The sequence below is a fragment of the Danio aesculapii genome, chromosome 3 (genome assembly GCF_903798145.1).
Source record: "Danio aesculapii chromosome 3, fDanAes4.1, whole genome shotgun sequence".
Classification (NCBI taxonomy): Eukaryota; Metazoa; Chordata; class Actinopteri; order Cypriniformes; family Danionidae; genus Danio; species Danio aesculapii.
In genome coordinates, this window is record NC_079437.1 from 5,644,045 (window position 1) to 5,716,133 (window position 72,089).

General features: G+C 40.4%; 3 protein-coding genes across 5 annotated transcripts; 1 reads left to right on the top strand and 2 right to left on the bottom strand.

Moving 5' to 3' along the window:
* Nucleotides 1-4,503: 4,503 nt before the first annotated feature.
* LOC130220743 (GTPase IMAP family member 7-like) lies at nucleotides 4,504-10,846 on the bottom strand. 2 transcript variants are annotated; one of them, XM_056452977.1, is made up of 4 exons: nucleotides 10,796-10,846; nucleotides 7,724-7,875; nucleotides 6,200-7,236; nucleotides 4,504-6,062 (listed from the first exon to the last, which is right to left on the bottom strand). In XM_056452977.1, the coding sequence occupies exons 2-4, from the start codon at nucleotides 7,734-7,736 to the stop codon at nucleotides 5,784-5,786; spliced, it is 1,329 nt and encodes a 442-aa protein (XP_056308952.1). In that variant the 5' UTR covers nucleotides 7,737-7,875; nucleotides 10,796-10,846; the 3' UTR covers nucleotides 4,504-5,783. The 2 variants fall into 2 exon arrangements, with proteins under 2 accessions (XP_056308952.1, XP_056308951.1); XM_056452976.1 differs by having other exon boundaries at nucleotides 7,724-7,878.
* Nucleotides 10,847-13,296: 2,450 nt separating this feature from the next.
* On the top strand, nucleotides 13,297-40,672 carry LOC130220742 (reticulocyte-binding protein homolog 2a-like). Of its 2 annotated transcripts, XM_056452974.1 has the most exons (5): nucleotides 13,297-13,341; nucleotides 28,382-28,539; nucleotides 28,906-28,965; nucleotides 29,484-30,104; nucleotides 36,523-40,672. In XM_056452974.1, the coding sequence occupies exons 2-5, from the start codon at nucleotides 28,518-28,520 to the stop codon at nucleotides 38,547-38,549; spliced, it is 2,730 nt and encodes a 909-aa protein (XP_056308949.1). In that variant the 5' UTR covers nucleotides 13,297-13,341; nucleotides 28,382-28,517; the 3' UTR covers nucleotides 38,550-40,672. The 2 variants fall into 2 exon arrangements, with proteins under 2 accessions (XP_056308949.1, XP_056308950.1); XM_056452975.1 differs by lacking the exon at nucleotides 28,906-28,965.
* Nucleotides 40,673-49,273: 8,601 nt separating this feature from the next.
* Nucleotides 49,274-55,504, bottom strand: LOC130220746 (GTPase IMAP family member 4-like). The gene is made up of 3 exons (XM_056452978.1): nucleotides 55,427-55,504; nucleotides 53,580-53,674; nucleotides 49,274-52,968 (listed from the first exon to the last, which is right to left on the bottom strand). Exons 2-3 carry the CDS (start codon nucleotides 53,599-53,601, stop codon nucleotides 52,112-52,114), a joined length of 879 nt encoding a protein of 292 aa, XP_056308953.1. The 5' UTR covers nucleotides 53,602-53,674; nucleotides 55,427-55,504; the 3' UTR covers nucleotides 49,274-52,111.
* Nucleotides 55,505-72,089: the final 16,585 nt, after the last annotated feature.

The window sequence follows — 72,089 nt, forward strand, 5'->3', positions numbered from 1 at the left end:
CCCTGCGGCAACCTACCACCGGACTTACGCCATTCCAGTGCATTCTGGGCTTCCAACCTCCACTCTTTCCCTGGGATGGCAAACCTTCTGATGTCTCTGCAGTGGATTACTGGTTCCGGGAGAGCGAGAGGGTCTGGGACGATGCTCATCACCATCTCCAGAGGGCAGTTCGCCGAGCCAAGGAGGTGTCCGACAAGAGGAGGATTCCTGGTCCTATCTATGCTCCGGGGCAGAAAGTTTGGCTCTCCACCAGAGACATCCGCTTGCGACTGCCCTCCCGAAAACTTAGTCCCAGATTTGTTGGTCCCTTCACCATCCTGGAACAGGTCAACCCAGTCACTTATAAGTTACAGTTACCACCACAATACAGAATCCACCCCACATTCCACGTGTCACTTCTCAAACCATTTCACGACCCTCTGATTCCCTCCACAGAGCCTGGCCATGAAGAGGAACCTCCTCCCCCACTGATGTCAGAAGAAGGGTCCATCTATAAGGTCAAGGACATTCTACGTTCCCGTCGTCGTGGTGGTCATCTGGAATATCTTGTCGACTGGGAGGGATATGGTCCTGAGGAGAGATCTTGGGTCCCCAGATCAGATATATTAGATCCCGCACTTATGGAGGAGTTCCACTCCAATCACCCCGAGTTCCCAGCACCTCGTGGATGTGGTAGACCACCACGGCGTCGGAGGTTTAGGCCCTCAGGAGCGGGCCCTGGAGAGGGGGGTAATGTCACGCGTTGGCCAGGCTCTTCCACCAGCATCACGCAGCGAGCACCTTCACCTGAGTATTAACCACGCACAGCTGCACCCAATCACTCAGACTCACTATATAAGCACACACCTCACTTCACTCATTGTCCGGTCTCGTTCCTACGAAGCGGACTCTGAGTGAACACCTCCTGGTAATCACTAGTCTTCGATCTCAGCAAATTGTACTTACCTAATCTCTGTGTCTTCCAGTCTGTCCAGTGTTCCCGGTATCCTGTCAGCTTTGTGTGTATCGTCAGTCTGTCTTCCCCGCAAGCCCTCTGGTGTGTGCATTCGGTCTCCCCCAGTGTCTGTCATCCAACCTGCCACAAAGGATCATCAGATCAACCCAACTCCATTCACTTCTCCTCAGTTCTCCTTGTGTGCTCCACTGTTGGCAATAAACATCGTTAACAACTTACTCACCTTGTTTGTCCGTCTGCTTCCCTAACATATATATATATATATATATATATATATATATATATATATATATATATATATATATATATGTGTGTATGTGTGTATATATATATACATATATATATATACATATATATGATTAATTAGTTAATTGACAGCATTAATATATATATATATATATATATGTGTGTGTGTGTGTGTGTGTGTGTGTGTGTGTCTTTGTTAGAAAAGGTAGTTATTAGAAACTTTATTAACAGGCGCCCTGTTTACTGACACATTGTCTTGTTAAATCAACTAATCTACTTAATCTGTAATTTATATTTAATTTACACAAAGCAAATTAAAATTTTTATTATGCTTACTTTGTAGTCAAAGTATCAATACTTCATCAATATATGCAATTGCACCATTGAAGGTAGTAAAACTACATTATTCACAAACTAGTGTATACTTTATATTTGGTATTCTGCTCAAATAAAGTATATAGCATTGCACACTGTATTTTTTCTTTCACATTTAAGTTTTCATTATATAAATTGTTTAGAGGGAGCACTGCAAAAAATGCTTTTCTTGTTTAGATTTTGTCTTGTTTCTAGTATAAATATCTGACGTGCCCCCAAAAAAGAGATTTAAAATAAACAAAACAATATGATGTCTTTTGACTGCATTCTTTAATAACTACATTACACAATACTTGTACTTTTACTTTCAGTACTTGAGTAGTAAATTTTGAAATAAACTACTTGCAATACTTAAGAACAAAAATTGTTGAATACTTTAGTACTTCCACTTAAGTATGGTGCTTAAAGAGCACTTTTACTTCTACTCAAGTCACTTTTTGATAGAGAACTTGTACTTTTACTTAAGTCTGGGTCTCTAGTACTTTATACATCTCTGTATATGTGTATATATATATATATATATATATATATATATATATATATATATATATATATATATATATATATATATGTGTGTGTGTGTGTGTGTGTATATATATATATATATATATATATATATATATATATATATATATATGTATATATATATATATATATATATATATATATATATATATATATATGTATATATATATATATATATATATATATATATATATATATATATATATATATATATATATATATATATATATGTGTGTGTGTGTATATGTATGTATATATATATATATATATATATATATATATATATATATATATATATATATATTAATGCTGTCAATTAACTAATTAATCACTTTTTTTGCGATTAATCACATTTAAAAAAACTGAAACTTAGTTTTTTGTCTTGCGTTTACATTAATTTTACATTTGAATAGCCAAAATTATATTTAAATTCAAAATATAATTGTTTATAAGAATTTTTGTTTAACTTATAACAGATTTCTTCATATAAACAACACACCCACAATAAACCATCCAGATCCTGGCTTGACAGCCATATTTATTACAGAATATAAAATACAGGCATGTAATGCCACTAAAGAAAAAAATGTTTCCATGTTGGATTCTAAGTGGACTACAAAAAAAATCCAAAGTACAGGCACTGTTGCCACTGGTGTTGCGATTAAGACGTAAGACGCATCAAGAGGTACATCATAAGCACCCAGAGGTATGCGTTGTGTCACACCAAAGACTAATTCTTACAGGGACTTTGGTCCAACCATCTCTAAACATTTAAACAACTTTAAGGGATACAGATGGCAAAATCGGTAATGTTTAGGCATTTGTTCTTGCTGCAAGGAAACGCGCACACACAAACGACAGCACAGCCAGGGCACTTCCTTCAGATTCAACACTCATGATCGCGTTCATCAAATTTGCTTAAACTAAGCGTTCTTAAGTATGGCTATATTTCACAAGAATTCTGACAGAACAACGTGAAGCAGATGCTTTACAAAAGTTGTGTTTAAGGGGGAAACATGAAAGAATGCGCTGTCTTTGACAGCTTGCGACATCATCTGAGTTTCATCATCTGAGTATATTTACATGGACACCAATACTCCGATTATAATATGATTAAGATAATACTCTTATTAAGAGTCTACTATGTAAACAGCGATTTTTGATTACCTTAAAGGACCACCGAGTCATGAAATGCAGAAGTTTTTTTTCCGTTCGGCATGTGGTATCAAATTCCATTAAAACAAAAGTCGAAAGATTAAAAATTAAACATACAAAATTAGATTAAACTCTGGAGGAAACGCTGGATAGCCTGGTAATGCGACATTAATTGTTTTTTTACTGAAACTTTCCTTCTAAAAGTGCTACCTTGGTCTTATCCATATTTCTTTGCACGTTGTGTATATATATATATTTATTTATATTTGACATCTCCAATTGCCTTCGAATAGGACTTAAGAATGGAAAGACTAGAAAACAGCACCGAGTGTTTAGACCGGTTTTGTATTTGTGAAGAACCACCAATCACAACCTCCAGCCCATCATCCACAGAAAACACCTACCTGGACACACACAAATACATACATACACAAAATAATATACACAACTGGAAAACAAATAATAAATGACTCCGTCATAATGATAAACTTGTTTGATTGGTCATCAAACATCTAGTTATACCAATTAGTCATTTATTCTGAAATATGTGGTTTGGTAGATTTCTTTTATAAAGAATTGAATATTGTCTTTAGAGTTCAGTATATTTGATACAACCCATCTGAGCTGTAGATGAATTCAGACTCTCATTGATGAATGTATACAATAACTGATTGTTCTAAAGAGATTCGGTTGATCACTCTTCATTTTCTCCATTAGATGTATTACTGCAAACTCTCAATAGCGTCTTGTTTTGTGTAGTTTCTCCATTCAGCTGGTATATTACCGTTCTTCTCAAATGTTTTACTGTAGTATTTTTCCAGATCTTTCTGGAATCTACAGACAAACCACTTCCAGTAGAGCAGTTCAGAGAGATCAGGAGTGATGCTCCAGTCTACATAAACTCCTCCTGCTTTTCTGTATTCTCTCCAAGGGATTGATTTAGTTGAAGCAGTGAGATTAAAAGATTGATCACTGGCTACTGCTGATGTGCAGATGTTTATAGACAAGTTTTTTGTTCTTGCATAAAACTGTCCATTTAGTCCAATTACACGGTGGAAAGGAGCACTGTGATCTCCATCATGGTCCTCTATGGTGTTTGTGCAGGTGACTCCACAGAACGGACACTGAACCCAACAGCACTGACAGAAGTGGTCAATCAGAAGCTCATCTGGTCTGAACTTATGGTCCAGCTTTACTGGAAATGTGTCTGTGTTGAATCTCCAGCTGATGTCTGACATTACAGCAGTAAGCTCTTGTCTGATCACATCTTCTAGGAGTCTGAAATCATCAACATCATCATGTTTGACTCCACTGAGGTCTTTTTCAGAGAAGATCAGCTGATCTGAGAGCTGCTGTGTGAAACTCTTCAACCACAAACCAACATCTCCACTGTTGACTTGAACATGTTCAGTAGATTGATGTGCTGCGTTCATGATCTTCTGCAGCAGGAGTTTAATGTTCTCCTCCGTCTCGGGTAAAACACTGCTGCTGAACTTATCTCTGATGTAGCGACTGACTTCATCTCTGATGAAACTCTTGAAGTGATCTTTGGGATTATGAATGTAGTTCATGTATTTGTCAAAGTCCTCCTCTTCTGCCAGAGTCTTCAGGATGTGTTTCTCCAGATTTGATCTGTTTCCATTCAGTGATTCACAGTCTGATCTTATTTTATCTGCTAAATCTCTGGCAGTTTTCTTGACGCTCTGCTCAATGGGCTCCTTCAGTTTCTGAGAGATGATCTCAGCAAAAATGGCAGCTGATTTTGCTCCATGGCAGTACTTCTGGAAAATACTATAGTACTCTTCTCTCTTCTTCTTTAAGTATATTTCAGGATCGTTGGCTTCTCTAAAGAGTCTGTGTTGGTCAGTGATCGTCTTGTTTGCTTTTTTACAGATGGAGTAAACCAAACCAATAAAGATTTTATTACTGTATTTAACTGGTCCTTCCTGGAATTCTTTAAATCTTGCCCTTAGGTGATCTTTGATTCTTTGGATGAGGCTGATGTTGTAGCCCATTTTTTCAATGTTAAATGACTGAATTATTCTGTTTGTCTGCTCAACAACATCTGAGATTAAAGATCTAATCTGGATGATTGTGTCATCATTAGACTGAATGTAACAATAAAACGTCTCTATAGCAGACATGTAAGCTTTTGGTAAACCTGTAAATCCGATTGATTTATTTGACTTTACATTATCTGAATTACTCTGCACAGTGATATTATTGCTGTTCTCTGTCCAGTCATCTACAGAAACACTGTCATATACATAATCAAGGATCTCTCTCACATCTTTCATTATGTCCATGTCATTGATTAGAGGAGTGTCTGTGATGGTCTTCTTTATACTTTTCTCCCAAAACAAATTAAACTCTTCTTTTGTTGCTTTTTCATAGTTTTCTTTGACTTTTAGGGCAAGTTCTTTGCTCTTTTCATATAGAGTAAGTTCATGTTGTGTCCTTCCAGAATCAATCATTTTCTTCAGTTCTCGCTGCTGAAGAATCACACTTAATTTCTTCTTTGTTTCTCTCACAAGGTTTTCCTGAAGCTCCTTGATTTGGTTTCAAATGATGTTTTCCACTGAATCAGTATATATTTATCTGTGTCTTTCTCAAAGAACTCTGACATGGATTTTTCCACTTCTTCACTGGTCGTCTTCAGTTCAGTTTGAAGGTCAGTTTCCTCAACCTCATGAATTGCTTCATTTTCTATTTGATTGTGTAATTTGTTCTCAATTTCCAGCATGGCACTGCTGAGACTCCAGGACCACTTGCTGTATTCGGTCTCCAGTTTCCTGTAGGCTTCGACCTTTTGGGATTCAACACAAATACACCAGTAAAAATATGGACAAAGCTTTGATCTTTATTATTTGTTTGAGAACTGTTTTATTGCAAATAGCAGAAGTTCTAACAGAAACAAAGATGAAAGCTGACAGTAACACTCACCTTTAGTGAATTATCAGTGTCAGAGTGAATTTTCCTCATTATCTTCTCTTTCTCTCTTTCATATTTCTCTTTCCACTCCATACCTCTCTTCACTTCTTCTTTATACTTTTCTTTAATGAGTCTCAGTTTCTCATCAAAAGTCTTTAGTTGATCTTTTCTCAGGTTTCTTTCTTCTATCAGTCTCTTCTCTAAATCCTCTAGGTGATCTCTCATCATCTTGTCTTGTGTCTCTCTCTGATGTTTCTCTTCTCGTATTTCTCTGTTCCATATTCCTGGTTTTGGTTTTTTTCTCTTTCTCCCTTTCTCCTGCTTCTGTTTTTCTTCCTCCATCATCTTCATTCTGTCTTCTTCTAGTCTCTTGATCTCTTCTTCTGTTTCTCTGACTCTGTCCATCTTCATCTGCTGTTCTTGTTTTTCTTTCTCCTCTCTGAACATCTTTAATGAGTAGAAACTTCCTCCGTTTGCCTTTACCATGTTGTCTATCTTCTTCAGTAGATCAGACACTTGTGTTCGGTCTTCAGGTTTATTATTGTTGAACACATGGTATCTGTTTTTACAAGTTTTAATCAGTTTTCTGACCACAGATCCAGGTTTTCCCAAACACTCATCGATGGTTTCATGCATCAGATTATCTCCTCTGGTAAAGAGCACTATAATGAACATTAGAAAGTTTTGACCAAACGTCTTCTGGATGATCTTCACTGATCTTTCACTCTCCTCAGTGAACCTCTGTCCTATACTGAGCACAATGATGAACACATGTGGTCCAGGCAGAATCATGGAGATGCAGTTGCTGATTTCTCTCTGGATCTCCTCATTAGTGAGTTCAGTATCAAACAGTCCTGGAGTGTCGACCACAGTGATGCGTCTGTCATTGATTTCAGATGTTGCTCTCTGACACTTTTCAGTAACAGATTCTGAAGATGTTCCTGCTTTAAATGCATCTCGTCCTAAGATGGTGTTTCCTGTTGAACTTTTACCAACTCCAGTTTTTCCCAGAAGAACAATCCTGAGTTCATCTTCACTCTCTGCTGAATCTATAAATGAGAATCTACATCAGTCCTAAAAGATAAAAGAAAGTTTCTACAATTTTTCTTTACTAATGTGTACTTTACAGGCTAATCTCTCCACATATACATCTGAAATCTGAAACCTCCAACCGTTAACTGCCATAGTGTTTTTCCTACTATAGATGTCAGTGGATACAGCTTTCTAACATTTCATAAAATATCTACTTTTGTGTTAAAAATGAATTGGTATTCAGATGACACTAAATGGAACATTCTAATTCAGAGAACATTCTATCTACCACTACCATCTACCCATCCTCACATTCAAATACAAAAGCCCAAAAGATAACCCCAAGTACAATGTGTCCAAGGCTGCTTCTGATGTTAGAATAAAATATCTACTTTTGTGTTAAAAATGGTTTGGAACCAGTCAAGGGTGAGTAAATGATGGCAGGATTATCACTATACTTTTTATAGAGAGATTTAATGATTCACTAATCTGTGAGTAATTCACCTCTGTCAGACATGTTGATATTGTGTTTTCTCCTTCATCTCTTTGTCTTCAGCGGATCATCTTTTCTGTCTGTTCATCGTCCTGTAAAAGATTCATCTGTCCTGACACTGTTCATTTCTGCAGACTGCTGGATGTCATGTGGAGCTGCACACCTGCTGTGAGTCAATGAACAAACACACTGATTCAGCTTCACTGAGTCAATAAATAAACACACTGATTCAGCTTCACTGAGCCAATCAAGTAACACACTGATTCAGCTTCAATGAGTCAATGAACCAACACACTGATTCAGCTTCAATGAGTCAATAAACAAACACACTGATTCAGCTTCAATGAGTCAGTGAACAAACACACTGATTCAGCTTCAATGAACCAACACACTGATTCAGCTTCAATGAGTCAATGATCAAATACACTGATTCAGCTTCATTGAGTCAATGAACAAACACGCTGATTCAGCTTCAATGAGTCAATGAACAAACACTGATTCAGCTTCAATGAGTCAATAAAACAAACACTGATTCAACTTCACTGAGTCATTGAACAAACACTGATTCAGATTCAACAAAGACACTGGCTGTTTCTCAATATGCGTTCTTCATTTGTTCTCGTGTAACATCATCATCAGCTGCCAAAGTTCAGTTCCAATACTCAAGACCGCAAGAACAGAGGACGCGTGAAACTTCCCAGATGTGTTCTTGATATGCAGACTTGAGCACCAAACTCGCTCAAAATCCCAAACATCATTGCGACTGGAGGAGAGAAGTGCAGCATTTCATACAGATTTATTATTAAAGGGCACCTATGGTGAAAATTCTACTTTTCAAGCAGTTTGGACAGACATATGTGCATGTATGGTGTATAGACCGTCATATTGGGGTGATATAAACACACCCAGTCCTTTTTTTTCAATTTAGCAACATAAAAACGGTGGACCAATTGGAGCGAGTTTCAGATCGACCGCAACTTTACGTAGGAGAGCGGTCCCCCCGCCCATCGAATTGATTGACAGCTGCGCGCATTAACATGTCCGGTAGTCATGTGCATAATCATATCAACAAGAGAGGACGAGTGCAAAGCAACCGGGAATAAAAGGTGTGTTCAGTTCGCTATGATCATCAATCATCATCAAACGTGATCAAGAGTGAGTTTCACATGTTTAAAATGTTTTAAAACAGAGCATGTGTGTAATGAATTACAGCGATTTAGCTTAGCTTTACTTCATCAGCACAGCCGCGTGTCAGAACAATTATAAAAGAAGATGCTTCAATCCTGGTTTGTGGACGTTAATTCAGGTTTATTTTGTACATTTTAATATAACAGATATCCATACAGCAGTGGAGATTAACCTGTATCCTGTCACATTTGCAGGCAAAAAGAGTGCAAAGCTAAACGCGCGCTCTGTCTGTCTGTGTGTGTGTGTGCGTGTCTGCCTGCTGCGGTGTGTGTGCGTGCGTGCGTGCGTGCGTGCGTGCGTGCGTGTGCGAACTTTGTGTGACTCATCGATGCAACTGCACAATAAATACTCATTGGTAAAGTTCTTACTGTAGTATTTCTCACAAACCCTACGTGAGATCTGCTTCCTTTAAGTCTGTCTGTTGTCTGACGCTGCCGAGGGAGGAGATTAAGGCACGCAGAAAGGCACGTAGAAACGGTGGGCGGGGAGGACTAGCCTTAAAGAAGCAGTACACCAAAACCGCCACCCAGTGAAAAAATGTATAAATAGGAATTTAATAAAAGGTATAATAAAAAAATCTGATGGGTGTTTTGAGATGAAACTTTACACACACTTTCTGGAGACACAAAAGACTTATATCATATCTGAAAAAAGGGCTAACCTAGGTGCCCTTTAAAGTTCAGAGATATAGCTTATTTATCTCAGGAGTTTCCCTAAATGAAACAGTGAAAGTAAACATTACCATTCATTCATTTTCTTTTCGGCTTAGTACCTTTATTAATCTGGGGTCACCACAGCGGAATGAACCGCCAATTTATCCAGCGCGTTTTTATGCAGCGGATGCTCTTCCAGCCAACACTGGGAAACATTCATTTACACATATACATACACTACGGACAATTTAGCCTACCCAATTCACCTGTACCACATATCTTTGGAGTTGTGGGAGAACCCGAGCACCTGGAGGAACCCGTGTGAACGCAGGGAGAACATGCAAACTCCACACAGAAATACCAACTGACCCAGCTGAGGCTCGAACCAGCAAACCTCTTGCTGTGAGGCAACAACAATACCTACTGCGCCACTGCGTCGCCAGACATTACCATGAAAAACTTAATAAAGAAATGAATCCATTAAGGGTGTTTATTTGCTGAAATTCATATTAAAATCATATTGATTTATTTTGTGCCAAGTATATTTGTACAGTCTTTATGCAGAGTATATATTGTGAAAAGGGGAGAAACAATAAATCGTTGTTTGAATGCTTTAATGTTTAATTAATTTACCATTAAAACAGGTGAAGGTCACGTGACCATCAGGAACATCTGTGGTGACCTGGCAAGACCGATCTCCACAAGAACGCAAGTCTTTTCTCTGCGTTCTTGGTATTGAGAAACAGTCACTGATTCAGATTCACTGTGACTCAATGAACACACACACACTGTTTCAGCTTCACTTCAATGTGTTGCAAAAGCTGCTGGACCTGAAACATTTAAAGTTTAGTTCTACTGGATTCAACTGTGCATTTGGATATTAATATATTTACATTTATTTACTTTCTCACACACTTCTGATGACAAGCTCTGCTGAATGACACAAAACCACATGACTAAGATCTGCTTTATCAGACAGAAAAGAACACATTAAGAATTAAAGTTTAGGAAATCTGTGCTGAACAACAAGAGCTTTGACTTTCATCTGTACATGAGGAATTTAGAAAATCTCTCAGATCAAATGTAGATTGTTTTTGATGTGATTTTAACCAGAATTAAAGTAAATATCACAGACGCTGCCACCGTTCACAGTTAATCACATTTATTATTAAGTGTTCATTTGTCATGTCTATTTAATTTAATACACAGAGAGAGTATTTGTAAGATAATGTGACACTGTACCTGTGTGTCGCAGTTTCTCCGTGTTCAGAGGTTTGTGTTTGTCAGTGTGAGATCAGGAAGAGGTTTACAGGTGGAGTCTTTCACATAAAACTGTAAAAACCTGTTTCTGTGTTTCTGGTCTGACAACATTCACTACAGCGACAAGTTTAAGCAACACTTTCTGGGGGGAAAAAACAAGACAATTTAATGCAACTGCAATAAAACAGCTGCTCATTATAAAGATATTCAACAGCAGAGACAGATGGAGTGAAATCTGTCTGTTCATTTCTATCAGTGAACATATTCTGTGTGCTAATAACTCTGTAGTATGTGTTATGTTTGTTGTCTATTTGACAGGTGTTTTCTCAACAGAATAATCATCATCTTGTGGTCACCTTTATCAGTTCACCTGAAGTGTAGACTGAGTGCAAAAAAAGAGGAAGCCAAAAACCATACAAGAAAACATGAAAGGCTGTAATGGTCTCTGTTGAAGTTCAGTTTAATTAAAATATGATTGACTATGTTTACATGGACATCAGTAATCTAATTATTTGCCTCAAACTGGGTAAGACAATATTATTATTAAGGTGTGTACATTAGTTGCTTTTTGAATGTTTCTATCATTATCCTTTTTCACATGTTATAGTAGATGGTTTGTTTAACTTAACTGAGTCAGCATTCAACATTAGTTTCTTCTGGTATTTCACGCAACAGCAGTTGGTGTTCGTCATGGCACCATATGTGATTTTAAGCGTTTCGATTTTTAGTTTTGTGTTAAGTTTAACTGCAGTTAATTTCTCACACTCTGCGTGAAAACAGACGACAGCAGATACAGATTCTCAAGCAACCCCTGTCATTTCTTTCAATAACTTTTCATTCATGCCCCCAGTCACAGATATGCTGTCACCGTTTGAGGTCTGCCTCGCCTTGACTGCAATGTAGACAAGAGCAGGCAGCTCTCTTTATTGCGGATGAATGACCTCATGAAAAAAATACTATGGTAATTTATAGTAAATAATATAGTGTTTCTGAACATTGTTTTCAGTATTTTGTTATGGTTACTGTAGTTGTGATACCTTAGCAATTATTTTAAATAGACTATTTTTTATAAAATGGTTTAAAAACACTATAGTATTGCTATAATTTACTATAGTATTTTTAATGTGGGAGTGAGGCGACGCAATGGCGCAGTAGGTAGTGCTGTCGCCTCACAGAAAGAAGGTCACTGGTTCGAGCCTCGGCCGGGTCAGTTGGCGTTTCTGTGTGCAGTTTGCATGTTCTCCCCGCATTCGCGTGGGTTTCCTCCGGGTGCTCTGGTTTCCCCCACAAGTCCAAACACATGCGGTACAGGTGAATTGGGTAAGCTAAAATTGTCCGTAGTGAATGAGTGTGTATGAATGCATGACGCGCTGCAAGCTACTAGCCCGACAGTAGAAACGCGACATGATTTTGGCCTCACTGCTCAACCTCCCAGGCGATTGGCCCATCCCGATAAAAGCCCTGGCTCGCACTGGCCCAACAGTGGAAATACGGCTATTGACTCTAAATCTTGTATATAATTTTTGTAGAAAAAAAGAAGTTTTGTTTCTGCTGGGGATCCACAATTTTTCATTTTTTGCTTTGCACTTAAATAAACACCTTGGACTGAACTTATCCCTTATTTCTAGTTTTATACAAATGCACCCCGGCACATCCTAACACCCCATGACAAAGTCAAGGCACTTCATATTGTCTATTTCTTCCACAATTCTCAGCATAGTCATTGTTTTCCGCTTACACTAAAAATGTGCTCTCTTGCTTGAAGCCATTCTCATTTGTTTGTCATCAAATGCCTGATAACTGCCATGTGTGCTTCCTGACGCTGAATGTAGTGAAATTTGTCTTTACTGCATTTCAATAATGTGACTAAAATGGAAATACTGTCTTCATTTGATTTCTGTTTAGTTCAGTGATGACTGTAATGGGATTAAGGTCATCAAAAATCTCTGTTTACATGGTCGACTCTTAATCAGAGTATTGTCTTAATCGTATTACAATCAGAGTATCGGTGTCCATGTGACATACTCAATGTTAAATGACCATCCACCAAAGAGCAGCTCCACCATTTACAGACACTAAATGATATTAAAGACACAATTCAGCAATACTGTAACTCAGCATTTCTTTATATAAAAGTGCATTCAGTCTACACTTCAGGTGACCTGATAAAGGTGACCTCAAGATAATGATTATTCTGGTGAGAAAACACCTGTCAAATGCACAGCAAGCATAATACATACTAGCACACAGAATATGTACAGAGAATATGTTCACTGAAAGAAATGAATAGACAGATTTCTGAAGATCTTTTCTAGTAAGCAGCTGTTTTAATGCCATCGAATCAAATTATGTGTTGTTTTCCCCCCAGAAAGTGTTGCTTAAACTTGTCGCTGTAGTGAATGTTGTCAGACCAGAAACACAGAAACAGGTTTTTACAGTTTTATGTGAAAGACTCCACCTGTAAACCTCTTCCTGATCTCACACTGACAAACACAAACCTCTGAACACGGAGAAACTGCGACACACAGGTACAGTGTCACATTATCTTACAAATACTCTCTCTGTGTATTAAATTAAATAGACATGACAAATGAACACTTAGTAATAAATGTGATTAACTGTGAACGGTGGCAGCGTCTGTGAGTTTCACTTTAATTCTGGTTAAAATCACATCAAAAACAATCTACATTTGATCTGAGAGATTTTCTAAATTCTTCATGGACAGATGAAAGTCAAAGCTCGTGTTGTTCAGCACAGATTTACTAAACTTTAATTCTTAATGTGTTTTTTGCTGACAAAGCAGATCTTAGTCATGTGGTTTTGTGTGTTTGTTCATCGACTCACATTTATCAAATTAACATACAAAGTGGGCATACGGTCTCACATCTGGTCTCAGCTTGTGTACACAAGTTTTTTAGTTCACATGAAGGTCTGCTTTACCTGTTTGGATGTCTAAAAGAGAATAATTAAGATGACTTGAGTTTTTATTTTTGGTTTATAGTTTAACAAGAGAAAACTGAGATTTAATGTCATTTTCATTACAATAATATTATATTAAGCTGCATCTTTTCTATTATGAATTTAATCATTTTAAACAAGGTTAACCATTGTTTTGGTGTAAGATCATTTTCCTTAACATTAAATAAACATTGACAAAAAACAAACCTTAAAAAGGGCCTAATAAAAAATTGACTGAGGTGTGTCATACAGTGCGCATTAGTGTTACTTATGTAAGGCTTTCTGCTATCAAGATGAAGCGCTGTTTAGCAACATGTAAAAAACTGCAATTTTTAAACATTTGGTAGAATAGCTCAGATAAGAACAATTACAAGTCAGTCTCAAGTCTAAAGAACTACAGTCACCAGAGGAACCGTACCTCCGCAGTCAGCTGAGCTGCTTTAAAAACTACCTGAGACATACCAGCAGACTCAGAACTTGTTCATACGCTTCTGGTGAGTTGCGCTTAAAGAATTGCCTATGAAGAAATAGTTTTATAGTTGTGTGGCTCTTTATCTACTGTTAAAAAAGAAGCTGTTTTGAAGATATTTTGAAGATTGAATGACACTTGATGGTAAAAAAAAAAAAATGTATAAAAAATGACAAAAAAATATATAATTTAAACACTTTTTTCTTGTTTTCTGCAATGTGCATTCAGAAATTGCATTACTTTGTTAGTGTCTTATTTGGTCACAAGGTGTCTGAGTTTGTTGCCAGAACAAGCTAAAGCTTATGCGTTCATTATATTCAGTTTCACACTAGTACTCCTATCTCTGTCTTGGTCAGAGAAGTTTATCTTTTTGACTGGGTTATGTTCATCCGTGTCTTATTACACGGCTGTCTGAAATACTCATTTCTAATTGGTCAGTCACAACATTCCAAGGTATGTTATCCCAAGTTGACAACCAATAAATAACACAGGCACATCTGGGAGCTTTGTATTGCCGTGAGCAGCAGTGAAAACGTTCGACTGTTATGTCCCAGAACGCTATGGTTACTAAAGTAACCCTTCGTTCCCCGAGGGGGGGAACGGAAATGCTATGTGGAAACTTCCACTATGGGGATTTCGTCAGAAACCAATCATCTGAAAGAGTATAAAAACGGGCCAATGAAATGCCAATGAGTTGGCAGCGTCAATGACAATCAGTCATGCTATAAAGACACAGCCAGTGCCATGCTCGACATCCTTTTCTAGCTGAAGAGACTTTCACGCTCAACAGCTAAGGGACAATCGTTGTGGCGAAGGAACATAGCATTTCCGTTCCCCCCCTCGGGGAAGGAAGGGTTACTTTAGTAACCGTAGCGTTCCCCTTCGGATGGGCAACTCCAATGCTATGTGGAAACTTCCACTATGGGGAAATCTATGGAAAACGCCACAACGAAAGAACCTTACTGCGTCCCTGGCGAAGGGTGTGCCACTCAGTAGAGCGAGCGCACCTACAGATGTTACTACTTCAATGTGTTCCTTGTGGCGCCATTCATACCGCGGCGACAGCGGTACTTGGTGCGCCAGCAGCTTTTGACCGCTGGGTGGCAGTTTAACCACAGATATTCAGCTTTGCCTTTCCACAACACTAAACAGACTTTTCTGTGCGTACCTTATGTGATCAGATGTGTTCAATTAAAATATAATTTTGATTTAGTTTTCTTAGTAATAAACATGATCTTACCAGGGCTTAAAGTATTCCTGCACCATGCCGGATCTCCGGCGTGCGGCCGTGAGAGAAAAAAAAATAGAGCTTGCACATGCGGTTTAGTTGGGGATGCTCAAAATAACCGATTAAACAATAACCGAAAGGGCACGTTTGTAACCGATGAATGGTATCAGTTAAACGATTAAAATATGCTTTATACATTTTTAAAGTTTGGCTGCAGACGGGGCATCTGTTAAATGGTTTACTGACTGCAGCCAGTGTTTTACGCTCTGCTTATGCTCGCTCAGCGCCAATCTGGAAACATTTTGGATTCGTGGCGAACGAGAAAGGCGAATCAATAATTAGGATGAAGCTATTTGTTGGGCTTGCTTAGAAAAATAAGTGTTAAATGGACAAACACGTCGAACCTCCAGAGCTGCGGTCATGTCACCCAGCCCATGAAATGCGGAGCCAGCTCCGGTGTCATCTACTGAACGCAAATGCCCAGCTAGTCCAGCCAGGTATGGCAGAGAGGCCTTTTCAAAAATGGCCAAATACAAAAGAGAAACTGATAAATAGTAGACGTTGATGAGAAATGGAGCAGCATATTTGGTAGTTGAGAACGCGCCGCTCCGCGATGTAGAGCTGGTTTCCGAGAAATGCAGGCGGCGGAGCAAGATACCCTCTTTGCCACAGTATCTGCATGCGCTACAGGAACACGTCTCAGTGCTGCTGGAAACATTGTAATCTCAAATAAGTCTCCGTTTAAACCGAACAAAGTCAACATGTTAGTTTTTCTGGCAAAGAATTTAAAATATGAATAGAAAACAAAAGGCGGAGAGACGCAGTTTTTTTTAACATCTGACTTATGTTGTTACAAGCCTAGGCTAATATTTTTGTTCTTCGTTACTATTTATATTATTATTGATTAGTATTTGTGAAGTTTCTAAAATGTAACGTTTACGGTTTCAAGCAGTTAAAGTTATTTCTATTTAACTAGCCTACATTATTATAGGCTGTATTGTGTTGTTCTATCAACGAAAGTTAAACAACAAACATGTTCGTTTGTACGGTTATTTAGCATAATACTTTGGTCTTTTTTGATTTCTTATTTTTTACATGAAATGTAAATTAACTTAGGTAGGCTACTTGGGTACAGGGGCGTAATTTGTTGGTAGTATACCGAGGAATGCTTAGATAGTGAATATTGTCATCATTATTTAAAAAAATTATAAATAAATAAATAAAACACCTTACGGAAAGGATGAAATAAAGGAAAAGCATGCTCTTAATCATTCTTCATAATCTGATTCGTAGCTATACATGCAATAAACTTATATTGCGCCGACAAGAACAAGCTCTAAAAGGTAAAGTCTAAAGCGAGAGGAGTTATTGATATTAATGTTAGTTGTTAATATGATCGTAAACACTGCGTTGTATAATTAACGCCGTCATTGTGTCGTGTCTGCGATTTTTTTTTTTCTCGTTGAAGAACAGAAAATTCATGTTATTGCCGTCTTCCCAGCCAGGTTTTCATGCACAGTTTCCGTTTTTGTTTCTTCTCAAACAATAAAGTTTCGCTATAGCAGGCCCGGCGGCAGGATATCATAAATGAGGGCGCAAGGGCGATATTTTTATATGACGTGCTAAAATTGAAAAATGAAATTTACATGAAGAGCTTTATTAGTGAAAAGCTGCCGAGCGCAACGAAATGGGCTATAAGCTATATTTGCTCTTATGTGCTGAAATACTTAACACTTTTCTTAAGACCACAGAATAATATGCAACAAATAAATGTCATATAGCCTATAAGGAAAAATTAACATGTTTCAGGTCTCTCCAGTGCATTTGGACTGAATATTTGACTGTGTCTTACTGGATGTCTCCAGTAACTCTATAAACATAGAGGCACAAGCAGACTGTAGAATTCATTCATTAATTCTTTCTTTTATTTATTTATTGTCAACCAAATATATATATAAATTAATATGTGTGTGTGTGTGTGTGTGTGTGTGTGTGTGTGTGTGTGTGTGCGTGTGTGTGTGTGTGTGTGTGTGTGTGTGTGTGATTGCAGCAGACTGAAGAAGTTGTGCATTGGGTGGGTGGCATCTGCTGTTATGCAGAGGGCTCTACGGGTAAGACGTGTGCTGTAAATGTCCTGAAGGGAGGGGAGAGAGACACCAACGATCTTCTCAGCTGTTCTCACTATGCATTGAAGTGTTTTCCTGCAGAAAATCCAAGGTTCCATACCACACAGTGATGCAGCTGGTCAGGATGCTCTCAATAGTGCCTCTGTAGAAGGTGTACATGATTGGGGCTGGTGCTCTTGCTCTTTTGAGTGGCCGCCTGTTTGAACATATCCCAGTCTGTGGTATTGAAGCAGTCTTGTAAAGCCTCTGAAGAACCTTCTGGCCACACTTGTATCTCCTTGCAAACCGGTTTGGTGACTTTAACTATCGGTCTGTAAGCAGGCATTAGCATGACAGTTAAGTGGTCCACCAAGGTGGGGGAGGGGGAAGGCTTTGTAAGCTCCTCTCTGTGTGGTGTAAACACAAAAGCGCAACAGTCCTTTACAGTCCTATGTGATGAACGAAGTAGACGGATGTAGTCCAGTTTGTTGTCTAGCGAGCGTACGTTCGCTAGAATGATGGAGGGGATTGCGGGTTTGTGGGGGTTAGCCGCTAGCCTTGTTCGGATACCCCCGCGCTTACCCCTCTTCTGCTTCCTCTCGCGCCGCTTGAAGCGCCTCCATTGTGGGCGGGGTGGTGAGGTGGGGGTCGGAGGATGGGTACGCATCCGGAGCAAGCCGAAATCTTGCAGCTCATCAGTGTCCGCGGAGTTTAACTTGTGAAGTTTGTTTCTACCGATGTCGAGCAGAAATGTTCGACTATATGCGCGCTTAAGGACAGATAAACGTGACGTTGACGCACAATAACACGGCGACGTACAAGACGAGGAACACAAAAACACATTAATAACATATTAATAAATAATACCAAGTTTTAACACATCTGCTACATTCCAGTGGAGCCTCCGTTGCGCTCTACCACAGCTGGCAAAACTTTCTGAAGGTGGTTTAAGCACCAAATAAGTGTTTTAAATTATGTTAGTCTCCTTATTTCTTTCCGTTTTATTTTAAATATTATAAATGTTTAAAGTTTTAGGTAAAGACGTCAAAATATGCCCACACATGCAAGCTAAACTAGATCATATCTGAGTCATCATGCTTTATTACCCAAACCAAAATGTTAGTTGTTAATATGATCGTAAACACTGCGTTGTATAATTAACGCCGTCATTGTGTCGTGTCTGCGATTTTATTTTCTCGTTGAAGAACAGAAAATTCATTTTATCGCCGTCTTCCCAGCCAGGTTTTTCAACATCTGACTTATGTTGTTACAAGCCTAGGCTAATATTTTTGTTCTACGTTACTATTTATATTATTATTGATTAGTATTTGTGAAGTTTCTAAAATGTAACGTTTACGGTTTCAAGCAGTTAAAGTTATTTCTATTTAACTAGCCTTCATTATTTTTAAGTGTCCTAACTTGACTGCTGCTGTAGTATGGGATGTTTTTTTACATAACTTTAAACGTGTGCTTTAGCTATGTCAAAATGAAAGCAAATTTTTTAAGGGCTCTGCGTTTTGTCAATTGTATAGCTTTAATAATAATAATAATAATGGATATAACAAATTATAATATTATAGTATAGACATTTTTACTAGGCTACTTTAATATTAATCCCTAACTGAAAAACGAATGTGAAAATGACTGGCAGCTGTGCTAAAATTAATATAATGGCAAATTTCTTCTGCGTTTTTTCCCTTTATAGCTCAATAGTTTTATTCAAAGAATATAGTTCTCTCTTCAACTTTCAGGTTTGAGGTGGGGGAAGAAATGGCAGAGGCAATTCAAATGTACCATCTCTAAATTAAAAAAGGCCACTTACGCGGCATCTGTGTGTAAAGATTATTACCTTATTTTTATTTTATTATTATTATTTATTTATTCATTCATTCATTCGTCATTCATTTTCTTTTTGGCTTAGTCCCTTTATTAGTCTGTAATTGCCACAGCGGAATGAACCGTCAACTTATCCAGCATATGTTTTACGCAGAGGATGCCAGGAGGGCCAGCTGGGGCTTCGGGACGGAGTGAAAGGAGAGGCAGGACTTTGCCCCGAGTCTGGGAAAGATGGCTTGCCGTCATTACACTAGTTTTCCGATGGCACACGAGTTACATGCGCCAAACACATGAACAAATAAATTAATAAATAAGGGAAAGAAAACATCTAGCCTTACAGGCTGAGTTCTTTTTGATTATAATCGCCGTTAAGTTTCCATTTTAAATGTAAGGCTGTTGCAAAAAATAATAAAATTGCTTAAAATAATACAATTTTAATTTATAAGTGACTTTGCTGCGTCCCCCTTGATGTTTCAATAACGCATAATAATCTATACACCATATTAAAGACACTTAAATAGACATGATTTCGGCCTCACTGATGCCCATTAACTCCTGACAGACAAGCTTTTGGTTATGAGAAGGGGGAAGGGGTCTCCACTATTAAGTGTTTTTCACAAACATGAATACACAAAATCCAAAACTCCTATAGGACGGATGGCGTAACAAAACCTATGCGTTTAAAAACGAAACCGCATTAAATATGGGGCCTTATGAAAATGAATGTTTCTATCTTTTGAACGGAGACGGCATAATATCATGGAATTACTTTCAATAGCAAAATAAAAAACATCTCAAGGAAGAACGGACAAAAGAAAGTTTCACTTCTATCACTCTTTAAAAGTTTTGGTTTGGTTCATTGTAAATGCTCAGTCTCGTTATGAGCTGATCTTCATTTCTCTGTGTTGGTGGAATAAAGCAGGCGAGTCAGCCGCACCAATTTATGAGCAGACAGAGCAGGATTCTCATGATGACCACCGGCGCAATTCCGCTCTTTGTTATGAGCCGTAGTTTCAGTGTAAACTTAGTAAAGGTGAGTTTCTTTGGCGATGATGTGTACAGTGTTAGATTTTATATTTAGCGGACATTTGCGCTGAACACGCGGTGAATGCAACGCATCGAGATTCAGGCACCTTCTCCGAAAACACTCGATTGATCTCAGCTGGCGGATCAACATTTACCTCATGTTATGATCGCTGTCATCTGCGCCATTATTATTATTATAACTTTAGGGGAGGTTTGCAAACCTGTGCACTTTTCACTCTTCAGTCGTTTGTATTTCCTGCAGTAACAAAAGCTCCCTGTTCATTATATTCAGACACACAAATGCTCCCAAATATATTATAAGGGGGCATAGATTAAATTTCGGGCGCTCATGCGACCAAAATGGTTGCAATTTCGAGCCCTGTAGTATAAGGACATGTATTCAGACCACAACTGAACGTTTGAAGAAAATTGAATGCCTTATTATTTAGAATTAGCTATTATTGATGTAAATGCAGCTGTTCAAGGCGCATAATTGATTTATTACGGTACTGACAGTATTAGAAAATCCATGTCGTGGCGCAATGTCACACCGGTGATGACTATGACACCGGTGTACCGCCCACCCCTACTACCTGTTATTTAAAATATCTATATTACGCTCCAAGCATTCGCCAAAAAGAAAATATTTCTAAGTAAAAACACAGAACATAGCTGAATAGAGTGTTGCCTGCTTTAAACGATGGGTTAGTAATTATATTATAACTGGTTATGTTCAGGTCAATGAAATAATACCTTTAATAAATAAAATATGTTCGTAAGAACGTGGTGGGCCAGTGATTCCGTCGCTGTCATCAGTGGTTTAATGAGCTCAGGAGAATTCTGCTTTGCATTTTTCTATGCATTATTAACATCACTAAACCAGACATTTGTTTTATAAGTTAACCAAATATTCGCAGAGATTCAGCAGTTTTTTTTTCTGACGCGTTTGCCAGTCATGCCAGTCAGTGAAAAAAAAGTAACCGTGGCCCTGTTTGCAGGTATTAATATTCGTTTTTTCGTCAATCTGATGCAATTTTTATTATTTATACAGGACGTTAAAATGCAATTAAAAGTTTCAAATCAATTAAACTCAATTTATAAAAAGGCTAGCCTATTTTATGCATTAAATATAACTAATTTCCTTTATTTCTGACTAGACCATGCATTTTAGACTATTTTACAATTGTAATATGTGCATATGCTTTTTTTTAAATAACATTCGTTTAACAAATATTTTAGCACATCGAAAGTAATTAAGTGACCTGTTTTTTTTAAAACCTTTATGCAAAAGGATCAGAGGATAAATTATCGTAGGATAAACGTATCTTATGGAAAAACACCAATTGACGGGCTCTGCTTTCGGTTTTAAAAGAATCAAGCAGCTTTAAAAAATATAATTTGCTGAAGAGAAATGACAGGAAAAAAAGAAAGAAAAAGATTAAATATATAGGGACTGTTAAAAGAACATTTCTCTTTAATATATTCTTTCGACTCCGAAACATCAGCTAAGAAAGATTATGATGAATGACGGAGTTTCTCTATTGCCTGCTTCAGCAGTTGTCCCGGTCCCGCTGGTTATGAACGAGGAGGCGGAGAGAATGCGCTGTTTAGTTTCGGCTTGATATATTTAAATAAAAACTAACACCGAACTGCTTTTAACGCTCAAAAAGTTAAACTAAAATGCACAACTCTTGTTGGTTGCACCCGCGGGATGCACAATGAACCAAACGCGGCATTATTTTAATTCTATATTCGTGAAGAATGAGCCATGAGATTGAGATTTTTGAAGGTGCTCTTTAGCGGCGAAGTTCCTGGCAGAGTAGCGAGTGAAAAAATGTGCATAAAGAAATTGGACAAGAGGAATAACATTTTAAATTATATAACAATCATCGTATTCTTTCTAATCCTCGCCCAGTTTTAATACAAGTTGTGTTTTTTTAATATTTGTGGCTGGGAAGTTTATTAAGAATATATTTATAATTATATATAATTAAATAAATACATAATTTTATATATATATATATATATATATATATATATATATATATATATATATATATATATATAGAGAGAGAGAGAGAGAGAGAGAGAGAGAGAGAGCTGCTGTAAAGGCTATTTCTTTCCGTTCGCATCCCGTCCCTTTGCGCCCCCTGGCGGCTTTTTCACAAACTGCGGTCTTACACTAAAAACAGAGCAGCATTTATTTCAAACGGCGGCGGTATAAGCCACGGCGGTAATAGCCACTTTGAACTCTCACCTACTGTACAACGCCCCGAGACACAGTCTTCCATCGTGTCCCCTGGCCCTCACTTACCTGTTCAGAAACAGTTATATTTTTCGGGGGGTCGCAATAACCCAGTAAAATAGGTTTTGATACGACAGTACGTTGGGAAAGCATTCAGTCCCGATAGGGAGGACGCTGCGGAGCTCACCTGTTACCCAGAGGGGAGACCTGGTGACAACCTATGGACTAGCCCAGAGATGGGGAGTCCTTGCATAAGGATGGTTAGCGGGGAGGGAAGACACGAGCCTGCCCTAGAAGGGGGGACTATACCGTGGCTGAGTTAAACGTATGGGATCGCCAGCGGGGATCACGCATAACAGGCACCTATACCCAGAACGCGGGCTGACCAGCGGGCATGCCGACAACGTAAGGGGCCAACACCTGACTCCTCCGCTGAGTCAGGTGCTGGGGGCCTCTGAGGAACTCTGCAGGATTCGCCAAAGAAATGGGGAACTAAATTGACAAAGCTGAAAAAGCGCACGTATCTCCGGGTTAGGGAGAGTGGCGCAGCAAGCGTGTTTCGACACCTCAACCGAATCGTTTCCTCAATCACCAAGGGTTACCTAATACCCTTGAGGAAACCGGCTCCACTCGCAGATTGTAACCTTGCAAATGTAGCTCTACAAATGTCTGTCAGAGAGGCGCCGCGTGCTAATGCCCAGGAGGATGCTATGCTCCGTAGTGGAGTGCGCTCTCACCCCCGGGGGACACGGCTCACCCTGGCCCAAAAGCGAGGGAGATGGCATCCACTATCCAGTGGGCCAACCTCTGTTTAGATACGGCACTTCCCATCTGCCGACCACTGTAATGGACAAAGAGCTGGTCAGAGGATCTAAGGCTCTGAGTGTGGTCCACATATATTCGCAAAGCGCGAACAGGACACAATGAAAGGGTTGGGTCTGCCACGGGCAGCGCTTGCAGGCTCACTACCTGATCCTTAAACGGCGTGGTAGGAACCTTGGGCACATAGCCGCGCTGGGTCTCAGGACAACGTGAGAGTAGGCCGGCCCGAATTCTAGGCACGAGTCACTGACCGAAAATGCCTCCAGGTACCTAACCCTCTTAACCGATGCCAACGCGACCAGCAGAGCTGTCTTCAAGGACAGAAATCTCAAGGATACTGAGTCGAGTGGTTCGAAGGGATCCCCACGTAGGCTCGTAGCACTACCGCGAGATCTCAAGAGGGTATGAGAGGGGGGCGGAGTGGAAACATCCGCCTCGCACCTCTGAGGAACTGGATGATGAGGTTATGCCTCCCCACGGTGTCGCCATCCACGCATCATGATGAGTGGAGATGGTGGCCATGTAAACCCTCAGTGTGGAGCGCGACAGCCTTCGCTTCACCTGTCCTGAAGGAAAGAAAGCACAACACTGATCTGGCAAGATCGGGGGTCTTCTCGGCGAGAAGCGCACCACTCAGTGAATAGACTCCACTCCAGGGCGTAGGCATGCCTCGTAGAGGGTGCACTAGCCTGAGTGATGGTATTAACCACCGCCAACGGTAGGTTACCTTAGTCTTCCTCGTCGCGTCTTATGGACCCCACGTGGAGGTTCCACAGAACTAAGCGAGGGTGCCAGATGGTGCCCTGTCCCTGAGAGAGTAGGTCCTCTCTCAAAGGGACTCGCCAGGGGGGGGCGTCGCGAGGAGGGAGAGTTCTGATATCCAGGTCCGGTTGGGCCAGGTGCGCAACTAGCAAGACCTGCCCCCTGTCCTCCCTGACCTTGCACAGAAACTGCGCGAGTAGGCTCACTGGGGGGAGTGCATACTTACGCATGACTCGGGGTGGAGTTGCCATTCTCCCGGGGAAGGAGCTGCCGTGAGAGCCCGTTGGCTGCACGGTTGAGCCCATCCGGGGTGTGAATAGCAAGCAGCGACTTCAGCCGCGTATGACTCCAGAGGAGCAGACGGCGAGCGAGCTGAGACATGCAGCGGGAGCGTATACCCCCCATCCGGATGGAATACGCTACCGCGGCCGTGCTGTCCGTTCTGACCAGCACGTGTTGCCCCCTCAGCACCAGTAAAAAGCGGCGCAGAGCGAAAAACACTGCCAACAGCTCTAGGCAGTTGATATGCCAATGCAGCTGGGTTCCCCTCCACAGGTCCGCAGCAGCATGCCCGCTACACACGGCCCCCCCACCCCATACTGGAGGCATCTGCCGAAACGACAGCCTGCCTGGACGCCTGACCTAGGGGCACACTGGCCTGTAGGAAGGAGGGGTCCTTTCTAGGGGGTGAGGGTGCGGTGACACAGCGCAGTGACAGTCACTCGGTGTGTGCCCGCGTGCCATGCGAGTCTGGGGACCCGATCGTGAAGCCAATGCTGTAGTGGTCTCATATGGAGCAATCCGAGCGGCGTGGCCGCGGCTGCGGATGCTATATGCCCCAGGAGCCTCTGACATAATTTCAGGGGGACCACTTTTTTTCCTGTCGAACTCTCTCAGACAGTTCAGCATTACCTCGGCGCGCTCTCGTGAGAGGCGCGCCTCCATAGTGATCAAGTCCAGCTCCAACCCGAGAAAGGAGATGCTCTGCACGGGGGTAAGCTTGCTCTTTTCTCGTTTGACCTGAAACCCCAACGGGCGGAGGTGCCGGAGTACCTTGTCTCTGTGCATAATCAATTGCTCCCGAGAGTGGGCTAAAAATCAGCCAGTCATCGAAATAATTGAGCGTGCGGATGCCAGCGAGCCGAAGGGGTGCGAGGGCACCCTCCGCGAGCTTGGTAAAAACTCGCAGAGACAGAGAGAGCCCGAAGGGGAGGACCTTGTATTGCCACGCTCGACCTTCAAACAAAAACCGCAGAAACTGAAACTTTTACCGAACTTAGCGGCGCCCTGGGCGGGGGACGCTGGTTGCCTGCGCAATGATCTGCGCAGCCGCGTGGCCGGAGGCGCAGGCGGGGGCGGTGAAGCAAAGCTGCAGGCGGGCGTCCTCGGCGAAAAAGCAGTGAATGTGGATGGCTCGGCTGGGGGAGCGGTCATACAATCCCGCCGATAGAGACCTCGCCCATCGCCTCCGACTGCTCTATCACCGGCGTGAATTCCTGGGCGAATTCACCGCCAGTGTTGCCGAACAGGCCAGCCTGGGATATGGGTGAGTTAAGAAAGCGAACTTTGTCAACGTCACGCACATCACCAGGTTTAGCCTGAGGTGGCATTCCTGGATCACGGATGTGATCATCGTCCTTCCCAGGGCACACACAGCCGACTTTTTTTTTTGTTTTTTTGTAAGAGCATAGTCGGTTGCGGTGCGGAGCACATGCTCAGTCCTGGGTCAGAACCATCCTCGTGCAGCCGGGCCAGCGTCTGCGCTTGGTAGCGCTGGTAGGTGGCCATAGCGTGCACGGTGAGGGGGAAGGCGCACGCAGCACACTGCGTGAGCCTACTGTGCCCATCCAGGAAGAAGGGGATGGGGAGGCTTAGAAGGTCTCGCCTTCATCCTCCACATCACACCCCTCTAATCGGTCAGGCCGCGGGGCTGGGGGATAAACCATCTCCAGAGCCACGGCCGAAGCAGCCTGGGGAAGCACAGCCGCAAAGTCTGCTTCTGGATTCGACGCCGCACTCAACTGGGGACAACTGGGGTGGGTGGCTCTTTTGCAAGAGCGAGCCGCGATCTTAACTGCACAACAGACATGACATCAGTGATGGCATGCACTGCCCACGAGCATCGCATTAACATGCTGGACCCCCAGACATGAAATGCTGTGCTCGTGCCCATACTCCGGGGATAGGAAACCACCGCATCCAGAAATGCACGGTTGGAGTGACATCTTGAAAAAGACGCGCTGCACGACCGTGTTGCTCTTTTAGGAAAGCTTTTTTCCTATATACAAACCGCTCTTGGAGGACCGGACCCAAAGGACGCCAGGCAAGGGAGAAATACCCAGCTCGACCATCTGCCACTGCGTATACGCGCTCTGGACCGGGAGAAGCTGCTTCTCGATCTCTCTCTGTAGACACAGGTGGAGATACCCTCAAAGACTCTCTCAGAAGCTTCGTGAAAGGCTCTGAAAGCGAAAGGATGTCGAGCATGGCACTGGCTGCGTCTTTATAGCATGACTGATTGTCATTGACGCCAGCTGTGCACGCTGACGCTGCCAACTCATTAGCATTTCATTGGCCCGTTTTTATACTCTTTCAGATGATTGGATTCTGACGAAATCCCCATAGTGGAAGTTTCCACATAGCATTGGAGTTCCCCATCCGAAGGGGAACAATGTTTTGTGTCAAATCTTTATGTTTTGTTGAAAAAGCTTTGTAACAAGCAGGATCATTTCCAGGACAGTTGTTTTCACCAAATAAAGCCCTTCAGTTTTATAGACCATTGGACTAGCGTCTTCCGGTAGGGTGCTCAGAACTTTCGTTAAGAATTCTCATCAGCCAGAGCAGCGTTTCTCAACTGGGTGCCGGAACAGTTTTCAGTGGCTTACAAAGTGTTTTTGCGATGCAAAACTTCAATTTTGAAAGAAAGACGTGTGTTAAAGTTGTTACACTTCTGTTAGATGCGGTTTTAGCGCGAGAGAAAACGCTCTCTAATTTAGTGTCTGATGCTGAAATACAGCATCCGTGTTTCCGACCTGTCAGCTGTTATAGTGTACTCCGCGGCTCTTCGATGCAAACACACACACACACACACACAATACTTCACTGCATTATTGTATCTAAGCCCTGCAATTTCCAAAAATGACCAATAAAGGTCTGTTACTGATACTCTGCTGGCTGATTTGCATGTTGATTTTAATCGGGAGCAGTTATGTTTCATTTAGCTAGTTTGTGTGTAGTATTTACCACGGTTTGTGCTTTTCTCTCATTTCAAAATGCCATTTTATTTTCACTTTGACACTTATTAAATCAGTGTGTCAGTGGGACAGTACAGTAGGCTACGTATGTGTGTGTCAAACATTTTGGTGAACTACATTTGTCTGGGCTGGTTATATATTTGAAAGAAAGAAAAAATGTTGACTTTAGCGATGACGAGGCTTCATTTAAACAGCAGAAGATGCCGTCTGACAACAAGGGGAACATGCTTCACAGCAGTTGTTTTCCATCCCATTAGATCACATTTTTTAAATAATCAGTCCAGGAGGTGGCCCTGATCGACAGCAGTCTTAGTTCAAAGACGTTAAAAGCAGGTAAAATAGATTAAAACTATCCTTTCAAAGCTGTCCTAATGTGACTGTTTATACGCATCAAGCTGCCGACTGGAAGTTCTTAGCATTCTCCTTGTGTGTACACGCAAAGCATAATGGGTAATTTTGCGTTCTAAGAAAAAGCTCTATACAAAAGTCCAGCTGTGAAGTTAAATTGAGTGTTTGTTTATTGACTCTGTGAAGTGAATTTGAATCAGTGTTTGTTTATTGACTCTGTGAAGTGAATCTGAATCAGTGTGTTTGTTTATTGCCTCACAGTGAAGCTGAATCAGTGTGTTTGTTTATTGACTCGGTGAAGCTGAATCAGTGTGTTTGTTCATTGACTCGGTGAAGCTGAATCAGTGTGTTTGTTTATTGACTCGGTGAAGCTGAATCAGTGTGTTTGTTTATTGACTCACAGTGAATCTGAATCAGTGTGTTTGTTTATTGACTTGGTGAAGCTGAATCAGTGTGTTTGTTTATTGACTCACAGTGAATCTGAATCAGTGTCTTTGTTCATTGACTCACAACAGGTGTGCAGCTCCACTTGACAGCAGTCTGGAGAAATGAAGTCTAAGGACTGATGAATCTTTTACAGGATGATGAAAAGACAGGAAAGATGATCCACTGAACACTGAAGAAAGACGAAATAGAAAACACAATATCAACATGTCCGGGAGAGAAGGCAGAGGTGAATCACACATAGATTAGATAAATGATTTATTAAATCACTCTGAAAGCTTTTTCATTCTGGTTATCCTGCAAGGGAAGTGTCTCTCTCATCACAATGTGGTTATACTACCATACTTTATCATTTATGCTTGATTTAATACCCAAGGACTGTCTGATCACATTAATTACAAGTTATATTTTAAAAACATTTTGAAAGGGATCATCTCCACAAGTCAGAAACCTGACAAACACCGATCCTTTAATATGCTCAGCTTCTCACACTAATGCTTTAACTGTAATTGCTGATTACTTCCTTGTGGAATAGCACAGCTATTCATTTTGCTTTTGTGAATTAATTATAATATAAGGCTTCTGTTTCATACAGTGTCTGACAGAAGCAGTACTGCTCACACGAGAACACACAGCAGGGAAAAACCTCCTTCACGTAAGTCTTTACATGTCAGTACACAAAAGCCTCCAAAATCAAAGTAAATAAGTCTGTCAAAACTCAGTTACATCTCCTACTAGACATGCTTTAATTTGATGTTTATCTGTGATGTTAAACTTTCCCTTAGCTTAATCAATAGACTACAGCATTAGCAACAATTACAAGGTCATGATTTGATTCTCAGATGAGTCTGTGTATGAAGAGTACAAAAGACACTAAAGGGATTTGATCAAATCGTGTTTTCACTCCCTAACTAAAAGTAAACAAAAGACAAATAATTTTAATCCCCCTTGCATACGTTTCAAGAGACAGTAAACATTTATAAAAAAAAAGTTTTTATTAGTCATTTATATGCTAATCAGTTCTGTATGACTGCAGTGGATAAAGGTTTTCCAGATTTGCTTCTATATAAGACACACAATGTTTCTCAGTGGAGAAACGGGACACACAGACACATGAATGTGACCATACCTGATGTTTCTAGAGATATATGAATGGTTTTTAATCTTCTACAGTTTCAGACTGTGAGAGGCTGAATGTGTTGGTGTGTGGGAGCGACGGTTCACTGAAATCCTCCATCTCAGAGGTGATCCTGCAACACACACACAGAAGATCAGAGAGTGTGAGGACAGATGTGGATCTTCATGCTAGACTGATCAATGTGCTGGAGCTCCCAGCTCTGTTCAACACTGGGTTCTCACAGGAGGAAGTGATGCGTCAGACTCTCCGCTGTGTGTCTCACTGTCATCCTGGAGTTCATGCTTTCCTCCTCATTATTCCTTATGCTCCACTCAATAATGAAGACAGAGCAGAAATGGAGGAGATCCAGAAGATCTTCAGCTCCAGAATCAACAAACACATCATGATCCTCATCATGCAGAATTCAGAGCATCAGACAGCAGAACTCAATGTAGAAACACAGGTTGTCATTCAGAGTTTTGGAGGAAGACATCATTACTTTAATCCTAAAACACAAGTGTCCACATTGATGGAGAACATTGAGAAGATGCTGGAAGAAAACAGAGGAGGCTTTTACTCCACAGAGACATTTCTGGAGGCGCAGATGAAAAAAAATATGGAATATGAGGAGATGAAGAAGAAACTTCATTCACTGGAGACACACTTTCTCTCACAAGGTACTGAGTTGAAAATTGATTTGGGTTTTAAAATATGGGGCATTAATTATATTAAGTGGCCTTAACTAATATGTACTTGCACTGAAATGAATAATTTTTTACATTGTACTTATTTTGTAAATACATGTTTTTACATTATACTTGTGCTTGATTAAATACATGCATGTAATTTTATCTCTAATTAATTTCTGTTATTATATTTGTAATTACACTGTTGATAATCCCTTACACCATAACCCACACTTAAACCTACCCATACCACCAAATCTGTCCCGAACCCCACCCGTATCCCACCTCAAGAGTACCAGAAGTCTTCTGAAATATATTATGAACACGTTAAGTAAATTGTAATCATATTTGATGCAAGTACATAGTTAAGGCCACTTAAAAAGTGGGACCCTTTTGTAATGTATCATACATTTGTATTTTCAAACTGGAACTGCAATTTTCAAAAACTTCAATAGTCTGATTGTACAAAAACTAGATACAGTCAAGCTTAACTTTTCACAATATATATATAAGCAAGTCATAGAACTACTACTAATTCTCAGAATATTTCTCTGCATAAAAATAAAATCAATTATATATATATATATATATATATATATATTAGGGGTTGCACCGACTGGTTGACTTCACTGCCCTGCCGTGATGCTTTTTGATTGACTTCAATTAGTCGCGACCTAGACTACATGGCAGCTTTTCACACTAACGTGGTTCACTGAATGTAACTGCCCCCTGATGATTTAAAGTAATTTCTAAATATTATTTTTCTAATGTCAGCATCAAAGGTTCATGCAAACTGTAAAGTAAACTTTAAATCGTCAAACATATGCTAGTTAGGTCATGCCATCCAAATACCCTCGAGCAGATGCTAGCCCATCATGTTTATGCAACCCTGGAAAAGTCATGTGATTGGCTGTGATTGTCCTCTGCGAAGCGTAGAATGACATATTTTGTGAATGAACCATGAAGCGCGCAGAAACCGTGAAGTGCGCAGCCGGTGGAGGTGACAAACTTCATAGCATGTATAAATATCATTTGAACACAATAAAGATGTGCAGAGAGGAGATGTCTGATAACCTAGATGAACTAGTAACTGTAAAAAAAGCCTGACTTCAGCAGGGTTTTGAGCAGCTTTCTAGTGTGCACTTTCCTAGCGGTAAAATATACATTTAAGCAAATCTCTGACAGCGTAATGAGGCTTAACATTATAGCCATTGTCTTTTGTGTGTTATGTTGTTATGAAATAACTTCACATGAATCAGTGTGCAGACAACATATGCATTACTTCTGCACTAAAATATCTGTTATTGTTACATTCTCATTACAATCTGCAGTGATCAGTGTGTTGACTGCATTTATTTAGGAGTAAAATTAGCCCATGCTAGTGCTGCATTAACAAAATTAAAGTGCACTAAAATTAGTCATTGGTAATGTTGCATTGTTTTTGCAACATGTCGAGCTGTCAAACAGCATGTGTGTTTCCTGCAATAAATTGCAAACTGCAAAAAATTGCAAAATTTGGCATGTTGCAAAACATCTTGTGTTTTATTGATGACGTCACCAGCGACTAGTCGACGTCTTCTCAACTTTAATATCATTGTTATCATTTGATTGTATACACAGCTCAAAATACAGAAATTACTTCACAAAGGCATTGTTGAAAATCAGAACAGTTGCAATGAAGTACATTACAATGAAGAAGAAAATAATCACACTTTGAACAGTATATTTAAGTTAGACTAACACAAACAACGGGCCTCTATAGATGTACTGTATATGTGACATAGTGTAGTTAGAAATGGACAGTGCATGCCATCACTGCGGGTAGCAGGTCTGTTGCGCAGTATAGATCGTGGCTCACTCTTGCAAAAGAGCCACCCACCTCAGTTGTCCCCCGCACCACGACTGGGCACTCGGGCAGATCTGAGGGTTACAGTGGAAGTAAATCTGCCGCCCTCGGGCTTGCGGACCTCTCGCTCCCCCAAGCGCTCCATCCAAGCTTCGAGTGAAAATCCAATCGCTCCATCCTCGGATGGCTCCGCCTTCTCATTTGATGACACAGAGGCTCAGATGTCCACTGCTGCATCGAAGGCGGGCTGTCATTGGCTGATGAAGGATTTCCTCCCTCCGCTCCCTCCCCTCGGGAGTGAGCGCGGCAGCGATCTAGAAATGGACATGATAACCGTGCTTTCCCGGGCTGCTTCTGCCGCGGGCCTGGAGATGGTTTATCCCCCAGCCCCACAGCCGGACCAATTAGATGGGTGTATGTGGAAGATTAAAAGGCAAGACCTTCTAGTCTCCCATACCTTTCTTCCCGGAAGAGCACAGTGCGCTCATGCAGTCTTGGAGGGCACCTTTCTCTGCCCGATCTGCGTGGACCTCCGCCTCACCACCCTTGATGGTGGAACAGCCAGGGTGTACGAGTCGATTCCCCAGATTGAAAGTGCCACTGCGGGCCCGCGTGGTGCCTCTTTCTGCTGGAGTCAGCCTCATCTCCCATCCAAATGTGTGTTGGTTTTCTGCCTCCGGGAGCCAGAGCCCACACATCCGCGGGCCAGGCTGCTTCCATACTGCACGCTAGGGTCCATGCGCGCGCGCTGGCCCAGCTGCATGAGGGTGGTTCCGACCCAGGCTTGTTACAAGCCCCGCACCACACCCGACTGAGCTCCACGGACATCAAGTCCGCTGCGTGTGCCCTGGGAAGGACGATGGCCACATTAGTGGTCCAGGAGCGCCACCTCAGACTAACCTGGCAAAAGATATGCGCGGAGTCGACAAAGTTCGCTTTCTTGACTCCCCCATATCTCAGGCTGGCCTGTTCGGCAACACCCTTAGTGCATTCACCCAGGAATTCACAGTGGTGCAGTTGGATACGATAGATTGAGTCATCTATCAGCGGGGATGTAAGACCGCTCGCCCCCCCCCGCCGAACCATCCACATCCGCTGCTTGTCAAAGAGGGCGCCCGTCTACGAGAGCTGCCCCGCCTCCTGCGCCTCCAGCCAAGCAGCAGGGTCGAGCACTTCGCAGGCAACCAGCGCTCCCCGCCCCAGGGTGCCGCTTAGTCCAGTAAAATGAACTGCAAAGCGCTCCTGAGACAGGCCATCTGGAGAAGAGGGAACTTGCTCTCTCCCCGGGGCCGGACTCTTCATCCAACGGCACATAAAAACATAAAAACACCACCAAACCTCAGAGAGAGAGCACTTTTCCACTTCCCTGGATGAGACAGCCCGAACTCTGCCAGTCTGGAATGCTATGCCTTCCGGCTCGCAGGTTCCATGCATTTCACCAGTGGCTCACAGGCACTGGGAGGACAGTCTCCTTTCTCCCACTCCTCGAGCCCCCCCTCCGGAGCTTGGGTGCGAGGTGAGAGTGAATCTCTTGCCTCCAGCTCTTCCGCGGGACCCCAGTGCTTCCCGGATCAGCACACCCACTCCACGCTGCCCCACTGCTCGTATGTCAGCAACTGTAGCAATGAGTCCATTAGCGAGAGCTCTGCCAGCCTGGTTAGTGCGGGCCAGCCCTTCGCGGTAGCTCATACGCACTCGTGAAATGGCCCCCCAAGTTCACGGGTGTGTATTTCACCAGGGTCAGCCCCCTGTCCGCCCCTGTCTTGCGAGAGGAGATTGCTGTCATCCTGGCGAAGGATGCAATCGAGCCGGTCTCTCTAGCCGAGATGGAGTTTTACACCCCATACTTCATCGTGCACAAAAAAAGCGGTGGGTCACGGCCAATCCTAGATCTGGACCTGGATGTCAGAACTCTCCCTCCTCGCGACGGCCCTCCTCTGGCGGTTCCCTTTGGAAGAGGACCTACTCTCTCAGGGACAGGGCACCATCTAGCACCCTCACCCGGCTCTTTGGAACCTCCACGTGTGGTCCTTAGGCGCAAGGAAGACTTGGGTAACTTACCGACTGCTGTGGTTAATACCATCACTCAGGCTAGAGCCCTCTCGACAAGGGGCACATACGCCCTGAAATGGAGTCTATTTACTGAATGGTGCGTCTCTCGCAGAGAAAACCCCTGAACTTGCCAGATCAGCGTTGTGCTTTATTTCCTCCAAGAGAAGTTGGAGAGAAAGCTGTCGCCCTCCACACTGAAGGGGGAAGGCCTAACCTCATCATCTGGTTCCTCAGAGGTGCTAGACGAATTAATCCACCCCACCGCCCTCTCCTGCCCTCTTGGGAGCTCGCCTTCTTTCTCACGAGCCTGCGAACAGATCCCTTCAAACCACTCGATTCAGTATCTTTAAGATTTCTGTCCCTGAAGACAGCTCTGCTGGTGTCTTTGGCATTGATTAAGAGGGTCGGGACCTGGAGGCATTTTTGGTCAGTGACTCTTGCCTGGAATTTGGGCCGGCTTACTCTCACATTGTCCTGTGCCGTATCTAAACAGAGGTTGACCCACTGGATAGTGGATGCCATCTCCCTCGCTTACCAGAGCCAGGGTGAGCCATGTCTCCCAGAAGTTTGTGCGCACTCCACTCGAAGCATCGCATCCTCTTGGGCGCGTGCACGAGGCACCTCTCTAACAGACATCTGTAGAGCTGCGGGCTGGGCGACACCTTCACTTGCTGGCCCGTTACTCTTTCAGATGATTGACTTTCTGAACGAAATTCCCATTGGTGGATTCTCCACCATAGCATTCCCCCCCCCCCACCCCCCCTCGGGGAATGAGGGTTACTTTAGTAACCAGAGCGTTACCTTGTAAGCAGGGTTTAATTTGTGCCGGATCCGGCACCTCTGAAATCAGGTCCGCCACCTCATTATACCAATCCCCCTCCTCACACGCACCCCGACCCGCAACTCTCAACACTTTTTTCCGCGACTCCCTAACCCTCTTAACTTTAGTCTGCGACACCTCCCCCCACATCATGCGCAACAACTACTTCCACAAGCACCCCCACCCACCGTCAGAGAGGGGAAAGTCATGGGTAAAGTGACCAGTGGTGGAGCTCATTGGCACTCCACTGATGATTGTGACAGTTTTATTCAGTTTGTCTCTATTAAGTGTTACTGAATCATTCCACCAATTCATCACTCACTAAGTGCAGGGGGAAACACAGTAAAATGCTGGAGATTTGGGTTTTTACACACAAAGAGGCAATTTGTGTGTCACGTGTAAATAAAAGTACAGAGAAGGATCCAATATGCAAGTGAAATTTTAATTAACACTGTCAGAATGAGCCAACAGGGCTACAAATGGAGGGTGAGGACACTGGGATACTGGGGCAGGAACAGAAGGGCGAAACGAGGTCCAGCAGTCACTCCTCTAGTCCTGAGCACAATACAGATTCACATAAGCAAACACAACGAACTGACAAAGAGACATAGAAACGTAGCCCAGATATAGGCTCAATAATGAACCTCAGCTGGTGATCAAATCAAACAGCTGAGTGCCGTCATAACACGTGACCAAACAAATACACGTGGAAAAACAAACAACACAAACCCATGTGACAAAACAGATACTCCGGAAAGCGCACAAACCTGCAACCGTGACATTGTGTAGCTTGTTTTGTTCTTGTTTTGTGTTGCCTGAATTGTTGCTTGATGCTGCTTGTTTTGAGGCGAAAGGTGAATGATGAAGCTAAAAAAATAATAATCATTCAAACCACTCTCCATGAGTGTGAAAGCACTCTCAGAGTATACGGAAAGCAGAATACAATTGCAGTGTCAGATTTGGGAGAGGCTAAGGGTACATGTCCAACAAATAAACATGCCAAGATCTGAGCACTTTAGAGCATTTCAACAGAACTGCATTAACTAAGAGTTGAACATTATTCAACTGTCAGCACATAAAAAAAACACCAAACTCAAAAAGATTTGCATGAAATAGATGCTCAGGCACACTACTGGCATTCTAAAAAATGCAGCACTGCCAGTGAAAACAAGTGAAAAATGTGTTTGCCTTGGGGAAAAACACTTTAGTGTATACACCCTATTAGACGAGGACTTAAAATGCAGACAAAAAATTAGATTTTATCAATAGTAATAATAAACTAAAATAATACATGAGAGAGGATGGACAATGAAAGCACTAGCCACAGCATACTGACAAACAGACAAAAGTGAAGGAACTCTGACATGTAGATAGACCTAAATGAATTGATCTGTAATAAAAAAAATTCAATGACTAAAGTGCTTACCTGAAAACACAGGGGGTGCAAAGAACAACACTGAACAGTTCCACACATAACATGTGTAAAATAGACAATACCTGAAAATAAACACATCACCAAGACTTGCCTATAAAAAGGACAAATAAGACTAACTAGAACACACATAGAAACAATCAGACTAATCAACAAAAGTCTATACCAAAGTACAAACTAAAAAAACAAATCATAAAGAAAGAGGCCTTTTTTAATAATCATGTTCAAAAGACTGACTAATGTTGATTCCTTTTCACAGGATCAGCTGAGAGTGAAGATGAACTGAGGATTGTTCTTCTGGGAAAAACTGGAGTTGGTAAAAGTTCAACAGGAAACACCATCTTAGGAAGAGATGTATTTAAAGCAGGTGCATCCCAGGAATCTGTTACTAAAGAGACTCAGAGAGCAACATCTGAAATCAGTGGCAGACACATCACTGTGATCGACACTCCAGGACTGTTTGATACTGAACTCAATAATGAGGAGATCCAGAGAGAAATCAGACGCTGCATCTCCATGATTCTGCCAGGACCACATGTGTACATCATTGTGCTCAGTATAGGACAAAGATTCACTGAAGAAGAGGCAAAATCTGTGAACTTTATTAAGGAGACGTTTGGTCAAAACTCTCTAACGTTTACTATGGTGCTCTTTACAAGAGGAGATGAGCTGAAGAATCAATCCATTGAAGTGTTTCTGGGTAAACCTAAATCTGTGGTTAGAAAACTGATTGAAACTTGTGGAAACAGATACCATGTGTTCAACAATAATCAGCCTGAAGACCGAACACAAGTGTCTGGTCTACTGGAGAAGATAGACAACATGGTGAAGGCAAACGGAGGAAGTTTCTACTCATGTAAGATGTTCAGAGAGATTGAGAGAGAAAAACAAGAACAGCAGATGAAGATCCTGATGGACAGAGTCAGAGAAACAGAAGAAAAGATGAAGAAACTAGAAGAAAAGAAAGACAAAATGGAGATGGTGACGGTGGAAGGACAGAAGGACAGACGAGAAGAAGAATTGAAGAGACTAAAAAAAGAAAAGCAGATTTCAGATGAACATATTCAGAGACTCAAAAGTAAACTCTATGAAACAGAAGAAAATATCAAAAAGAAAGAAAGAGAGAGACAAGAACAAATAGATGATTTAGAGAAGAGACTGAAAGAAGAAAGAAACATGAGAGAAGATTTACAACTGAAATTCCTTCAACAACAGCATGAAGCTGAACTGAAGAGACGACGAGTAAAATCAGCGGCTATTTTTGCTGAGATCATCTGTCAGAAACTGAAGGAACCCATAGAGCAGAGTGTCTATGAGAAAACTGCCAGAGATTTAGCAGATGAAATGAAAACAAACTGTGAATCACTGAATGGAAACAGATCAAATCTGGAGAAACACATCCTGAAGACACTGGCAGAAGAGGAGGACTTTGACAAATACATGAACTACATTCATTATCCCAGAGGTCACTACAAGAGTTTCATCAGAGATGAAGTGAGTCGCTACATCAGAGATAAGTTCAGCATCAGTGTTTTACCCAAGATGAAGGAGAACATTAAACTCCTGCAGCAGAAGATCATGAACGCAGCACATCAATCTACTGAACATGTTCAAGTTAACAGTGGAGATGTTGGTTTGTGGTTGAAGAGTTTCACACAGCAGCTCTCAGATCAGCTGATCTTCTCTGAAACAGACCTCAGTGGAGTCAAACATGATGATGTTGATGATTTCAGACTCCTAGAAGATGTGATCAGACAAGAGCTTCCTGCTGTAATGTCAGACATCAGCTGGAGATTCAACACAGACACATTTCCAGTAAAGCTGGACTATAAGTTCAGGCCAGATGAGCTTCTGATTGATCACTTCTGTCAGTGCTGTTGGGTTCAGTGTCCGTTCTGTGGAGTCACCTGCACAAACAGCATAGAGGACCATCCGGGAGATCACAGTGTTCCTTTCCACAGAGTGAGAGGAATTAATGGAAGAAGTTACTCTCCAAATCTCTGTGCTGATATTTGTACAGATTTAGTGGCAAGTAATCAGGAGTTTAACACACCAGATGGAAGCTTCCCCTGGAGAGATTACAGAAGAGCAGGAGGCGTTTATGCAGACTGGAGCATCACTCCTGATCTCTCTGATGTGCCCTACTGGAAGTGGTTTGTCTGTAGATTCCAGAAAGATCTGGAAAAAGAGTACAATAAAACATTTGCAGGAAAGATTAAGATCCCAGATGAGTGGAGAAAATACTCAAAACAAGATGCTATTGAGAGTTTGGACAAATACATGTAATAGAGAAGATCAAGAATCAGACTTGAACTTGAATTGACACTTCTGTTTCTCCTCAGATCAGTCAAAAGTGAGTTTCTATCAGTGAGAGTCCAAACTCAACATCTCAGAGGAGTAGAGGAGCTCTGTCCAAGTCTTAATTTCTTCTTTAATCTGAGCTATTTTACATCTTAATTCAAATAATAATGGCATATGAGATCAAGAAGACAAGTGTTGGCACACAAATGAATATGAAATCACACACTATCAGACTAAAGACCAAACAAACCAGCTTTCACACTCACTATCAGATGTACTAACATAAACATAAACACATGGGAGAATGTGTGTTACTCCACGCCATCTTCATAACTGCTGTAAGCACATTTCCTGTGTCTTTGTCCATTGGTGAATCTTAGAGGCAATGAAGTGAAGATACAAAGAACTTGATCTCATTGGATTTATGAATCTTATTCTAGTAAACATATGTGCATGTCATTATTTTACTTATTGAGTTACAAGGATTGAGTGAGAATTCTTCAAGAAGCCAAGGCTCTTAAATCTCCACATCCCAGACCAAATTGAATCTGTTCTCTTTCACAGATTACAGTCCCAAGACAACTTCTCGCACTGTAAACTTTACATCATGTGGTCTGACACTGAAATCTATACTTTAAAAACTAACTTCTTTCTCTTAATATAAGCAGTTTTGTGTAATTTAGGGATTTGAGAAGGCTGTGTCCCTGTCAAGAAGCTCCACATAGAGCTTGCATCTGTGTGAGTTTAGTTTAAACAAAGACTGAAGTAGGCAAGTTCTGCTTCTTCATTTGTTAATGTTAACAGTTCTCCAGGTTGGGGGTTTATGCCTTTATCAGAGTCATTTTTCTTTTGTCCTATGAATTTTTAAGAGTCATTTTCCTCTTTGTACAGTATCACAGTAATGTTTAAATGTAATCTGTTATTTGATTACCTCTGGACAACTGGCTTTATGTACAGCTCTCCCCCAACCCCTCCATGGGAATGAATCGAGAAATTATTGTTTGCTTTTAATAGATTAAAGGATGAGCTATTTTCAGGAATTTAACTCAAAAGAGCATTTAAAGAATTTCAGCCAATAATAGTTCATTCAATAATAGTTAATTAGGGAATCACTAGGCTATTGTGCCGACGACTCCCGGGAACTCTGGGAGACTTGGGATGTCTGGGAATGTCCTAGAATCTACAGTTTTTGGGTTAACGTTTTCATTATTTTGTCAGAATTTCTGAAAAGAACAACTGATCCTCATCCACTGCTTTAATGAACAGAGCAGAGATTACAACTCTTCTTCATTAGAACTGAATACATGATAGTGTAATCTCCAGTATTAAAAACTTGAGTCATCTAACAGAGTGGTGTTGGAGAAACTAAGATGTCATCTAAAATCTAAAGTATTGGTGACAGCAGATTATTTTGTCTATTTTATCTAATTTATCTCTGTTTTATAAGACGCTTTCTTCATTTATATACTCTGACATTGTTTAATGTTCTTCTCTTTTATAGTTTGATATTCACAAATGTGTATGTGTGTGTATATTACATCTAGGGTTATTTTCTGTTATCAGTAAAGCTGTCTATGTTGAAGTCAATGCTAATAAATAGTGTTCTTATAATCGCTGATAAGTGTAATATAAGTAAAAAACAACAACTGTGTTACTAATAAAATCACCTGAGATAACCTGAACTGTAAAAATAAAGATGTACGTTACAATATATTACAATTCCAAACTACCTACTGTTTTGATGACCCAGTAAATATTGATAAGGTTAATGACTATCAAAGGTATATGACAGAAGTGTGAACATATAAATGTAAAGGGGGTTGCACATTGGATTTATCACCACACATATGACAGTTAGAAGTAACGCACACCGGACAGGCACATTCAAATGTTATTTAACATTAAACTATGCAGATGACGCTCTGTAGTGTGGCGTAGTGAGTTATAGCTGGGCATCTGTGTGCGTAACCTTATAGAAATCTATGCTCGCAATTCAAAAATGCATGGCACTGCATCATGGCGGTGGTGCATCCAGTGTGCGACCCCTTTAAAACTGTTAATCATCTGTAATGATTAGATAAATAAAATAAAAGTATTTTAAAAATGGAGTCTCAGACTTGTTGATCTAATAATATGCAAAGCCAGTGACGACCCACTTCACTGTACACTAATATTGGCACTGTAGTATTTTTTTAATATACTTACATTATGGGAAACTGTATTTTGACTTTAGAAGGTGATGTGGAAAAGCTCTACTATTTTGAAGCTCAAATATACAATAATAATGGTAAGAAGGCATTCGTAATAAGGTTTGAAGTAAACAGTCAATTTTGTGTTAAATGAAGCATTGAGATGAATGTTGAGTTTATATGCTGGGATTATAGTTGAGCAGGAGCCACAGTTCAGAACATGGGAAATATGGTGTCTATTACTGATGTTGATTTTACATGCTGAATCAGAGAAACTCCTGCTGATATGAATCTGGTGAGAGCTGACAGTATTTTATTTATTAAAACTGATCATTAATCATATTTTCTTTACTGTTTGCATTTCCTTTTCTTTGTTGCCAACAAAGACTGATCATCTCCTCTAACATGTGCTGCAGGTAAAAGTTCAAGATTTTTAAACTCAAAGAGAAAAACATTATTACTGTTTTTTTAACAGGTCAGTTTTCCTTTTTTACCTCATGTAAAAATACACAGTCCTGAAACATAAGATTCTGATTTAGAATTGAATGTGTAATGTTTATTTAAAAATATTTGTAATTTGTTATCTTATTTTAAGGTGTATATATATATATACGTTTTTTAATATACATTTTTATATTAAAAATGGACACAGTATAAAACTGGTTTTATGTGCATACAGAAAAAAAAAATATATATATATATATATATATAATTGTAATAAATGAGTTGTTTACCCAAAAATGAACATTCTGTCATTTACTCCTCCTTTACTTGTTCAGTATGTATTTGAGTAGTAGGTAACTCCTACAAATACTGTTTACTGCAGCAAAACAGAATTTTATAATTAAACAGCTCCAGAGAAGACTGGCAGTAGTAGAATTATTGAGGACAGTGAAGGAAATCTATGGGATGAGAAAAATTATGTACAGTCTAAGACTCAGAATGAGTGAAGAACTAGATGAGATATGAGTGTAGAAATCCATCTGTTAGCGAAGTCGAAGGTTAAATTCATGTTAGTCTTTTCTAGTGCTTCTGAAAAGAATTGTGTTATGTATAAGAATTTATTTATATTCATTTTTTAGCTCCGAATTTAATCTGACACCAATTTAAGTGTCCGTCAAATTTAGACTGTGTTTATAATTGTAAGAATGGATCACATTCATCATTTATGACTTAATTTAGAGTTTTGATTTACATCTGTTCCCTTACTCTTCAATTATACGTTCATTAGGGACCAAACGCCGCTCAGAGTTCCACGCCCCGGGTTTGCACATCTTCTCATGGACAGTATGTCGACACTCTGTAGTCAGTCAGAAGGTGCAGGATTAACTAATATTCTAATAGGCTGGTTGCAAACTGCTCACTCATCCCTAAAAGAATAGCAAAGATAACCAAGCCCAATGCAACTGGCTAAGATCAGTAAGATGATTAAAAGATCTCCATGCTGACAAGCCAAAACAGCTCTGTACAGTCAAATGTGTCTTAAAATCTAAATCTAACCATGTCGAATCATAAATGTAGCGCAGACTCCGCTTAATCTACTGGATATAAAAGATTTCAGGAGAATTCAGAATGAATCAAAACTTTTATTTGTCAGGTAAAATTGTATTATGCCGATTACATAATAAAACAATCAGAAAGCCAAGTCAGAGATGAGACTGTAACAATACAACATCCATTACTCAAAGATAAATCAAAGAGTTACAGATGCAGACCTGACCAGAGAAGTACATGCAGCATAAGTCTCAGAGGTGCTGCAACGGGGTGTCTTGGCTATAAGACCCCCCTGACCCATATCACATCTTTACCCAACACAATCTCACGGCAATTCGTAACTTTTTGATTTAGTGGCTAATTCTTACGAATTCGTACGATCTAATTCATACAATTTAGTACGATTTGCTCATCCTCCAATAAACGGTTGGGTTTAGGGGTGGGGTTAGGTGCCACGCCTCCTTTTTAAGATCGTACAATTTCGTACGACTGAACTGGCCACTAAACTGTCAAAACGTAAAATACTTACGTTTTCTCGTGAGATCAGGCTGCTTTACCTTATATACTCAACTTAGGACAAACAGCCATAAATTCAAGACAATAGAAGCGTCACAGAGACCCCTGCCTGGTGAATTTGAGGAGTTAACCATCTCTAAGGAGGGGGAGCATCTGGCAGAGATCTTATCAAAGCCAAAACCAAATCAACATATATCAGTGAAATATTACAGTGACATTAAGACCACTTTACTAATCACACAGAGACATTTAAAATGATACCAAACATGAATATAGAGCTACAAGATACACCATATAAAACCATATTAAAAAGCTCTGATCAGTAAGTCACTTAAAGGTCAAGAAGGGGGGCTTGGGGTGAAAAATGAAGAGTGCATTACTGCATTCCTCCCTGATTTTGTCAAAGACATACAGTCAGGAAGATTTAATTAGGATGATTTGAATAGAACAGTTGAACAGCTGGTTTCCTCATCACTTCTCAGATTAGAAAATCCATTGTAGTATTGGATAGCAATTCATGTGGTCTTGTCTCATGAAATTCCATAGGAGTTATTAGGGTCTGATATTCTGGAGAGCTTTAGCCATCTTACATGAGGAAGAACTTTTTAAATGTAACACCCATTTATATATATATATATATTATTTATTTATTTATTTTTTTTTCTATCCTTCCATCTCCTTAAAGTTTGGCTGGTTAACTCTTTCAAATTTTTATATATTTTTTGTTTGATCTACTGTTCTGAGTTTGATGTTTCATTTTATTTTACTTCCCTTTTTCATCTTAACTTAAAGTGTTTTTTTTTATTTGTCCATTTTTTTATGTAACGTCCTTAGCCCCAGACCAGGGTCGTAACACTCTTATTGTACTGTAAAATGCAATGGTGCTACAAAGTTGTGTATTTGTGGACTATGTACATGTTTGATTATGGGTTAAAAGTTATACAAAAAAAACATATTTGAGTTTGAATACAAAAAAAATGCTGGTAGTTGGCACACATTGACTACCATAGTATTTTTATTAGCATTATGGAAGTCAATTGGTGCCAGCAACTAGCATTCATGATAATTCATGAACTCAGCTAGCCTATTTACTTTACCATTATGCTTGAAAATAGGACGAAAAGCACAGCGTATCAATTTCAAACCTAAACAAAAACCCAAATCCCATATTAAAATCTGACAATACTGAGAATGTGTGTTTTCTGTTGTGAATCTGCACACCTCTGACCTCTGGCGGTCAGACTGTAGAACTGCAGCTTCACAAATTAAAGCATTATGAGATTTATTTATTACAGTTAACGTTACTTTAAAGGGCCTATAGTTTACGTCTTTTTTATGATTTAATATTAATATTATGGTTCTGAGTGTCCCAGTTTATGTTCAGTTTAAAACACAATTCAGATTGTTTTATTATAATGTGTTAAAAGTCTCATGTTGGGGGCGTGTCCACAGTTCGCTGATTTATGGGTGTGTTGCTTCACATGTAAATTAGTTTCGGCTTTCCGCCAACGTAACAAGGGGCAGGGCCATGAGCAACTGTGTGCTAGTTTCAAGTGCCGAGCTTGTACACAGAAACTAATAACCACGCACACTGAATTAACTTTGACTGAGGCACGGGATGCGTCGCTCGAAGCCGCGACACGGCACACCAGACACTCTCTGTGGCGTGGCAGAAACATGAAGTGTCCCGAATCGTCGCGCCACGCATTTTTGAATTCTAAACAGGTTTCTGCAGCGGTCCGCGGCGCCCAGCCGTCGACTTGAGTGTACCCTGATAGAAACCTATGTTTAGAATTCTAAAACGCATGCTAGTTAAGATCACAGGGAGCTTCTGGGATCGCGAGAAATGCAAACGGCTGAAGTATAAGGTAGACTCAATGAGAAGTACACATGTTTGCAAACCTACCTAAAGATACAACCAATAATTCCGATTCGAGTAATAATGTGGAGAATATTGATCTTGTGTTGAGCCCAATGAGCCTTGCATCTAAAAATAGAGCTAGCGTGTTCCTTTAGTGATATCGCTTCAACTCACACTGAAAATGCCGGATGTGAATCAACAAACTGAGGATATGATGACGCGCCTGTCAATCAATATTGGTGGGCGGGGGGACCGCTCTCCTACGTCAAGTTGCGGTCGGTTTGAAAACAGCTCCAATTGGTCCACCGTTTTTGTTGTTAAATTGAAAAAAAAGCACTGGGTGTGCTTATATCACCCCAATATGACAGTCTATACACCATACATGCACATATGTCTGTCCAAACAGCTTGAAAAGTAGATGTTTTACCATAGGTGCCCTTTAATGTCAACCTAATCTGCTCCTTATTGCAAGATGTAAAATAAGTCTCTGACTCTAGAGCAGGGGGGTTTCTTTTGAAGGGCCAAAAACCAAACTTGATTAGGGGTGCTGGGCCAGAGAGGTAAATATACCAAACTGTCATAGTAATTTCCTAATTTATTATATAATTTATTTTATTAGAAAACTTCAAATAAATTTTTTTTTTACATTTTATATTGAACTTCTTACAACAATAAAACATGAACCATCCCATTTATAATGCTAAAAATGCACTTTGCACTTTGATTCGCTTGCTGAAATTATTACATATATCACATATATTGGTCTATGCTGACATTATCTAAAGCAGCTCAAACGCTCTAATGGACGGCTGCTTCTCACTCAGGACTGTTTATGCTACTAAGGGAGAGATGGTCAATAATGGGCGGGGCTTTCCTTTTTTTATGACACATACAAATAGAGAATGTCAATCAAAGTGTTTAAAATTTGAATGTAAAATTTCTCGTTCCACAGGTAGATGTTTAATCTACATATAAATCATACTGTACACAGCGGGAAAAACATCTCTGTTTCTCTCAGCAAAGTTAGAAAAGCAATATGTAAAAGCTGTTAATATTATTTTATTATCATTATTGTTATTGCAGCTTCTATCATGGTAGCAAGAGAACTACAGCTTTATCTGATTAAATATGTGCATATAAATTACCTATGGTAACTTTAATGTATTATAGTTTGGTATACTTACCTTCGGCCCATGGCTCTCAATGATAATTGGTTTTCGGCTTTTCATACAAAAACGTTTGGGCTTTATAGTCTTATACTCAGTGTTTATGTCAGGTATTCTATTACACTTGTGTTTTGCTGCCCTCTTCTGGAGACTCTCTATACTTCATGTTTGTTCAGTGATGTTCAACAGGGGTTTACTCTCTGGATCTCTTCTTCTTCTGCTGCTGTAGAGCTGTAACTCTGAGCCGCACAGGACAGAATGCAGGACTCTGGATCTTCAGGACAGCATTTCCATATCCATGGGTCCTCTGATGCTGTCTGGAAGGAAAATCAGGTCAAGTTTTAAGTCTTCATTACTGAAAATGTGTTATTCAGTTGTGCATTTGGCAAACACTTTTATCCAAAGTGACTTACTTGGCAATTGGATGCACATTTTATAAGTTCTTGCTCTCTGTTTATCAAATTCATGTCTCTGACAATGTTAGCACCATTCTAAACAGGGAAGCTCAAACCTGTCTTTACAGACTGAGCTCTTTAGTCAACATATTTTCATATGTCATCTCCACATCTTCTAGTGCAGTGGTTCTTAAACTTTTTTCACCAAGTACCACCTCAAAAAAATTTTGTCTCTCCAAGTACCACCATAACGACCAGTAATGAACTACAATGCAACATAGGGAGGTTCCTGAGATTGCAGTAACTGAAATGCCAACAGCACAGGTCTACAAAAGCACTTCTCTAGTGTGTATTTGCTACACAATTTGTATTTTAAACAGACATAAGGACCTGCTGGTTACATCATTTTTTCCACAAATGCTGAGTGCCTCTTCAGGCTCTGCACCAAGTGGATTGATTTTTAGCGTCTGATGAAATGGTGAACTAAACATTCTAATCACACCAGTGTGATCGCAGGCTGCAGGGAACAGCTAATGCTGATCACTTCAGTGTTATCGCACACTTGTCGATGGTATAGTACTCGTATGACTTGGGGCCGCTGGAACAAAACTCGGTAATGTAATCGTTGTCCCGTTTCATTCGTCCACTTTCCCAAATGATCACACAGAGACTGCATCCAGTCTCTGGCCTTAGACACAAAAATAACGCTGTCTGTGTCAGAGTATAACAAACGGTCACAGAGTTTGTCAATCAGGTTGTACAATTCCAACCTGGCATGAGCTGTCATAAAAGTGCTTAAATGTTAATGGCAAGAGTTTTGCAATGACTTCCCTCAGACATAGCCTGAGATGAATGTGAGAAATTTCAACGTGTCAATTTTACAGAAATTGTATAGAAATGTTCCTGGTGAATTAAGCAACAACTTGTTGATGGAACTCTGGTTAGGGTTATGACAAATCTTTGCGGGCTCAGGAAAAATGCCCTTTTTTCATAGTATTTGTGGATGTAAATCTCTTTTTCTGCATTCGTGACAACATTTGAAGGGTAACAGGATGCTTGTTGTATTAAACGCTGAAGCGTTTTAACATATTCGCTTAACAACTCATCCGACCTTTCAGGGAAATGCGAAACTTCATCAACCTTGACCACCACATACCCTTTCTTGATCCCTTTTAAAAGTTCAATACTGACCAGCACCCCAAGAGAGCCCTCTCATTATCCATGTGACAACAGCTTGATGTCTGGTTTTCAGCGTGTGCGCAGGTTGACAAAATAGGAACATGTGTTTACCTCCACATCTGTAAGGGATGACCGGATGTTTTAATTTAAGGGGTGGATACACATGGGTTTAATAAGCCCGTGATATTTTTTGATTGGTTGAAAGTCATTGAAAATTATTTTAGGGTTTATGATCAGATAGCTCTTCCTTGATTGACATAATGGGTATAAGGAAGTAAAATCAAGGTAACTGTTTTGTTCCCCCTCTCGAGAGCCAAATAAGTGCTCATATCTATCACCGCAAGGTCTGTCTATTTCATTTTGGTCCATTTGCATTCGCAGATGACCTCTACTTTGAAATCATAAATGTTTTGTAGAATTTCAACTTTTTCTTCAGACTTTCATCTGAGAACTCCGAAGGGGACAGCTGATAGTGTGTGGATTTTCTGGGACTTAAAGTGGCATTGATGTCCACGGTGCAAACAGCCATTAAATTCTAGATTGTACCTTGACCTGACCTGTTTGTATTGTCCATCTAAAAAAAATATTGAACGGTTTGCATTTCGCCATGATTCAAAGTGTGATGAATCTCGACATTTCTAATCTTTTTATATACTCCAACCATTTGATCGAGACACTACGAAATGTGTTATTTTTCGTCAAATGTATACAACCCCAGTACAACAACTCGCAAGAGTCATGAAAATGTACAGGTTGATTTTAGTACACTCTACGAGTTTCATGCATGTTTAGCATTGCAAGATGACATTGCTTTTGCCTTATTAGTACTGTTTCTTGAAGTCAACAACACAGGGAAATAGTTCTGTATTTCACATCAATCTTTGCCTGATAGGTTTTTATACCCATAAAACATTTTGTCAGAGAAGAGACCAACATATTCATCATTTTTCGAGCTATTGAAATGATGCAGAAAATAACCTTTTTCTGGTGTGGTGAGATTTAATGCAGCCGGCAGACAGAGCCATTGGAATAAAGCTAAAACTATCAATGTAGCATTGATCAAATGTACCATCGAACATGTATATTAATTTATATCCTTGCATGTGATGATCTAACCACACTTTGATCTCAACAGCTTTATCAGCAGCTAACTGATCGCTGCTCTGTAGATTTTTAAAATTTTATCTGTAAAAAAATTAATAATGTAATTATTACCTGGTGTTAAAATTGCGTCGACATCAGTTTTTAGCATGGGGTTCGAAGGCAAAAATTGATAACGCTACCATCACCATCAGTGTGTCTAGCTATCTTACAGCTGTCTTACCCATGGTATCATGTATGATGCTAAATCCATAGATCTCTCCGTAGACACTATCTAAACACAATCTTGGTAATAGATATTTTGATATTTATTTATGGTACCACCATCTCCCATCAATGATTCAATGTCAGTATGACTTGTTGGACATGCACATAAAGGATCCACAACATTAGAAGATAATGGCTGTTTATCATCGACAACTGGTGGATGTGTTTCGATATTTCCCCTAGTATGGGTCGCATGGCTAGTCAATGTGTGTTCATTGTCAGTAGCAGTTAGCGGCAGCAGGTGGAATAGATTTGTCAGTAAATGTACCACTGGACTGTTCACTATTAAAAAAGGGGTTATTTTCACTATTGACAAGGGCATCATCATACATTATATACCTCAGCCTCATGTGGTTTAAAATCTGTAAGATCTTTGTTTATCTTGAGAACACAAATTAAGATATTCTGATTAAATCTGAGAGATCTCAGACCCTCCATAGACAGCAAAGTTTTTTTATTTATTTACATTGAATAGCAAAAAACAATAAAAGTGAATGAAGATTGCTTTGCTCTATTCACAATAAGAATTACAGAATTTTTTTCAGTTCCAGTTTTATTCAGTTCAGTCAAAAAAATAAGCATGACATTAATATTTGTAATATAAGTCTAAAAGTATGATGGCATATTAGTGCCATGTATGAAAATATTATGAGATTAAAGCGTATTATCAGATTAAAAAGATAATATTTCTAAAAAGTCAAAATGATGAGAATAAAGTCAAAATGATGAAAAAAAGTTGAAATATTATGAGAATAAAATGGTTAGCACTGTTGCCTCACAGCAAGAAGGTCATTGGTTTGAGTCCCGGCTGGACCAAGAGGATTTTCCGTGTGAAGTCTGCATGTTCTCCCCGTGTTCACATGGGTTCCACAGTCCAAACACACAAGGTATAGGTGAATTCTATAAACAAAATTGGCCATAGTGACAATTGGCCAAAAACAGCAGTTGCTCCATGGCAGTATTTCTGGAAAATACTTTAGTACACTTCTGTCTTCTGTGTATTACAGGATCATTGGCTTCTCTGAACAGTTTGTGTAGGTCAGTGATGGTTTTGTTTGCTCTTTTACAGATTGAGAGAACTAGATCGATGAAGAACATGTTTTACTGGTCCTTCCTTATATTCTATTTCTCTTTTGATGTAACCAGTGAGTTGGTGTATTAAGCTGATGTTGTAGCCCATCTTTGAAATGTTAAATGACTCAATCATTTTGTTTGTTTGCTCAACAACATCTGAGACTAATGATCTGATCTGGGCTGTATCTTCTTCAGTAAGAATAATTCTAAACATGCTTTTAAAGCTTAAGTAAATTGATATAGAGCTATTAATTCTAGATTTAGTCAAACTTACATAGTCTTGATAACCCTGTACAGTGAAAATATCCCTGCTCTCCCTCCAGTGATCTACAGAAACAGTGTCATAAGCATCACTGAGGATCTTTCTCACATCTTTCATTATGTCTATGATGAAAGGAGCGTCTGTGATGATCTCCTTTATACTTTGCTTCCAAAACAAATCAAACTCTTCCTTCATTGTTTTTAATATTTTTCTTTTAAGGCAGGGGTCACCAATCTAGGTCCTGGAGGGCCGGTGTCCCTGCAGGGTTTAGCTCCAACTTGCCTCAACACACCTGCCTGGATGTTTCAAGTATACCTAGTAAGACCTTAATTAGCTTGTTCAGGTGTGTTTGATTAGGGTTGGAGCGAAAATCTGCAGGACACCGGCCCTCCAGGAACAAGTTTGGTGACCACTGTTTTAAGGCAAGTCCTTTGCTCTTTTTGTAAAGAGTGTTTTTATGTTGTGGCTTTTTAAAATCAATAATTTTCTTCAGTTCTCGCTGCTGAAGAATCGTATTTAATTTTGTCTGTTTTTATCACAATGTTTTCTTGAAGTTCCTTGATTTTGGTTTCAAATGATGATTTCACTGACTCATTGTACACTGCTCAAAAATAGAGGGAACAATTAAACAACACAGTGTAACTCCAAGTCAATCACACTTCTGCGAAATCAATCTGCCCACTTAGGAAGCAACACTGATTGACAATCAATTTCACATGCTGCTGTGCCAGTGGAATAGACAACAGGTAGAAATTATAGGCAATTAGCAAGACTCCTCAATAGGTTAAGTGGTTCTGCAGGTGGTGACCACAGACCACTTCTCAGTTCCTATGCTTTCTAGCTGATGTTTAAGTCACTTTTGAATGCTTGTTGTGCTTTCACCCTAGTGGTAGCGTAAGACGTACAACCCACACAAGTGGCTCAGGTAGTGCAGCTCATTTTGGATGGCACATCAATGCGAGCTATGGCAAGAAGGTTTGTTGTGTCTGTCAGCGTCATGTACAGAGCATGGAGGCACTACCAGGAGACAGACCAATACATCAGGAGATGTGCAGGAGGCCGTAGCAGGGCAACAACCCAGCAGCAGGACCGTAACCTTTGCCTTTGTGCAAGGGGGAACATGAGAAGCAATGCCAGAGCCCAGCATGTGTCTGCTCAAACAGTAAGAAACAGACACCATGAGGGTGGTATGAGGGCCCGACGTCCACAGTTGTGGGTAGTACTTATAGCCCAACACCGTGCAGGACGTTCGGCATTTGCCAGAGAACACCAAGACCGGCAAATTCGCCACTGGCACCCTGTGCTCTTCACAGATAAAAGCAGGTTCACACTTAGCACATGTGACAGACTTGACAGAGTCTGGAGACACTGTGGAGAACGTTCTGTTGCATGCAACATGACCCGTTTTGGGGTGGCATTTTTTGGAAGGCCACACAGCTCTCCATGGGTTCGCCAGAGGTAGCCTGACTGCTATTAGGTACCGAGATGAGATCCTCAGACTCCTTGTGAGACCATTTGCCATTGTAGTTGGCCCAGGGTTCCTCCTAATGCAGGACATTGCTAAACCTCATGTGGTTGGAGTGTGTCAGCAGTTCCTGCAAGACAAAGGCACTGATGCTATGCACTGACATTGTATGGAGGTCATACAGGCATGTGAAGGCCACACACACTAATGAGCCTCATTTGACTAGTTTTAAAACATTACATCAAAGTTGGATCAGCCTGTAGTGTGTTTTTCCACTTCAATGTTGAGTGTGACTCCACATCCAGACCTCCATCAGTTAGTAAATTTGATTTCCATTGATTATTTTTGTGTGATTTTGTTGTCAGCACATTCAACTATGTAACGAACAAAGTATTTAATAAGAATATATTTATTCATTCAGATCTAGGATGTGTTATTTTAGCGTTCTCTTTATTTTTTTGAGCAGTGTATATTCATCTGTCTTACTCGAATTCTGACATGGATTTTCTACTGTTCCACTTGTCTCCTTCAGATCTCTTTTGAAGATCTGTTTCTTCAATCTCATGAATAGCTTCTCTTCATTTTCTTTCTTTTTTATTCTCTTTGATTATTCCCTCCATTTCACTCTTGAGTTTCTGAATCTGTTCATCTGAAACCTGCTTTTCTTTTTCTAGTCTTTTCAGTTCTTCTCTTCTCTTTATCTCTTCCTCCTGATTCAGTTTTTCCTCTTTCTTATCTTCTAGTTTCTTCATCTTTTCTTCTGTTTCTCTGACTCTGTCCACCAGGATCTTCATCTGCTGTTCTTGTTTTTCTCTCTCCATCTCTCTGAACATCTTACATGAGTAGAAACTTCCTCCGTTTGCCTTTACCATGTTGTCTATCATCTCCAGTAGATCAGACACTTGTGTTCGGTCTTCAGGTTTATTATTGTTGAACACATGGTATCTGTTTCCACAAGTTTCAATCAGTTTTCTGACCACAGATCCAGGTTTTCCCAAACACTCATCAAGGGTTTTGTCCTTCAGGAAGTCTCCTCTGGTGAAGAGCACCACAGTGAACATTAGAGAGTGTTCACCAAATGTCTTTTGGATGAACTTCACTGATGTTTCTTCCTCTTCAGTGAATCTCTGTCCTAAATTGAGCACGATGATGAACACATGTGGTCCAGGCAGAATCATGGAGATGCAGTTGCTGATTTCTCTCTGGATCTCCTCATTAGTGAGTTCAGTATCAAACAGTCCTGGAGTGTCGATCACAGTGATGCGTCTGTCATTGATTTTAGATGATTCTCTTTGAGTCTCTTTAGTGACAGATTCTTCAGATATTCCTGCTTTAAATGCATCTCTTCCTAAGATTGTGTTTCCTGTTGAACTTTTACCAACTCCAGTTTTTCCCAGAAGAACAATCCTCAGTTCCTCGCCACTCTCAGCTGAACCTGTTAAAGAGAATCTACATTAGTCTTGAAATATAAAAGGTATAAAGTTTCTACCGTTTTTCTTTACTAATGTGTAGGCTAATTTATCCTCATCTACATTTGAAGAATGGTGGAAACATCTAACCATTGACATAGTTATTTCCTACAATAGATGTCAGTGGTCGCAAGTTTCCAACATTATTGACCTTATTCATTATAAATGAGGTGCCTCGGTCAGTTGAATATTTTTGGCTTGAGACTTCCAGTCTCATTCACTTCCATTCAATTTTAGACGTTAAAAAGGACTCATTATGCTGCTTCATGTTTTCTTATACTATTCTATTTTGTCTGTATAATCATGAACAGACTTGTTTGTAGACCAGGTAGTTTGACCATTTTCTTTCATTTATTATTTCTAGTCATTTCTCCCACAGGCTACTGAATCAGACGTTATAAAAACAATCGCAAAAACGAGCACACTTCTGGATTTCAGAATAAGGTCACTACAAAATATCTTCTTTTGTTTGGAAAAAGTCAAAAGGTGAGTAAATGATGGCAGAATGTACATGTTTTAGGTGAACTATACTTTTTACAGAGAGATTTAATGATTCACTTATCTGTGTGTAATTCACCTCTGTCTTCGATCCCGGACATGATGATATTGTGTTTTCTCCTTTGTCTTATATTTCAGTCTTCAGTTGGTGGTCATTTCTGTCTGTTCATCATCCTGTAAAAGATTCATCAGTCCAAGATGAACAACAGTCAACACACTGATTCAGATTCACTGTGATTCAATGAACAAACGCGCTGATTCAAATTCATTGAGACAATGAACAAAACACTGATTTAGATTAACTGTGACTCAATGAAGAAACACTGATTCAGATTTACTGTGATTCAATGTACAAACACTGATTCAGATTCACTGTGACTCGATGAACAAGCACAACAAATTCAGTTTCACTGAGTCAATTAACAAACAAACAGATTCAACTTCACTGAGTCAATGAACAAACACACTGATTCAGCTTCACTGAGTCAATGAACAAACACACTGATTCAGCTTCACTGAGTCAATGAACAAACACACTGATTCAGCTTCACGGAGTCATTGAACAAACACACTGATTCAGCTTCACTATGATTCAGTGAACTAACACACTGATTCAGATTCACTGAGTCGATGAACAAACACACCGATTCACCTTCACTGTGATTGAATGAACAAACACACTGATTCAGATCCACTGAGTTAACAAACAAAGACACTGATTCAAATCCTCTGAGACAATGAACAAAAACACTGATTCAGATTCACTGTGACTCAATGAAGAAACGCACTTGCTGCTTCGCAATTCGCATACTTATACTACACCCTAAAAGTATGTACTTTTTTGTGAAGGAAAAGTTTATACTTTCGAGTGTGCAACAGAAGAGTATGCAAGCTTTGGGACATACTACTTCCTCTTTAACGGATCGTTGTGTTGCTTAGTTATGCCCCCCGTCATTCATCCACACCATTCATATTTCTACCTTATTGGAGAAGCAGCAACAGGTTAATCTCCCATTCACAAGTCTTTCATGCAGACAAATCTCCTCAGGTTTTTGGGTATATGCATGCAGTTTTGACGTCCAAACGCGTCTTTATGTAAGTTCAGTATTGTTGTTGCAGATTAAATATAACACAGATAATGCCCTTTAAATATTTTCCAGTGGGCTAGATATTGACTAACAGGCATTCAAACATCTTTACCGAAGCCTCTCTACTTGACAGTTGTTCTCGCGCGTCCATCATGTTTGTAGTTTATTTACACTTTTTACACGCGGTTATAGTTCTAATCACATTCACGTCCAACGTGCAATGAATTGTTGGCAATATCAGCGGTTAGAGTATGGACGCTTCTACACTTAAAATTTTTACCGGAAAAAGCAAACCATCCAGGAACCTCTGGCATACTCTTTTCAACATTTTCAACATACTATGGTTTGGGACTTACTAATTCTATTTTCAAATACTATTTAGGACGCACAGTGTGAAGATTAGGAGGCAGCAACTGATTTAAATTCACTGTGATTCAATGAACAAACACTGATTTAGATTCACTGTGACTCAATGAACAAACACACTGTGTCAATGAACAAACACACTGATTCAGCTTTAGTTCACTCTATTGCGAAAGCAGCTGGAACTAAAATATTTAAAGCTTCTGGATGCAACTGTGCATCTGGATTTTTATATATTTACATTTCTCTATCTTTCTCACACACTTCTGATGACAATAAGCTCTGCTGAATCACACAAAACTAAATTACTGGCATCTGCTTCTTCAGACAGTAAAGAATACATTAAGAATTAAAATTTTGCTAATCTGTGATGAACAACACGAGCTTTGACTTTCATCTGTACATGAAGAATTAAAAAAAATCTCTGGAAAATGTAAATTAAACACTATATTTTTAAAGAAATTGAATACTGTACCTTTTGTCGAACTCTCACTGTGTTCAGAGGTTTGTTTTTGCCAGTATGAGAGTAGGAAGAGGTTTGCAGGTGGAGTCTTTCAGGGAGAAAAAAAACTGTTGTTCTGGTCTGACAGGTTAAAGTTTAAGCAACACATTATGGGGTAAAATGAGACATAATTTGATCCAATGGCATTAAAACAGCTGCTCACTATAGAAATATTCAGCAGCAGAGACAGATGGGGTGAAATCCCAGCAAACATATTAGAAAAAACAGCAGACCAAAGACCAGACAATCAAACACAAAAGCACAATCCCTACAAGTCCTCCAAAAGCATACAACACATACTTTTTAACTTTCATGGCTGCATCCTCTGATGTAACTGCAAACTTACTCCAAGCTTTTTTCACAAACTCTTTCACTGATTCAGTCACATCTATAAACATAGCTCCAACTCTAAAACCAAACATCCAGGCTAAGGCTAAGGGTTCCTTTACTCAGACACAAAATGTGATCTACTCGACCTAAACCACACAGGATTTGGATACTCATAACCTGCATAATCATCTGTTGTCTTCACGTGTTTCTAAAACATTCATCAACATAACCCTCAATAATGGTTTATAACTTCAATTTGGCATAATGACACATTTTTGCATTAACATTCATTAAACTTTTTAGCAGCACAAAGCTCCAGTTCAGCACAATTACCATGTTTATTTACCACCTTTCTGAACGTGTCAGTCAAGTCCACTAACAACGGAACTTTTCATTCAAACAATGACTTAATTGTAATGTTGCAACACATTCCTGTGTATCACTAACAAGAAGTGTGCCAGCTCTCCTCTCAGTCTTGGCTACAGTGAGCTTATTGTACTAAGTTAATATTAGCAAATATTTATTTCCTGAAAGTTGGGGAAAATGAATAAAGCATTGTTATTGCACTTCTGACATTGTGCCAGACCCTTAGTCACCTCGTAGAGACTAGATCTGGATATAACTTGTTACCTAAAAACCAAGAAAGGTACACTAGTTTTTACAGAACTACTATTTCCAATTCATTATCCTGCAAGGAGATGGATTGTAAATCCATTTCTTTTGCTCCCACTGTTTACAAGTTAAACATAATCTTGATCTAATTCAACAGAGATCAAACCTAAGTAGATCCAAACTAAAACATCTTTTGACAGAAATAAGACAGCAATCATCATATTTTATCATCATACGTTATAACAGTATAACCTCAAAAATCTAATTAACTTCTAATCTCATCTTGTCATATCCTACCATATTACTGTACTCTGACTAAATCAACATAATCAGAAGTAAACATTATAACCTGCACTTTTGATTTTCTTAATGTTTTTGTTCATGTACTTCTCACTGACTTCTTACATCAGCTGTTTAATCATCAGACTCAATAGTCTTTCAATTTATCTCTCTGTTCTATACAAAACCAAACTATTATGTTCCTTAGAACTTGAGGACACACACACACAGAGAATGACTTGCTGCAGCATTTGCCTGTAATTATTATTATAGTTACTTCATACTAAGTAATTAATTACTTAATAATTATATTACGTAAACTCAATTCTCTGCATATTTTTCCTTGTATTTTCTGTGTGTTATGGTGAAGGTGCTCTCTGGACAATTTGTCTCAATTTGTCTGTGTTTGCAGTAGTAGCCGGGGGTGGAGGCAGAGGAGGTAGAGCTGGGAGGGAGTTGAGTCTCCTGACCGCCTGGTGGAGGAAACTGTCTTTGAGCCTCCTGGTTCTGGCCTGGAGACTGTGCAGAATCCTCCATGATGGCAGCAGGCTAAAGTAGCTGTGAGATGGGTGGGATGGATCATCTGCTATCTTGATGGTTTTCCGGGTAAGGGTGGTGAGGGAGACAGTCATGATTCTTTCAGCTGTTTTCACAATGAGCTGCAAAGTCTTCCAACATGACGCTGTGCAGGCTCCGTACCACACAGTGATGCAGCAGGTCAGGATGCTCTCGATGGCAACACTGTAGAAGGCCAGTGACCTGATCTTCCAAAGGTCTTTGGAGATCTGCACACCCAGGAACTTGGTGCTGCTTATCCTTTCCACTGCAGAACGATTGAAGTTTAGTAGAGCATGTTGGCTGTGTGCTCTCCTAAAGTCTACAAAAATCTTCTTCGTCTTCTCCACATTCAGGTGGAAATTGTTGTCCTTACACCATGAAGCCAGCCTGCTCACCTCACTCCTGTAGGTTGTCTTATCATTATTGTTAAACTTTTTAAAAATCAGTTATAAGAACATTTTAACCCAAAAGCTTCATAGCTGAGCTATTTACTGCATTCTGTTCTCTTCTATTTAATTGTTTCTGTGGAGACTGAACATATTCACAATTCATCTTCACCGCTGCACAATAGCTGAGCGTAAGAGCGTAAGACATTGCAGCAAATGGTGAAAACTGCCCAACGCATCACAAGGACCAGAAGAAACGCTGTCTGTGCCGAGCACGCAGTATTCTTAAGGACTCCTCTCACCCTGCTCACAGACTGTTTTCTCTCTTGCCTTCCAGTCGGCGCTTCAGGCTCCCCCGGACAAAAACCAGCAGACCAAGGAACATCTTGTGTCAACTGTCTCCCTTTTGAACTCTGCCCCTTACTGACTGTTTAGGCCCCCCCCCCCCCCCCCCCCCCCCCCCCCCCCCCCCCCCCCCAATACACCCCCCACTCTCCTCTAACTTCTACTTATACACCTCACAATCACTGCACTGTTTAACATTTGCACATTTAAAAATTCTACATATTCATTGCACTGATTCATTTATTTGAACTGTAGATACCCACTGCACATGAACATTTGTAATTATGTACACACCCACTGTGCATATATACATTTGTAATTATGTTTATCTATTTAGTTATCTAGGCTATTTGGAGTTTACCCCAGACCTGTAAGAATGATCCACAAACTAATAGAACACACACACACACACACACACACACACACACACACACAAACACACACCACACACACACACACACACACACACACACACACACACACACACACACACACACAGTACAATCTGTTTCATACTCTTGTATTCAAATCCATATATCTTGTACTCTCAGCTATCTTATGGTACTATCAACATCCAAACTGGCAGCTTGCTACTACACTGAAAGTCTATCTTGCATTCAAAGGAATTTACTTAAAAAGAATTTACACATACAATGGCAAATAACTCAGGAAACAGTTGTTTCCAATACATCAAGAGTCCAGTTCCCCTTAACAGGTCTCAATGACCTCTGACCTGGCTTGGTAGATCCTGAGTAAACAAATAATTTGGCATACAGAAAAAGCAATGGCACACATATCATTTCAGTTTTAATCTGAAAAGGGTTAACACTTTTGAAAAGGTCATCACATAATCTAGGTCTATTATATTTAACTTTATAAATAATCATAAAGACATAAGAAAGATATGTGTTACTCCATCCTGGAGCGGACATCCATCAGAAAATCCTTGTTCTCTGTCCCCCACCTTGACCAACATGACAATCAATACTTCTCTTCTGGTCAACAAAAGTGAAGCCGCTACAGAAAAGTGGGAGTGCTCATGCTCTCTTGGCAGGTCACAATTGTCTCTTCACCCTTTCATGGACATGCCGGCCCCTATGATCAGGGCCTTCTACTCACCTTCTACTCACAACAGGGGTTGATGTGGTCATCTAGCCATCCAGCTTCGAAGATGGTTTGCCAGCATCAGCAGGTGCTTCTTCTGCAATCAGATGTAAAAACATATGAGAAACAACAGCAGATCAAAGACCAGTCTATCAAACATTAAAGCACAAACCCTACAAGTCCTTCAAAATCATACAACTCATACTTTTTAACTTTTATCCTCTGATATAACTACAAACTTACTCCAAGCTTCTTTCACAAACTCTTCCACTGATTAAGTCACATCTGTAAACCTAGCTCCAACTCTAAAACCAAACATCCAGGTATAGCTGGGCTAATAAGTATAAAATATACAAATGTTAAGTATTAGTCTTCATCAAAACTTTACTTTTTCAAATACTTTTGTTTTATATTTTGTTTTCTTAATTATAATGTTCATAGTTTGGTATAGGCATGTACTCTATGCGGAACCATGTTGACGAATGTTATTTTATGGAGAGCACATATTAGTGACACACACAGTAACTCATGCAGTGTGGGCAGCCAGCGCCATCTTTAGTATTGAATCTGCAGCTGAGTTAGATATATGTTTTCTCGCTCTGCTAACACAAGCCTGAGTGGGAAAAGAGAGAGACACGTTTTTCAGCATATTTATTGTGCTTGTGTTTTTGCAGAATAAATCAAACCTGAGACTTCCAACGTCACTGTCATCTTATTGACTAAAACACACAACCAGAGTAAAACTGCTACATTAAAATGGTGCTGTGACCTACTGGATCAACAGAGTCAGCTGCAGCCAACCATTGGAGTTGTTCTACATGTTCGCGTTGTTCGAGTGCTGTAAGTGAAGGCTGAAAAATTCATTTCAGCGATGTTCCTCTAGCTGCTTCGTAAAAGAGACTGAAAAAAGACACTTTTCTGAGGTTTGATACTGACAAACTCTTGGTCTCTGCTGGTAAACCTAGAGCGTTAATTTATAGTCCTGAATCACACGATACTCCAACAAACCAACCCGCTAGTCTGACTGCCTCTACTTCTAGTAATGCTGATGATAATGTTACACAGCAGTTACGTGACCTCATTGGTGAATTAGGCAGTCAAATAGGTGAATCCATTGTCAACTGGCTGTTAGTTAGCCAAACTCCAGTTGTCCCTTCAAGTCCAGTCACTTTCAATGGTGTTGTCCCTGGATCCACTAATGCAGGCCATTGTCTTTCCAATGTCAGTCTAATTGTTAAGCCAGACGTCAGAGAACCTCCAATATTCAGAGGTGATGATTCAGACAAATGAACAATTCAAGAATGGATAGAGCTGATGGAATTGTATCTTCACAAAGCAGATTGCTCCAACAAAGATCAGGTAGATAAGATACTGAGCCATCTGCTAGGCAGGGCTAAAAATATTGTGAAAGTTAAACTGAAGTGCAAGTGTAATGAAGCCATCTCCCCTGAAACCATCTTTGATGTTTTAAGATGTTACTTCAGTGAACGTCCTGAATCCTGTTAACCTCTAGCGGACTTTTATGCGACACAACCCAAAGCCAGCTGTATTTAATCTAACCCAGTAGTCAATAGGGCACTTACTATTGACTACTGGGTTAGATTAAATACATCTGCTGAGTTAGCAGACAGTCATTTGCAAAGACAAGGTGCAAAGATAAAGAACATGAGCTCTGAGATTTCGATGATGTTCATCAGGAATTGCTCAGACCCAGGCCTTTCTGGTATCTTTAGGTGTAAACCTATAAGTAAAAGGACGATTACTTAAATTCAGGAAGCCATAGATGAGCACCACAGGGATGTCCAGTCTAAGACACTGCCTGTCACTCATATAGTTAAGTCTGGTCACGTTGCTACAGCCAAAGTATTATCCAGTCCACACACTGTTCCTGGTGGTGAGAGTTTAATGCTGCTACTCCAGATTAAGTCCCTGAAAGTCCTCTGAAGGCTGACGAATCACCAACTTCAGAAGCTGGCATTTTGGAACATGTTTTAAACATGCTGGAAAGGGTACTGGAACGTACTAGCCAACCTGCTCCTGTCTTACAATCAAGAGTAACGCAGTGGCGAAGCACATACTCGTGTAGAGTCTGTGGTGACTGAAATCATTTAACCCGTTCACATTGTACGAGAGAAAAGAGATGCTTATCATGCCTAGAGATTGGACATCAACAGAAACAATGTCACAAAGATATCAGCCCAGCTGAACCTCCTGATTCATATGTTCAGAAAAACATAGGCACTCACATTTTGGAGGGGAACAACACCAAGCTGGACAAGGCAGATAGTCTGTTCTATACACCAATGTAATTGAATGACAAAGTTTCAGTTTTGTTAGCGGATCCATGGCTTGCACGATTAATGGAGAAACTGAGCAAAAGGTTGTTGAGTATAGGGATGCCTGCACAAGTTGATCAGTCACACATGGATATTCTTCTCATTGGCTGAGGTGGTGTTAAAGTCAAACCGAGTGGAGTGTACCAGCTAAAGATGGACATGTATGGCAAACAGCTAAGTGTGCGCACATTAGTTGTGCCTGATCAAAGGGACCAGTTGATACTGGGAACTAATGTTTTTAAGTTCTTACTCACCCAGCTCAAACAAGACTCTAATTATTGCAATGTTGTGAATCATCCTGTGCTGTCTGGAGAACCTGAAATTGAGCAGTTCTTGAACATGCTGTCGGACATTGACAGATGGAAGGGTAACAAAATCCTTGATATTGTGGGCACTGCAAAACTGACCCAATCTGTCACTCTGTTGCCCAAACAGGAACAAGTTGTGTTGGGTAAGCTACCATCAAATGAATCATGACCCACAAGAAAAGTGTCATGGTGGGAAGAGTTATAGCGTCCATGTCTGGAGACAGATAGGTCCCAGTTAAGATCATAAATCTTCTTGATAAGCCCATTACGCTGAAAAGAAACTCCAAAAATTGCCGATGTGTTCCCTGTTGTGGCAGTGGAAGACCTTTGTGTGCTTAATGATCATTATGATAAAATGGTGAGTGTGCACTGCCAGAAGACTGTTGGTGATATTGTCAGTGATAAGGAAGATCGCCCAGTCTCCAAATTTCATGAGAGCATGCAGAAACTTAACCTTGAAGACCTGCAAATTGACTCGTATGCGAAGTATCCGCTTATTGGAAGAGTGAGTAAGTGCACCTCATCAAAAGACATGAGGAAGTGTTTTCGGATTGTAAGAAAACCAAGGAGTTTGTCCACCGAAATCATTTGTCAGATGATCATCCTTTCAGACTTCCATGCCGTTGTGTCCCTCCTGCTCAGTATCTAAAGCTGAGAACTGTGCTCTCAGAGAGGGAAGAACAGGAAATTATACACAAGTCGTATAGTGAGTGGGCTTCACCACTTGTGCTAGTATGGAAGAAGACTGGAGATCTTAGGGTGTGCGTGGATTATGGAGATCTTAGGGTGTGCATGGATTACCGCTAACTGAACACTCAAACTGTTAAGGATGCCCACCCCTTGCCTCATCAGGCAGACTGCTTAGCAGTCTTAGGAGGCAACGCCATCCTCAGTGCAATGGACTTGACCTCTGGGTTTCATAACATTGTTGTATCCGAGAAAGACAGAAAGTTCACTGCCTTTACGACTCCCATGGGCCTCTTTGAAGTTAATCGTCTGCCACAAGGGCTCTGTAACAGTCCTGCCAGCTTCATGATACTCATGACCAACATCTTCGGAGATCAGAATTTCCTCACGCTGCTGTGCTGTCTCGATGATCTTTTGGTATATGCCCCTAATTAAGAGGAGGCCATTAAACTGCTGGAGCTTGTGTTTACTAGGCTAAAGGCACATGGACTAAAATTGTGCCATTTTTTAAGATGTAGTGTGAAGTTTCTGGGTCATATCATTGACGAGACTGGCGTGGCAACAGCAGACCTTATGATGTCGGATGGAGTAACGCCCTTACAAAAAAAGATCAAGTCATTTCTAGGAATGGTGATGTATAATCAGAAGTGCCTATGTATTATCATTATTCCTAACTCTTCCATTGTAGCTAAGCCCCTGTTCAACTTGACAGCAGTGCCTAAAGGGGAAAAAAAACTTACTTACTTTCCCAAGTACTAGAAGGTGAAAATAAGGCATGCACCATCGCCTTTGCCAGCAAAGCCCTCACCAAGGCACAAACTAAGTACCCTGCCCATCGACTACAATTTCTGGCTTTAATGTGGTCCGTCTGTGACAAGTTCAGTCACTGGCTGAAAGGACACAACTTCACTGTCTGGATGGACAACAATCCTTTAACGTACATATTAAAGCCAAAACTAGACGCATCCAAGCAGCGGTGGGTGTCTAAGCTCGCCCCCTATTGCTTTAACATTTAATACATACCTGGAAGTAAAAATGTGGTGGATGCTTTAAGTAGACAGTCTATCAGAGCGGTGGTCAAAGACTGATATCTGAACCATACAGTGTTCTGTTGAAAGAGTCAGAAAAAGTTCAAGAAAACACTATTCAGGATTCCTTTATGTTAAGTGCGAACATCTGCACTGTTAAACAACAAGCCTGTAGGCCGCTAGAAAACTGTTCTCTTACTTGCCCTGAAGTATCAGCGGTTCTTGATGTCCATACACAATGGGAAGCGGAAGCATCTGATAGGGCGATCCAATGGCTCTCTCAAGATACTCACCAGTTGTTGACTACAGGCCCCAGTTTACTGCCTGTGTTCTCGCTGAGTGAGTTGCGAAAGAAGCAGCAAGATGATGAAATCCTTTCAAGAGTTTTGTTTTACGTGGATAGAGCAAAAAAGCCTTCTAGGCGTGAGAGAGCTGGTGAGACATTTGAGGTGCTCAAAACTGTGAAACAGTGGCAGAAGCTTAAAAGGCTAGAAGGAGTGTTATACAGGGTGACAAATGATGCCCTGACAGGAAAAAAGAGGTGGTAGTATTTTGTTCCAGCTTACCTTGTGAGTTGGGCTCTTTTGGAGATCCACAATAAAGCTGGACATCAAGGTCAGGGTAGGACGTTACTCCTTGCAAGAAAAGGGTCTTCTGGGCAAGTTTGGAGCGAGATGTGCGTGAGAACATGTCAAATGCTGTAAATGGTGTATCGTGAGCAAAACACCCGAACCTGAAGGAAGAACTCCCCTGGAAAGCATTAAGACATCATGCCCACTGGAGTTATTATGCATCGATTTTTGGAGTGCTGGGGATTGCAGTGATCGCAGTGTGGATGTCCTCATCATAAGTGACCATTTTACCAAAATGGCCTGTGCTTTTTCCTGTAAAAATCTTCAAAGCAAGTAGAGAGGATTTTTTGGGATAAGTTTTTCTATGTTTATGGCCTCCCTAAAAGGATCCAGATCAAGGCGAAACTTCGAGAGCCAACTCATACATGAGCTATTGGAAGTCGCTGGTGTGAAGAAGTCAAGAACAAGTGCATATCACCCCATGGGCAATGACCATGTTGAACGTTTTAACAGGACCCTGGGTAGCATGATTAGGTAATTACCTCCAAGGAGCACGCAAAAGTGGCGGCAGATGTAAACTCAGACCTTTGCCTATAACTGCACAGCCCACAAGTCAACTAGCTATGCGCCTTTTTATCTAATGTATGGCAGAATTCCCAAGCTTCCAGTGGATGGGATGTTCAGCAGCATAGAAAGAGACTGTGTCATTGCTGACAATGATACTTATGTGAAACGTCTGAGGGATGACTTGAAAGAAGCTTTGTCTCTTGCTCAAGTGAATTCATAAGCCAGTCAAAACAGCAAGCGGACTTGTACAACAAGAAGACAAAAGGATGCAGGATTGAAGTTGGTGACTAGGTTTTGTAGGCGAACAAAGGTGAAGGTTGATGGAGAAAACAAGCTGACAAGTGGGACAAGTGAGACACACTCACTAGTATCAAACAGAGCTTTGGTTAGAGGTGCAAATACCTCTGAATCTGTGGTTTTGTCTTCCAGCAGAGTTTCACTTCCAGTTAGGACTAGGGTCGGAAGTATGGTGAAGCCTGTACATTGGTTAATTTAAAACATGACTCAAAATGTAAGGATGACAAGTTCAGTCAATGGGTTTGCAAGATCTTTATTGTCATAAATCCTGATAATTATATGATAAACCCTTTATGGGATCTTATCTTTTGGGTCTATTTCTCACAGTGTGTGGGATTCTGAGTTTTAAAATCGCTGTCTTATTTAGGTCAATATAATGGTGTTTGGGGCACCATTATTGCAGGTGCGTCTTAGTAGGCCTGATCAAGCTGTTTGGACCACTTACCCTTTTAGGTGGGAAGCATATATGCTGCTGTGACTTGTGTATTAAATGACAGTTGAGTTTCTCGGATAAATCTATATTTATTTACTTTATCTTTTTTGTAATTGAATGCTTTTCTTGAAACTGTCACTGTCATCTTATTGACTAAAACACACAACCAGAGCAAAACCGCTACACAGGCTAAGGCTGAAGGCCCGTGCACACTGGGACACTTTCTGTTCGCAATTTCCGTCGAAGTTTAACGGCTGTGACTAAATAAAGGGCGCCAAATGTGATTGTGCACACCAACGCGCAAAACGGCAGTCGTAAAAGCGTCATATTTAAAGAAAAGCCTCAAAACCTTCTCCACCAATCAGATTGCCATTTTTGTTCACGTGCACAGAGCTGCTGATGCTACAGTAAACAGTACTTGGAGGTGCTCAAGCGCAAAACTGTCAATGCGAGCGCACATTGAAGAAGATGCCCAGAGGCGATATGAATGTGGAGCTGCTTATTGCACTGGTGAACAATAATCATTCCATCATCGCTAGAGCTGGAGCTTCTACTTGAACCATCCTTAACAACAAGCATGTCAATTTTCTGCCTTCTTCTTCTGTGTTTCGAGCTTATGTCAGAAGCTTACAGTTGTGTAGTGCCATCTAACATCAAGGAGTGATTTTGCATACTCTTCTGCTCGACGCCAGTGAAAATCGCTTAAGTTTGAATTCGTAAAAACGTCTCGAAAAACGCTTACAATAAACGCAAACGATAAGCACCCCGGTGTATACAAGCCTTAAGAGTTCCTCTGATCAGACACAAAATGTGATCTACTCGACCTTAGCCACACAGGATTTGGATACTCATAACCTGCATAATCATCTGTTGTCTTCACGTGTTTCTAAAACATTCATCAACATAACCCTCAACAATGGTCAATAACTTCAATTTGGCATAATGACACATTTTTGCATTAACATTCATTAAACTTTTTAACACCACAAAGGTCCAGTTCAGCACAATTACCATGTTTATTTACCACCTTTCTGAACTCTGTGTCAGTCAAGTCCACTAACAATGTTACTTTTCATTCAAACAATGACTTAATTGTAATGTTGCGACACATTCCTGTGTATCACTAACAAGAAGTGTGCCAGCACTCCTCTCAGTCTTGGCTACAGTGAGCTTATTGTACTAAGTTAATATTACCAAATATTTATTTCCTGGTACAAAATGAATAAAGCATTGTTATTGCACTTCTGACATTGTGCCAGACCCTTAGTCACCTCGTAGAGACTAGATCTGGATATAACTTGTTACCTAAAAACCAAGAAAGGTACACTAGTTTTACAGAACTACTATTTCCAATGTATTATCCTGCAAGGAGATGGATTGTCAATCCATATCTTTTGTTCCCACTGTTTACAAGTTAAACATAATCTTGGTCTAATTCAACAGAGATCAAACCTAAGTAGATCCAAACTAAAACATCTTTTGACAGAAATAAGACAGCAATCATTATTTTCAATTAAACCTGCATTAATTCCCAATTTCTACTTTACCAAAATTCTCAACTCACATCCATAGTCCTCATATTATTATTAAACATACTTCATAAACCTACATCTGTCAATTTTAGGAATATTTTGTCATCATACATCATAACAGTATAACCTCAAAAGTCTAATTAACTTCTAATCTTCTCAACTTGTCATATCCTACCATATTACTGTACTCTGACTAAATCAACATAATCAGAAGCAAACATTATAACCTGCACTTTTGATTTTCTTAATGTAAATTTTTGTTATTGTACTTCTTACTGACTTCTTACATCAGCTGTTTAATCATCAGACTCAATAGTCTTTCAATTTATCTCTCTGTTCTATACAAAACCAAACTAATATGTTCCTCAGAACTTGAGGACACACACATACACAGAGAATGACTGGCTGCAGCATTTGCCTGTAATTATTGCTATAATTACTTAATATTAAGTAATTAATTACTTAATAATTAAATAAATTAAACTCAATTCTCTGCATATTTTTCTTTGTATTTTCTGTGTGTTATGGTGAAGGTGCTCTCTGGACAATTTGTCTCAATCTGTCTGTGTTTGTAGTAGTAGCCGGGGGTGGAGGCAGAGGAGGTAGAGCTGGAGGGGATTGAGTCTCCTGACCGCCTGGTGGAGGAAACTGTCTTTGAGCCTGCTGGTTCTGGCCTGGAGACTGTGCAGAATCCTCCATGATGGCAGCAGGCTGAAGTAGCTGTGAGATGGGTGGGATGGATCATCTGCTATCTTGATGGTTTTCCAGGTAAGGGTGGTGAGGGAGACAGTCATGATTCTTTCAGCTGTTCTTACAATGAGCTGCAAAGTCTTCCAACATGACGCTGTGCAGGTTCCGTACCACACCGTGTGAATTGTTTCTGTGGAGACTGAACATATTCACAATTCATCTTCACCGCTGCACAATAGCTGAGCGTAAGAGCGTAAGGCACTGCAGCGAGTGGTGAAAACTGCCCAACGCATCACAAGGACCACACTGCCAGCCATAGAGAACATTCAGAAGAAACGATGTCTGTGCCGAGCACGCAGTATTCTTAAGGACTCCTCTCACCCTGCTCACAGACTGTTTTCTCTCCTGCCTTCCGGCAGGCGCTTCAGGCTCCCTCTGACAAAAACCAGCAGACCGAGGAACAGCTTGTGTAAACTATCTCCCTTTAGAACTCTGCCCCTCACTGACCCCCCCAACCCCCACCCCCCAATACACCCCCCCACTCTCCTCTAACTTCTACTTATACTCCTCACAATCACTGCACTGTTTAACATTTGCACATTTAAAAATTGCTCATATTCATTGTACTACATTGCACTGATTCATTTATTTGAACTGTACATACCTACTGCTCATGGGCATTTGTAATTATGTACACACCCACTGTGCATATATACATTTGTAATTATGTTTATCTATTTAGTTATCTAGGCCATTCAGAATTTACCCCAGGCCTGTAAGAATGATCCACAAACTAATAGAACACACACACACACATACACAGTACAATCTGTTTCATACTCTTGTATTCAAATCCATATTTCTTGTACCCTCAGCTATCTTCTGGTACTATCAACATCCAAACTGGCAGCTTGCTACTACACTGAAAGCTATCTTGCGTTCAAAGGAATTTACTTAAAAATAACTTACACATACAATGGCAAATGACTCAGGAAACAGTTGTTTCCAATACATCAAGACCCCAGTTCCCCTTAACAGGTCTCAATGACCTCTGACCTGGCTTGGTAGATCCTAAGTAAACAAATAATTTGGCATACAGAAAAAGCAATGGCACACATATCATTTCAGTTTTACTCTGAAAATGGTTGACACTTGTGAAAAGGTCATCACATAATCTAGGTCCATAATCTAGGTCTATAATATTTAACTTTATTAATAATCATAAAGACATAAGAAAAGTCCTTGTTCCTTGTTCTCTGTCCCCCACCTTAACCAACGTGACAATCAATACTTCTCTTCTGGTCAACAAAAGTGAGGCCGCTACAGAAAAGTGGGAGTGGTGACGCATGCTCTCTTGGCAGGTCACAATTGTTTCTTCACCCTTTCATGGACATGCCGGTCCCTATGATCTACTCACAACAGGGGTTGATGTTGTCATCTAGCCATCCAGCTTCGACGATGGTTTGCCAGCATCAGCAGGTGCTTCTTCTGCAATCAGATGTAAAAACATATGAGAAACAACAGCAGATCAAAGACCAGTCTATCAAACATTAAAGCACAAACCCTACAAGTCCTTCAAAATCATACAAATCAAATTTCATCCTCTGATGTAACTACAAACTTACTCCAAGCTTCTTTTACAAACTCTTTCACTAATTCAGTCACATCTGTAAACCTAGCTCCAAGTCTATTTTTCAGCATATTTATTGTGCTCTGTGTTTTTGCAGAATAAATCAAACCTGAGACTTCTAACGTCACTGTCATCTTATTGACTAAAACACACAACCAGAGTAAAACTGCTACATTAAAATGGTGCTGTGACCTACTGGATCAGCAGAGTCAGCTGCAGGCGACCACTGGAGTTGTTCTACATGTTTGTGTTGTTCAAGTGCTGTAAGTGAAGGCTGAAAAATTCATTTCAGTGATGCTCCTCGAGCTGCTTTGTAAAAGAGACTGAAAAAAGACACTTTTCCGAGGTTTGATACTGACAAACTCTTGGTCTCTGCTGGTAAACCTAGAGCGTTAATTTATAGTCCTCAATCACATGATACTCCAACAAACCAACCTGATAGTCCAACTGCCTCTACTTCTAGTAATGCTGATGATAATGTTACACAGCAGTTACGTGACCTCATTGGTGAATTAGGCAGTCAAATAGGTTATTCCATTGTCAACCGGCTGTTATTTAGCCAAACTCCAGTTGCCCCTTCAAGTCCAGTCACTTTCAATGGTGTTGTCCCTGAATCCACTAATGCAGGCCATAGTCTTTCCAATGTCAGTCTAATTGTTAAGCCAGACATCAGAGAACCTCAAATATTCAGAGGTGATGATTCAGATAAATAAACAATTCAAGAATGGATAGAGCTGATGGAATTGTCACAAAGCAATGGCAATCTCCACAAAGCAGATTGCTCCAACATAGATCAGGTAGATAAGATACTGAGCCATCTGCTAGGCAGAGCTAAAAATATTTTGAAAGTTAAACTGAAGTGCAACCCTAATGAAGCCATCTCCCCTGAAACCATCTTCGATGTTTTAAGATGTTACTTCAGTGAACGTCCTGAATCCTGTCAACCTCTGGCAGACTTTTATGCGACACAACCCAAAGCAAATGAGTGTCTTTTCTAGTGTCTTTAGGTGTAAACCAATAAGTAAATGGACTATTACTGAAATTCAGGAAGCCATTGATGAGCACCACAGGGATGTCCAGTCTAAGACACTGCCTGTCACTCATATAGTTAAGTCTGGTCACGTTGCTACAGCCAAAGTGTTATCCAGTCCACACACTGTTCCTGGTGGTGAGAGTTTAATGCTGCTACTCCAGATTATGTCCCTGAAAGTCCTCTGAAGGCTGACGAATCACCAACTTCAGAAGCTGGCATTTTGGAGCATGTTTTAAACATGCTGGAAAGGGTACTGGAACGTACTAGCCAACCTGCTCCTGTCTCGCAACCAAGAGTAACGCAGTGGCGAAGCACATCCTCGTGTAGAGTCTGTGGTGACAGAAATCATTTAACCCGTTCACATTGTATGAGAGAAAAGAGATGCTTATCATGCCTAGAGATTGGACATCAACAGATACAGTGTCACAAAGTTATCAGCCCAGCTGGACCTCCTGCTTCATATGTTCAGAAAAACTGAGGCACTCACATTTTGGAGGCGAACAACACCAAGCTGGAGAAGGCAGATAGTCTGTTTTATACACCAATGTAATTGAATGACAAAGTTTCAGTTTTGTTAGCGGATCCATGGCTTGCACGATTAATGGAGAAACTGAGCGAAAGTTTGTTGAGTATAGGGATGCCTGCACAAGTTGATCAGTCACACATGGATATTCTTCTCATTGGCTGTGGTGGTGTTAAAGTCAAACCGAGTGGAGTGTACCAGCTAAAGATGGACATGTATGGCAAACAGCTAAGTGTGCCCACATTAGTTGTGCCTGATCAAAGGGACCAGTTGATTCTGGGAACTAATGTTTTTAAGTTCTTACTCACCCAGCTCAAGCAAGACTCTAATTATTGCAATGTTGTGAATCATCCTGTGCTGTCTGGAGAACCTGAAATTGAGCAGTTCTTGAACATGCTGTCGGACATTGACAGATGGAAGGGTAACAAAATCCTTGATATTGTGGGCACTGCAAAACTGACCCAATCTGTCACTCTGTTGCCCAAACAGGAACAAGTTGTGCTGGGTAAGCTACCATCAAATGACTCATGACCCACAAGAAAAGTGTCATGGTGGGAAGAGTTATAGCGTCCATGTCTGGAGATAGATAGGTCCAAGTTAAGATCATAAATCTTCTTGATAAGCCCATTACCTTGAAAAGGAACTCCAAAATTGCAGATGTGTTCCCTGTTGTGGCAGTGGAGGACCTTTGTGTGCTTAATGATCATTATGATAAAATGGTGAGTGTGCACTGCCAGAAGACTGTTGGTGATATTGTCAGGGATGAGGAAGATCGCCAAGTCTCCAAATTCCATGAGAGCATACAGAAACTTAACCTTGAAGACCTGCAAATTGACTCGTATGCGAAGTATCCACTTATTGGAAGAGTGAGTTAGTGCACCTCATTAAAAGACATGAGGAAGTGTTTTCGGATTGTAAGAAAACCAAGGAGTTTGTCCACCGAATTCATTTGTCAGATGATCGTCCTTTCAGACTTCCATGCCGTCGTGTCCCTCCTGCTCAGTATCTAAAGCTGAGAACTGTGCTCTTAGAGATGGAAGAACAGGAAATTATACGCAAGTCGTATAGTGAGTGGGCTTCACCACTTGTGCTAGTATGGAAGAAGACTGGAGATCTAAGGGTGTGTGTGGATTATGGAGATCTTAGGGTGTGCATGGATTACCGCTAACTGAACACTCAAACTGTTAAGGATGCCCACCCCTTGCCTCATCAGGCAGACTGCTTGGCAGCCTTGGGAGGCAACGCCATCTTCAGTGCAATGGACTTGACCTCTGGGTTTCATAACATTGTTTTATCCAAGAAAGACAGAAAGTTCACTGCCTTTACGACTCCCATGGGCCTCTTTGAAGTTAATCGTCTGCCACAAGGGCTCTGTAACAGTCCTGC

Excerpts from the sequence above, each read along its gene's own strand:
- LOC130220743 (XM_056452977.1), bottom strand. Across the intron at positions 6,063-6,199 it reads ACACTGATAATTCACTAAAG|GTCGAAGCCTACAGGAAACT; the intron begins GTGAGTGTTACT and ends GAATCCCAAAAG.
- LOC130220742 (XM_056452974.1), top strand. The coding sequence starts at position 28,518 with ATGTCCGGGAGAGAAGGCAGAG. Across the intron at positions 28,966-29,483 it reads CAGGGAAAAACCTCCTTCAC|TTTCAGACTGTGAGAGGCTG; the intron begins GTAAGTCTTTAC and ends AATCTTCTACAG. Across the intron at positions 30,105-36,522 it reads GACACACTTTCTCTCACAAG|GATCAGCTGAGAGTGAAGAT; the intron begins GTACTGAGTTGA and ends TCCTTTTCACAG.
- LOC130220746 (XM_056452978.1), bottom strand. The coding sequence starts at position 53,601 with ATGTCCGGGATCGAAGACAGAG. Across the intron at positions 52,969-53,579 it reads GTCCGGGATCGAAGACAGAG|GTTCAGCTGAGAGTGGCGAG; the intron begins GTGAATTACACA and ends TCTCTTTAACAG.